The sequence below is a fragment of the Microcebus murinus genome, chromosome 7 (assembly GCF_040939455.1).
Source record: "Microcebus murinus isolate Inina chromosome 7, M.murinus_Inina_mat1.0, whole genome shotgun sequence".
In the NCBI taxonomy this organism is placed as follows: Eukaryota; Metazoa; Chordata; class Mammalia; order Primates; family Cheirogaleidae; genus Microcebus; species Microcebus murinus.
The window spans coordinates 26310038-26380222 of record NC_134110.1 but is presented as its reverse complement, the minus strand read 5'-3'; the positions used below and the strand labels follow the sequence as shown (position 1 = coordinate 26380222).

At 50.0% G+C, this 70185-nt stretch overlaps 4 protein-coding genes across 6 annotated transcripts; 2 read left to right on the top strand and 2 right to left on the bottom strand.

The window, feature by feature from the left end:
- Window positions 1–3074: 3074 nt before the first annotated feature.
- LY6E (lymphocyte antigen 6 family member E) lies at window positions 3075–6852 on the bottom strand. 2 transcript variants are annotated; one of them, XM_012752934.3, is made up of 4 exons: window positions 6598–6852; window positions 4479–4583; window positions 3964–4083; window positions 3075–3864 (listed from the first exon to the last, which is right to left on the bottom strand). In XM_012752934.3, the coding sequence occupies exons 2-4, from the start codon at window positions 4528–4530 to the stop codon at window positions 3644–3646; spliced, it is 393 nt and encodes a 130-aa protein (XP_012608388.1). In that variant the 5' UTR covers window positions 4531–4583; window positions 6598–6852; the 3' UTR covers window positions 3075–3643. The 2 variants fall into 2 exon arrangements, with proteins under 2 accessions (XP_012608388.1, XP_012608387.1); XM_012752933.3 differs by having other exon boundaries at window positions 4479–4588; window positions 6598–6851.
- A 16518-nt stretch (window positions 6853–23370) lies between these two features.
- On the top strand, window positions 23371–25202 carry LOC142871961 (zinc finger protein 57 homolog). Its single transcript, XM_076005337.1, has 2 exons — window positions 23371–23815; window positions 23968–25202. The coding sequence occupies exons 1-2, from the start codon at window positions 23482–23484 to the stop codon at window positions 25200–25202; spliced, it is 1569 nt and encodes a 522-aa protein (XP_075861452.1). The 5' UTR covers window positions 23371–23481.
- Window positions 25203–37228: 12026 nt separating this feature from the next.
- On the top strand, window positions 37229–37540 carry LOC109731113 (large ribosomal subunit protein eL34-like). The gene has a single exon (XM_076004666.1). It carries the CDS (start codon window positions 37229–37231, stop codon window positions 37538–37540), a length of 312 nt encoding a protein of 103 aa, XP_075860781.1.
- An 11338-nt stretch (window positions 37541–48878) lies between these two features.
- On the bottom strand, window positions 48879–51988 carry LY6S (lymphocyte antigen 6 family member S). Of its 2 annotated transcripts, none has more exons than XM_012752940.3 (4): window positions 51902–51988; window positions 51203–51273; window positions 50520–50636; window positions 48879–49609 (listed from the first exon to the last, which is right to left on the bottom strand). In XM_012752940.3, the coding sequence occupies exons 2-4, from the start codon at window positions 51252–51254 to the stop codon at window positions 49389–49391; spliced, it is 390 nt and encodes a 129-aa protein (XP_012608394.1). In that variant the 5' UTR covers window positions 51255–51273; window positions 51902–51988; the 3' UTR covers window positions 48879–49388. The 2 variants fall into 2 exon arrangements, with proteins under 2 accessions (XP_012608394.1, XP_012608395.1); XM_012752941.2 differs by having other exon boundaries at window positions 51892–51934.
- Between the last annotated feature and the right edge of the window lie 18197 nt (window positions 51989–70185).

Below are 70185 nucleotides of genomic sequence, written 5' to 3'. Positions count from 1 at the left end.
GGACAGATTGACCGGAAGTTTGAAAGGCTGTGTGTGAGCTGCTGTGAAAAGAATCTCTGCCAGGGAGTGGGGCTCCGCCTCTGGGGCCTGGCTGGAGGGGGGCGGTGTCCCTGCTCATCTTGGGCCCTGCCAGTTCAGCCCTCAGCTTCTCATCAGCCTGAGGCCACACAAGGAGGGCCCTGAGACAGGATGCAATTCATGGCCCTCAACGCCTCCCCCATGCAGCCTTGTCACCTGCTGGCCCAGATAGCAAACACCTTCTAAAGCCCAAGGACTTTGTCCTGCTCCCTTCAAATTTCTCCAGCAGGACCCCCAGGTGCATAATCACAGATATAACAAGTGGCAGCAGTGGAGTCTGGCCTGAGGCCTTGGAGGGGCCCTGGCAAAGTCCCTAGGGTGAGGCTCAGAGAGGGGAGCCTTCCCCGGGCAGCCCCCAGCCCGTGAACTTTTTCTAGCCAGGATTGTACAACTACCAGCCCCTGAGGTCCGGGAGCAGCCTGGATGGTCTTGGCACTCTGTCCCCCAAGACTTGGGGCTTGGCAGGTGGGAGAAGAGGGATGTGGGCTCCTCAGCCGTGTGTGAACTCAGGAGGGGACAGAGAAGACCAGGAGGCTGGGACACCACAGGCCCAGGCCGGGCAGTGGCCACCAGGTTTCCAGGGGACCTGAGGTGGGGTGCCAGGCCAGCAAGCGGGGGACCCCTGAAAGTCCTAGCAGGGGCAGGGACAGAGCTGTAGAGGGCCAGATCCTGTGGATCTGGGGAGGGTGGACAAGGCCCTCCTTGGGCCTGACCCCCAGCAGCTTCCTCAAGAGCAGAGAGCAGCTGGGAAGCCGGCAGGGTCCAGCACCAGGACTGCCACCCACCCTCCAGCAATCTGCGGGCAGATGCTGGGAAGCAGGGAGCCCAGTCTGGCAGCAGAGAAGTGGAGAGTGCCCCCCCCCCCCCATGTTGTGCAGGCAGGTACCAGCAGCTAAGCAGAGTGTAGGCAGGGCCTGGGCGGGACCCAGGGCTGGAAAAGGGCGGCCTTACTTTCCCTTCCCACTCCTTGTCCCTCAGCCTCAGGAAACAGAAACTTAGCGCCCTGGGCTCCTCCCCTTCTTGCCTCCGCCCCAAGCCCCACCTTAGCACCCCTCCACATCCAGCCTCTGCACCTCCCCCACCCCCCACCGGCTCCAGGAAATGGAAACTCAACGTCCTGCACTCCTCCCCCTCCCCCCAGGCTCTCTCTGCTGCTGGCACCACTGCCCTCTCTCGGCCTCCCACCTTCCCAGGGAGGGGCAGCGGGGACCAGGCAGGACCACCATCGGCCCCAGGAGGTCAGGACTGCCTCTGGCTCAGCTCAGACCCGAAAAGACTTTGCCCTCCAACAGAGCAGAGGGAATGCAGCCCAGAGGGTCATAGACCCCAGTAGGGCAAGTGGCTTCAACTCGACCCTCAGCTTTCCCTTCCATAAAATGGGATAACCATACTCACCTCTCAGTGTGGTGAGAAGAGAAACAAGAAATAATATCACCTGGAAAGTAGCAGGAAATGCCCACAGATGGAAGTGTAAACTACCATTACCAGGAAGGGAGCATTTGTTATAGAAATTCCTGTCACTGCTTGTGCCCCCTGTGGCTCCAGTGTCCTTGGAATCAAATCCAAATTCCTGGCGACAGCTTTTGGGTACAGCTTCTTCTCACCACCCCAACCAGGGTTCCCTGGTCCCTGTCCCTCCAGTAAAGATGTTTGCAATTTATGTTGAGTGAGCGATGCTGCGAGAGCCTTCCACCGCCACAGCGTTGGCAGCTCCTTCAAGGGTGGTCTGATTTCTACCCTCTCTGTTCTTTCTCTTTTCCTTACTTCCTAATGCTGGATAGATGCACTCACACAAACCAAGTGTTTTCACTACCTGTGGAGGGTCACACAGTGCTGTGTGCTTCCGGATCCTCCATTCGGGTCTGCTGGCCTCCTGTGGCTGGCCCGTCCCCCTGCCACTGTGCTGGGGGGCTGTGGCTCCCTCTGACTCATCCAGGGCACTAGCACTTGATCACAATGTGTTAGTTGGCCAAGTACCAGTCATGTCCCCCTGGGATAGCAATAGTGACACTGCATTCACCTGTTTCAGAGGGACCCCAGGAGACAGATGTGACAATCTGGTGGGGGATAGAATCTCCAATCTCCATGGTGCTAGACAATGTCCCTCAGACCCTGACACACACAGCACAGCCCCCGGCCAGCCTGGGACAACTGGGCTGTGAGCCTCCGGATCAGACCCTGCCAGGTTCCTTTCCACCATCCTGGACACTTGAGAATGTCCAGAGAAATAAATGCTCAACTTCCAAAGAGCAGCAGACCAAGGAGACCCTGTTTCACACATTCCTTGTTCTTGTTTTCTCACCAGCCCAAAGCAAAGAGTGCTCTGGGCTGAGCACAATACCCCAAATACCTCGACTTCAGACGCTGTCCCAGATCCCCTTCTTGTTAGTTCAAACCACAAGGTGGCCTGCAAAGGGGATGTGAGCAGTGACAGGCCTGCCAGCCCTGGGAATGGACAGGCTAGGGAGGGCTGCCAGGCCTGGCCAGTGTCCACCTGTCTATGCAGGAGCCCCCTGCTCCTACTACAGGCCCTGGGACAGGTGCCACTCACCCACCCACTGAACTCCAGAGGTCTGATCCTGCCCCCTCCACCCCAGCTGGCCCAGGCTCCCTCTGTTCCCAAGTCCTAGCACCCTGGTTGCTGCCCCGCCCCATGTGCACGCTCCTTCCTGCTAGAGGACTGGTTCTGGGCTGGAGGACTCCTCCTTTCTCTCCCCCAGGCCCCCTGGCCTTCCCTTCTGTGTGGGAGGCCAAATTCCCAGCCTGGGGAGGAGAAAGTGCAAAACATGGCAGTGGGGTGCCTTTCTATGCCTGGTGAGCAGCTGGCTGTGAGCTGGGGGGCCTCTCCTCCTCCCCCAGCGCCCCAAGTGGGCCTCAGTTTGGGACTGTGCCATAGAGGACCAACAGGCCTCTTGAACCTGGGCTTGCCTCCCCCATCAGGACCTTGCTAAGAGGGGGCTCCCAGGCAGGGGGGCAGCCACACCCAGAGCAAGAAGGGGTGGGGACATGTGTTTATTTGAGGCACCAAAGCAGCAGGAGGGCTCCAGTGGGAGTGGGAGGGGGCAGGCAGGGCTAGTTCAATTTAGGGGTGGGAGCCTAGACTGGGAAGCAAGGGGCTGCCCTCAAAGGAGTGCAGTATGGCCAGGGAAGGGGCTCTGTGGGCTTGAGGCTCTGCAGGCTGCTCCCTCCCTCCCTCCCCCAAACACAGCCTCACTCACACCTGCAGAGCCCAGGACCCGCCCATGACCACAGGCCCCCACACTCACAGGCACCCCATCTGGTGCCCTAGGGCTTAGGAAGGGTCCTGTATGTCCACAGGACTCAGTCCTGACCCCAGCACCCTAAGACTCCAGGGACATCCTCGTCCCTTCCCCAGTCCCCTGAGGAAGGTCACATCACTGACCCTGAAAGTGAGGGTAGCTGACCTTACCTGGGCAGGGGCTGTGGCAAGTGTAGGGGGTGGGCCTGACCCTGGGGCCAAGCAGGGTTGTCAGGCACGGTGAGGAGTCTGGGAGGGGCTGGGCTTTCCTTCCTGAGCTAGGGGTGGGGGCACAGGTCCGAGTGGTCAGGGGCCAGGCCTCAGCAGGGCTGGCAGCAGGCTGAGCAGCAACCCCAGAGCCAGCAGGGCGGTGCTGGCCCGCAGCCCACCGTCAGCTGCGCTGAAATTGCACAGGAAGCTCTGGCAGCAATGGGTGCCCACGGACGCCACACCAATATCGACACTTGGGCCAGGACAGATCGGGGAGCAGCCCTTGTTCAGGCTATAGCCAAAGTTCACGGCATTCCCTGTGGGGAAAAACAAGGTTGTGAGGGAAGACAGCCTGACCATGGTTGGGGAGGTGACCAGGCAGGGACAGAGTCTCTGGGCCCCCCTTCAGCACTCACCAATGCCAGCAGCGGCAGACACGGTCACACAGTAGTTGTCCGAGTCAGAGCAGATGGTCGGCTTCAGGCAGTACCAGTTGCTTTTCTGATTCGTGCAGGAGAAGCACATCAGCGAGTGGGCTGCCGAAGGAGGTGACATCTGTGTCATGCCTGGACAAGCTTCCAGCGTCCACTCCCAGGCCTGCCCCTGGCACTCAAACTCAATTATTTGCAGACATTGAGAAACTATTGTAAGCTAGGCCCTGTGCTGGGGACCAAGGAAACACAATGACATCAGACCCTGGCCATCGAGCAGCTCAACTGACACCCAAACACATGGTGACCAGAGTGTGGCCAAGCCAAGACTGAGACCTCCAGTGGGAACAGCCAAGTGACTCACTTCACGGGGGAGAGACAGGAGGTCACATAGGAGCTGTTCCAGAAGGACCCCAGGGCATCTGTTCCGGGGAGAAGGGAGAGAGGGAGTCTAGGAGGGTGCAGCCTTGCAAAGGTCTGGTGGCCCCAAGGGATCTCACCTCGCTCCACATACAGAAGGGCAGCCAGCAGCACCGCCAAGAAGACCTTCATTCTGGAGGGAACAGATGTCCTGTCTAGGAGCTCCAAAGTCAAAGAAGCCTGTCCTGCTCTGGAGAGACACGGCGTGTCAGAGGACCAGGCAACCCCATGCCCAGGACTCTGGCTCACACCAGCACCAGGCTCCAGGGCTGGACAAGGCCTCACTATTCCCAAGGGGCATGTGTCTCATGTTGTAAATGGGGATACAGGGGACAAAGAGGGGCATGGACTTGCCACGCCTACCACAAAGCACAGCACACAGAGGGTTTTCCCACTTCACTCCTAAACTGCCCCTCACTCAGTGCAGGCACCTTCTAGTTGGAGCCTCCTAAACCCGGGGGCCACTAGAGGCCAGGCAAGGAACTGGCCAACATTCTCAGAATCGCACAGAAAAGGTGGCAGAAAGAGTGGACCTGCCCATGTTCCTGGAGGTGAGGAATAGAGGTCAGAAACAATATTAGCCATCTGTACCCAGAACTTTCCTTGAGCCAGCTCCATGCCTTGATTCCAGGCAACTCCCCTAGTGTACAGAGCAGGGGGCTGTACCGGGAGTATGACTCAGGAGGGAGCCTTCCCATTCTTCATGTCATTCAGTTATGAAGACAAGAGCCCCTAAGCATCCGATGCCCCCCACTCTGTGGCTGAGAAACAGGCTCAGAGAGACAAAGCGGTGTGTTTCCAGCCAAGCCAGCAGGAAGGGGCACAGATGAGCCTCAGCCAGGGCATCGTGGGGCCTGCTCCTTGCTGAGCTGCATCAGGACCCCTCCTCGGGCAGAAGCCCAGGCACTGGGTGGAGAAAGAGCCTGGAACACCACCAGCCAGTGTTCTGGTTCTCTATTTCGTATGTGGCGGAGTGCTTAAGGGGGGCCTGCTCTTTCTGCCAGGGACAACCAGTATGGCAGGGGTGGTCTGGGCTTGGGGAGCAGGAGGGCCACTGGAGGGGAAGGAGAATGCCAGGGAAAGATACACTTGGGAAAGGGTTGGCAGAGGCCTCAAAGGGGAAAGCAGCAGGCTAGGCCCAAGACCTGGGCTGACAACATGGAGTTGGGAGAAGGGGCCCCAGATGGCCAAGAACAGTGCCAGGGCCAGCTAGGGCCTCTCCCCGCCTCCAGGCAGCACAAGGAGGAAGGAGTCTCCAACTCCTCCCCCACAAAAGTGAGGTTTTGGTGTGGAGGAGCACTGAGCTGTCTCCAAGGAAGCCCTGGCATGCAGGGCCACAAACAGGTCCAGCTGGCGCTGCCACCTGTCCACCGCAAGGCACCTAACCAAGTGGGCTGCCAGGCGGAGTTAAGGCACTGGCAGAGTGGAAGGCCAGTTAGTAGGGTCAGGCAGGACTGTTTGATGCTTTCAGCTGGGCAGAGGGAGCCAGCAAGCGGTGGGGGCAGTGCCACTTGGGACGCAGGCTCACAAGAGCTGACTCCTGGGAAAGCCAGGCATCTAGTAGGTCCCCAGCCGGCAGGAGAGGAAGGAGCCTCTCCTGGTCTCCTGGGATGGGAAGGGTAAGGCAGTCTACCTCAGGAGGCCTGGGCTCCCAGGCACCTCACTTGCCAGCACCGACGCTGGAACAAAGAGCTTCCGCCCTCTTCCTCCAGGCAGGTTCCAGCCCCCCAGGGTAACCCACCAGGGCAGGTAATTCTCCCCTTCCTGCCAGGAACTTCCTCAAGAACCCGCGCCTCTTCCTCCAGTCAAGAAGGCTGTCCTTCCCTAGTCCCACGTTGGGGAGTCAGGAGTGTCTAGAGTCGGGCGATGGGACCCCGGGAGGTGCGCAGCCCTGGGGAACCCAGCCGGGAGGGCGCTTGGCAGCAGTCGCCGCCCGCTCCCGCCCGAGATCCCTGCGGGGATGGGAACAGAGACTCAGCTCCCAGGGGACGGGCCCGCCAGCAGCCCCCGACCCCAATCTCCCACAGCCCCTCTCCTGCATCTCCGCCTTGCGCCCCTCTCCGGGTCCCCGGCCCCAGTAGGGCGCCTTCTGCCCCACGGTCTGGGCCCGGGAACGCGCGCACCGCGGGGCAAGCCGCCCTGTCCCAGCGCGTCCCCGCAGGCTGCCAGGGCACCCCGGCCTCGGCCCCGCGGACTCACCGCCCGGCGGACGCAGATGCCAGCGGCCTCGAGCGTTTGGGACAGCGGCGGCAGCAGCAGGAGAAGCAGCGACTCCCAGGCAGGCCGCGCGCTGGGCCGATGCAGGGGCGGGCGCCGGGCGGGGCCTGGGGGCGGAGTCAGGGGCCTTCAGGCCGGCTGGGCCCGGGTCCCGGAGGCGCCCATTCCAGGGGACCCGGGACTGCGTCCCTGTTGCGCCAGCGTCCGCCCCTCTGCCCCGGACTCTGACCGGCGCCTGGCGTCCACCACCGCGCGCTGGGCTTCCCAGTTGCCACCTGGACCCCCTCCAGCTTCCTGTGACAGAGGGAGTGGCTGAAGCCGGGAGAGGAGCTGAAAGCCCTCTGAACGTCCCAGCGAGGTGGGGTCTGAGGCATGGCGGGTCCTCCCACCCGCCCTGCTGTGCACCCGGCCGGTCCTTCTCGTTTTCTTGAGGGTGGTGACATCGCGGGACAGACCTGGCGAGGTTGGACAGGTGACCAGGTCAGTGTGACAGTCACTGACATCTCGTTCTGGCCAGGGGGCGGAGGGCGATTGGTGCTGCCACGCAGCCGGGAGGCCCATAGGTAACCAGACGCATTTGGGGGCTGAGCACAGAAGGGACGACGGAGCAGAGCTGGGAATCCCTTCTGCAGAGTGGGGTGCGGGGGTGAGGACGCAGGGCTGATGTATTCAGCACCGCGCCCCCTCACCCTGGGACTTCCTGAGGTCTTCCAGTCCCGTGCCCGCTCCAGGAGGAGCTGTTTCTTGGCCATCGCACAGGTGGCTGTGGGGAGATGGAGCAAGGATCGGGAGGTTGCAGGCGTGGGTTCTGGTTTCTGTGGCTTCTGTGGCACAGGTCTGGCCAGGAGAGCTGGGCCAGGCTGGAGCACCACCTCCCGCCCCCTTAACCTGGGCCGGACCCAACAGCCGGTCAGCAGTCACAGAGGTCCTTCTCCAAAGTCAGCCCGATCTGGCCCCCTAGTGTAGATCCGAGAAGCCCCTGTTAGAACGAAGTCCCGAATTCTTAGCCTGACCTTTCACGGATACCTTTCAGGCCTTCTGCCCAGTGCACACTAGTGCCTTTCCATGCGCCGGTATTTGCGGAGCTCCTGCTGTGGGGTCCTGCGCTGCATCTCAGGACAGGGCAGGGGGAGCCCGCGGCAGCCTGGAGGGGCCGGAGGTCCCCCTTCTGCCAGCCCTGCAGAGCTCCTCCCACAGGGTTGTGGGCTGCTGGGTCTCTGCCACCTGCCTGTTGTCCAGAGTTGTAACAGAGGGAATGGGCTGAGTTAGAAAGATAGCAACGATATTTTCTGTCTTTTTAAAACTTCCGTCACTCTTTTTGAGAACTGCATTCTGGCCTGCATCCCTGAGGCCGGTTAAGTCTTTTGTTAAAACTCCCAGGTTGCGCAAGCCCTGCAGGTGGGCAGCTGGCAGAGTTCACAGTTAACCACAGTAATTTCCTGAAGCTGGGAAACCTCCCTTTAAAAGCTCTGTGTTTCTGCCTATGTTTAGGAAATCTGAGATTTTCAGACGATAAAGTCTACCGTATTTCTCCTTTGTAGGCAAAGTAAATGTCTCTTTCCTCCCTCAAACTGCTTGTCCTCCTTCTGATTCGGCCTCATGAACACGTGTGAACTTTCATAAGACACACTGCACCTTTCACAGTGCACTTCCTGTCAGGAGCTGTTGCACCTGGCACTTCTCAGTGTTCTGGGTGGCAGCTGGTGTTCAGTGGTGACAGCAAGGGCCCCAGGGAAGGGACTTCTTAACTATCCACAGGGGAGGGGAGGAAGAGGCAGGGGGAGGTTCCAGGAGGCATGAGGCAGGATGACAGGGTGGCCAGGATGGAGCTGGGGCAGAAAGACATGCTGTAACAGAGGACCAGTCACAGTGTTGGGGCCTAGGGACCATAGGCAGCAATAACCAGCCATCAGCTTCTGTACTATGCTTGCTTGCTCAGGAGAGTGGGAAATTTTCAGCTGACCCTTATCTGACTCCAGACCTGCCATCTCGCCCCTGCTAGCATGATTAAGTTTAGAAAATAAGGAGAAGGGTGGTGGTGTATGGCACACAACTGCCCACAAGATATAGCTGCTAGTCCAGGGTCTAAACGCCCTGGGCCCCTGAGGCACCTGACATGCTTCTTGGTGTACCCAGTGGAATGCACTCTGGCTTAGATCACAAAATGCTGAAGGTATTTTAACTAAGACTAATGTTGTCCGTAGTCATACTGTTTCAGAGTTAAATCTTAACTATAGCCAGTGACTCCTACAAAACCCACCTCAAGGCTCCAACCCCCCCCCCACCATTGTGCTGAAACAAGATAAGAATATAAGAATAATGCTTTCTTTTGCTTTTGTAACTGGGCTTGCTAATTAGATTTTTAGAATGTGGTTTTTGCCTTTAAAAAGGGCTGGCTTTTCTTGGCTTATCACTGCTCTCTGTGCCTGCTTCTTTGCAGGGCAGGAGTAGTCACTGGTCAGCTAATAAAGACTCACAATTCGACTAGATTCGGACTTAAGTGGTCTTTTCTCACACTCTGTACCATAACAACAGGGGCAGGTCTGGGGGTGCACTCAGTATGGTGTGACTGTGAGTGAGGGGGCATGTGGTGTGGGTGTGTGTGTGAGTGTGTGGGGGCATGTGGTGTGAGTGTGTGGGGCATGTGTGAGTGTGTGTGAGTTTGTGGGGGCATGTGTGAGAATGTGTGCGTGTGTGGGGGCATGTGCGAGTGTGTGTGTGTGAGTGGGGGGGCATGTGGTGTGGGTGTGAGTGGGGGGGCATGTGGTGTGGGTGTGAGTGGGGGGCATGTGGTGTGGGTGTGAGTGGGGGGCATGTGGTGTGGGTGTGAGTGGGGGGGCATGTGGTGTGGGTGTGAGTGGGGGGGCATGTGGTGTGGGTGTGAGTGGGGGGGCATGTGGTGTGGGTGTGAGTGGGGGGGCATGTGGTGTGGGTGTGAGTGGGGGGGCATGTGGTGTGGGTGTGAGTGGGGGGGCATGTGCGAGTGTGTGTGTATGTGAGTGTGGGGGGCATATGGTGTGAGTGTGAGTTTGTGGGGGCATGTGCGAGTGTGTGTGTGAGTGGGGGGGCATGTGCGAGTGTGTGTGTGTGAGTGTGGGGGAGCATGTGGTGTGAGTGTGAGTGTGGGGGGGCATGTGCGAGTGTGTGTGTGAGTGTGGGGGGGCATATGCGAGTGTGTGTGTGAGTGTGTGGGTGTCCCGACCCGTGGGACCTTTTGGACCCAGGGGGGCGAGGGGGACCGTGCCTGAAAGAGATGGGCGAGAGAAAGGAATGAGACCAAGCAAATGGTTGTCAAGGTCTACTTTACTTAGATTTTCTGCTGGTTTTATAATCATACAGAAACAAGGAAGTATGAACAGAAAAATAGAGTGGGGGGATGATGAGGCTCGGATTTGGGTCAATCAGCCCCAATCAGCATCTTATCGGCATGGAAGCTGTTTGTGACTGATCACTCAACCTCAACCTGGCAGGGGGTCGGGAACAATTGCAGGTAGCACACCCTGGAGCAAACAATTGCAGGTAGCACACCCTAGAGCAAGCACATCATAGAATGCATTCTTCTCAGAGCTATAGCTGGAGGGTTGGGTGCTTATTTTCATCCTGAGAATTTTCCAGGGCGAGGCCCGTGGGTAAGACAAGTCGTTGGGGTATTGAGGGTCTTAGTCTCTAACATGTGAGGGCATGTGCGAGTGTGTGAGTGTGAGTGTGTGGGGGCATGTGCGAGTGTGTGTGTGAGTGGGGGGGCATGTGGTGTGAGTGTGAGTGTGTGGGGGCATGTGTGAGTGTGTGGGAGCATGTGCGAGTGTGTGTGTGTGTGAGTGTGGGGGGGCATGTGCGAGTGTGTGTGTGAGTGTGTGGGGGCATGGGCGTGTGTGTGAGTGTGTGGGGGTATGTGTGTGAGTGTGAGTTTGTGGGGGCATGTGCGAGTGTGTGTATGAGTGTGTGGGGGCATGTGCGAGTGTGTGAGTGTGTGGGGGCATGTGTGTGTGTGAGTTTGTGGGGGGCATGTGCAATTGTGTGTGAGTGTGTGGGGGCATGTGCAAGTGAGTGTGTGGGGGCATGTGTGTGTGTGAGTTTGTGGGGGGCATGTGTGAGTGTGTGGGGGCATGTGGTATGTGTGTGAGTTTGTGGGGGCATATGCAAGTGTGTGTGTGTGAGTGTGTGGGAGCATGTGGTGTGGGTGTGAGTGGGGGGCATGTGGTGTGTGAGTGGGGGGCATGTGTGGGTATGAGTGGGGGGCATGTGGTGTGGGTGTGAGTGTGTGGGGGCATGTGGTATGTGTGTGAGTTTGTGGGGGCATGTGCGAGTGTGTGTGTGTGAGTGTGTGGGGGCATATGCGAGTGTGTGTGTGTGTGAGGGCATGTGGTATGTGTGTGAGTTTGTGGGGGCATGTGCGAGTGTGTGTGTGTGAGTGTGTGGGAGCATGTGGTGTGGGTGTGAGTGGGGGGCATGTGGTGTGAGTGTGAGTTTGTGAGGGGCATGTGCGAGTGTGTGTGTGTGAGTGTGTGGGGGCATGTGCGAGTGTGTGTGTGTGAGTGTGTGGGAGCATGTGGTGTGGGTGTGAGTGGGGGGCATGTGGTGTGGGTGTGAGTGTGTGGGGGCATGTGCGAGTATGTGTGTGTGAGTGTGTGGGGGCATGTGCGAGTGTGTGTGTGTGAGGGCATGTGGTATGTGTGTGAGTTTGTGGGGACATGTGCCAGTGTGTGTGTGAGTGTGTGGGAGCATGTGGTGTGGGTGTGAGTGGGGGGCATGTGGTGTGAGTGTGAGTTTGTGAAGGGCATGTGGTATGTGTGTAAGTATAGAGGCTGAAGCTGGGACTCTGTGTGTCACAAGATGTCCCTGCCACAGTTGGGGACATCCTCCTGTGAACTAAAAATCTTTTATTTTTTATTTTTTTTATTTTTTGACTTTAAGTTGGTGCTCAGTGTGAATAAACTAAAAATCTTAAGACTCCCCACTCCACTGACTGAATGGACCCCTTCTTGGCAAAGGGGATACCCTAAAACTGAGTTGCCTGTCATGAGTGGGGAGACATGCCTCATCACGCCCCCTCCCTTCTTGGAAACATCCTTCCTAATGCCTTAACAGGCCTAAGGCCATACAAGATAAACCTGCATGTCAACAATTTACTCAACAAATACATGGCCTGTGGCTTGTCTCAAGACTTCTTTATCTTAAAACATTCCCATCCTTTAGACAGAAGCTTCATTTTAACCAATTGCAAGTAAAAGAATCTAAACCCACCTATAACCAGAAAGCACCCCCCTTGAGATGTTCCACCTTTTGGGGCCTAACCAATGTACACCTTCCATGTATTGATTTATGACTTCACCTATAACCCCTGTCTCCCTGAAATGTATAAAACCAAACTGTAACCCAGCCACGGCGAGTTTACTTGATCAAGGCTTCTTTGGCGTGGTTCCAGTCCATGGTCCTCAAATTTGGCTCAGAATAAACCTCTTTAAATTATTTTAGAGTTTGGCTTCTTTTCTTTTGACACTTGGGTGGGGGTTCCACAGCTTTGGGGATGATGCCCCAGCTGTCCCCAGGGACAGGAGACATCCAGCAGGCTGTGGCCCAGGGTGTCCCCCTGCGTCCAGGTCCTTGGTGATCTGTCCCCACGTCTGGATCTCACCGTAGGAGACAGGCGGGTCTATCTGGGCAAGGCTGTCTCCTGTCCATCCTTGGAGCATTTTTTCTTGTACATCATGAACTTTGAGCTAGTCCTGAACAGGAGAGCTTAAAAGCTTCTCCCAACTACAATAGTACTCCACCCCCACCCCCACCGTCACTACCCCCAACATAATTTGATGAATTTCAGTCTCCTTAGAGGGCAAGCACATTCTATCTTGGCATTTCTCGTCAACTTTTATATTCGCTACTTGGTCAGTGTCCCCTCCTAGATCGCCAGCTATTGAGGGCTGAGGTTTAGTCTGTGCACAGGCATGCAGGGCCATCCTGGCTTGTGGCAGGTGCCCAGTGAGTATGTGTGGGACGAGAGCATGGGTGGGCTTTGCCCATTCAAGCAGGACCCTCTGATGCAGAACACAGCTGCACTGGAGGGGGGCCCTTGTGATTCTGGATGTCCAGCTCACAATGTCCTCATGGTCACTGCTGTGGACCAGCCATGGGACCCAGACTCCCCTGAAAACGTTGTGTCTAAACGATCCTGGCTGTGCATGGCAAGCCAGGGGTTTGTGCAGTGCCAAATGGTGGAATCTGTCGGAGGGTCATTCCTTGAAATGCACGGCAGGGTTGGGGCCTAGCTAGCTCCCTGTATTCTGTGCATAGTGGGGAATGTCTGAGCAGTGAGTGTGGGCCCCTCCCTCAAACTACAGCAGACCCAGGATGTGATGTTGGGGTCCATTTTTCCAAAAAGAGACCCTTCCCTAGGGGGCTTGCATATCCAGGGGTTGCCAGCCAGCACACATTCCCTGGGTTTAGAGTGATGCCAGGGAGTCTCCGTAACCGGCCCCCAGCCATGATGGACCCACTCTCATTCCCTTCCTGCCAGCTCAACTACCCCTGGCTACCCAGGCTGAAGGAGGGTCTCCCACTGCAATCCTGTGGTTGCTCCTTCCACACGCACCCCTGTGTTCCAGGACCTTCTTCTGTTCTGGCTTCATCCACATGCCCCAATGCCCCAGTGCCCCTGTAGCCCTCACATGTCTTGTGATTAGGAGTTGCAGACTCATGATGAGGCCTTGGGCCCCCTCTGGCAGTGCTCCACACCCCTGACCACCACCATTTTCCATGCAGGTGACAGAAGAGCGCTCCAGTGAGACACCAGTAGGAATATAGGAAGCCTCGGGTTCAGCTATCTGGAAGCTCCTGGAACCAGTTCTCCCTGGTTTTTATGGAAGCTTCCTTATGGCATTCCTTCCTCCAGAGCATGGGTCAGGACCCTCTTTGGAATGAGGGACTTATGACTCACAATCAGAAAGGCAGGAAAGAGTAGACTCCTGCCCTGCGTAGGGGAAAGGAGGACAGGAGACAGAGAGATTCTATTTTCTGAGGCCTAAAGCACTGAACATTAAAACAGAAGAATGCAATACTGGCTGTGAGAGTTATGTTCCAGGAACCAGAAATGAAAACCAGTATGTGTGTGTGTGACACCATAGGCCACCCCCTGGTTTTCAAGCATGGATCTCTTATAGCAAAACGATCAAATCTTATCGTTTGCTCTTATAGCAAACAAATCAAATTTACATTGTTGTAGCATTTATAAAACAGAAGCAGCAGTACTGCCAACTCAACTATGTCTAACCTTTGGAGAAGCCAGTGTGGGGCAGGAGTGGACTTTACTAAGGTTCCAACCAAACCCTTGATTGTGTTGTATTAAGATTTTTGTTTTAACCCCATTGTCCTGCAAAGCAAACCCCAAATGCAGAAGGAGCCTGGAAACCAAAGAAGGAGGCAGACAAAATCCACTTTGCCGGTAAAGGGTGATTTATTAGGGAACTTACAGACAGAAGCATGGTCTTGGGGGCAGCAAGACAGGTAGACCTGCACACTGCTACTCCAACAGACCCGGGGCTTGCACACCTGGGGAGAGGTGCATGTGCTCTCCAGGGGACAACTGGAGACAGCCCTCCAGAGCAGGCAGGAATGCAATGTGTGGCACAGCCTACGATTTGTGCGATAACATTAAGGGTGCTTTGATCCAAAGGCAGGATATATAGTGAGTGCGTGTTCTGACACTCAGGACAATCAATAAAGTAGGATCAGAAGGCGTTCACGGGACTGGGGTAAGTCAGAGGTCCACGTGACAGATCAGCATCTGTGGTGGAGTCACCCCTGTCTCCACACCCATCAATTCCCAGGTGAGTCATCCCTTTTCTTAGTGACATCTAAAGATCCCCAGCCTGCTGGGCGAGTCCCATAGCTCTGCCCTTTCTTTTGCTCTCAGTGTCATCCCTGTCAATGTTGTCTTTATTCTCATTTCTTAATAATTTTAAAACTTTCCACCTTCCTATGATGAGTCCTTTCACTGTCCCTTTTGCCATCCACTATTCTCTTGTTAATGCCAATGTTTTATTAGCATCTGTAAAACTCTTGAGAAGAAACTGAGGTAGCAAATTGGACAAGGGTTGTCTGTGGGTAGTTCAGTTTGCAGCAGTAATGTCACACAGGGTGCCCACGTAGAAGCAGAATAAGCCACAGCAGTTACCATGACCTGGGTCCCAGGCACGGTCATCGAGTGAACCGCTGGGTCCTGCATGGCTTCCATCCAAAGCATGTCAGCTGCTGCATCCGGGTGTTTCACTCAGCATTGCAGGGGGCACCGGGCAGTCCCCATTCCCAGGGTAAACAGACTTACAGTGGCTTTTATCCAGTCCACCGGGCTGGCTGTCCCCTCAGGAATAACCTCTTGTGGCGGAATCATACGTACCCAACTGTGAGCGTGCAGTAGTAAGCGTTGGGTCCTGCATCAGCCCAAACATGTTCTGCCACTCCGCAGCATTGAAACCAGAGACACTGCCCCTAAACTAGTTACTTTCACAATCGCTTTTAGTAAAGGCTCCTCTGGAAGCTGATGACACTGATCTACAAAATGGAACAATTCCTTCACACTGCACCCTCTGGTTTCAGTTGTCACTTGGTTTTGTCCTTCCCCTCATTGGCTGCCTTCTTGGTGACCACCAGTCTCGGAGGTACTTTCTGTTTTCCCTGCATAATTTTCCCCTTTGTGGCTTTGTGGCTGGTGGCCTGAGCTTAGACAGGCTCACATCTGAGCTTGGTCTGCCCTCAAGGCCAACCCAGCACTCTTACTTTCCTTTAAGCTATTACAGACAGCAGTTAACAAAGGGACTGTGTGTTTAGCAGGCTTCTTATTATTTGACATTTCCTTGCATGTCCCATGAGCCAGCCCCTCAGGAATTAGGTCGACCACCATCTCTAAATTCTATTGGTAACTTTTCCTTTTGGTAACTTAGTGCACCATAGCCATGGCTCCATACAGTGTGTGACTACATGGCCACAAGAGGTTCCCCACCCAGACCCTTTCGTCCTTTCTCTTCCCAAGCCACATGTTTCTGTGAGCTGGGTCTGCTCTAGCAAATCCTGCTCCTCTGTCACCAACCACACATGACACAACATCAACACAGACTTCCCTCACCAAAGGGGTGGGGATTTCTTCCCACTAACAAGCAAGAAAGCTGCTCAGCTCTACAGTGGAAATGGTGACATCATGTCCTCCAATCCTATCCCACACCATCTATCTGAAGATAGTGTCAGATAACACAGGGTAAGGGCTCAGTCCCCAAAACTACCTACCTCCCCCTCGGGCACAGCAGACCTGAGAAAGGCTCTCAGAAGCAGGGGCGCAGGGGAGGTAACTCCTTGAAACCCAGCCCAATATTTGTTCCAGAAAAGAATGAAGACACTAATTGAAATCACAGAGTTGTCCCCAGAGTAGAACATGAAGACTCCTGTGAATTGAGGATTTCTCTTTTAAATTTCTCTTGGTTAGGGAGGCTCATTTCCCTTTGGACCAAGAAGAGGGGCGCAGCAGGTAAACCCTGACCTGCGTAGAGTGGGGTGCTGGGACCTGGGCTACTGAAGTTGGTGGTTGAGGAGACAGGCGGCAGGACCTTCTTAAGCAACACCCCTCCTGGGAGCGGGGCACGGCCCTCTCTGGAATGGGGGTCTCATGACCTACTGTCATTATGGCCAGTTTTTAAACAGAAAGGTGGGGTGGGTGGGTATTTAGAGTAATATTTTTAGGTTTTGTGGCTGGCTTTGGGGAAAAAGTGTTGTGGTTCCTATGACTCACCTGGGAAGAGGGATTCCTATTACTATGGCCAGCCTCAGGGAGAAGGAGACTGAAGCAGGAGGGCAGAAGTTCAGAGAGACATTTTGGCTTCTGAGGCCTTTGTTTTGAGGTACAGTTTTCTGAGTCCCAACAGTTTATTTGGGCCACACTTGAGGATTGCATCCTCAGAGCACAGATTCACACTGCCCTGAATATACACACTGAGTGGCATCAGTTACACGTGACTTTGACAGGAATGGCTGATGCAAAGTTGTGTGTCAGGAACTGGTTTACAAAAATAATGCTGATTACTGTTTGGCCATAGGGTATGAGTTACAGTGTCTGGTGTGGCATTATTGTGTTAATCTATAGCTACATGTGGCAACAGCAAACAGTTTCTAGAAATGATGCACAGCTTGAGGGGACTAGGATGTGATTGCTATCTCATCTTAATGTCTTTCTGGGCCTGATGATTAAAAAGGACTCAGATTCCTCAGATAAAAGTTCTTTTGTTTTCTGAAGCCTAACTGGGTATGTGTGCCAGCCTCCTTCCCCCAGCCCTGGAGCAAGGGGAAGAGGACCTGCCCCCAGGACAGCACTGGGCTATTTCCTTCCTGTCTGCCTCCAAGATCAGCTCCACAGACTGACTGCTATGCTCTGGCAGACCTGAAAATAAATCGGAGGGAGAAAATAAATCAATACTGGTGCATTAGTTATAAAAATATCACTCTGAAACTTAGGGATTTACAATAGCAATAAACATTTTTTATCTCACATATGTATTATCTGTGGGTTGTTTAGAAGTGGCCTCATTGGTGGTTCTGCTGTGGGTAGTGAGCCACATGTCGGGGGTGAGGTCATCCGAAGGCTTGACTGGAGCAGGAGGACCTGCTTCTGAGACGGTGCCCTGGCGTTGCTGGCAAGTTAGTGCTGGTTGTTGGCAGGAGGCCTCAGGTTCTTGTCACGTGGTGCTCCCCAAAGGGTTTCTTGAGTGTCCTCACATTGTGGCAGCTGGCTTCCTCAGATGCGGTGTCCCAGAGAGGATGGCAGAAGCTGTGGTGTTCTTTGCAACCTGGTCTCTGAAATCACCCAGTGTCACTGCCACATTCTATTTCTGAGAAGTGAGCCTTTAAGACTGATTCTGCCTTTTGAAAGGAGGAGTATCAAAGAATTTGTAAACATACTTTAAAAACACCATAACTAGGAATGAAAAGAAAGATATAACTATAGAAAAGGGAGTGATTGAGTGATTTATATAATATTTTGTACAATTTTATGGCAAGAAATTTGCCACACACGCATGCACATGAAATATGTCACCGGAATATGTGGAAAACTTGGGTAATTTGATGAGAAAGGAAGCAATTGGCAAGTTCGATTAAGATTTATTACTGGAGATTGGTGCAAAGATGGCGGATGAGAAACACTGCCAGACAGAGTGTCTCTGCAGAAAAGACAGATTCTAGCAGAAATTAGAAGAAAGAAGCAAGAAGACGAGCATACAACGGATGAGGGTGGGAAGGAGGGGTACCTGAGACCACAGGAAGAGGTTGTGGAGGAGAACTGGAAGCTGAGACCACCAGAGCAGCCCAGAGACCAGCGATCGAGAAGGGTAGGCCAAGTTTCCCCTCCCTTGCATCTCCGACTGCTGGTGGGCTCCCCAGCGGGTGGACAGACCTGTGGACACCAGCCCAGAGACCGCCGCCGCCAGCGAGCAGTAAGCCAGTAGCGGATGTGGCACCAGGCTCCCAAACCCCGTGGGGCACCTCCGTGTGCACAGACCTGAGCCACATGGCAGGCACCATATTGCCTCATTCTCCCTCCCCCCCCACCCTATCCGTGGCTGACCAGAGAGACAATATAGCCACCAGCCAGAGGCACCTCCAGAGAACGGGACCTTCCCTTTTGGGGCCCTACAGCTGACTAAGGGGACCTCAGACTGTGAGTTCCTGACCCACCAGCCTTCCCAGGTGCTGCTGGCACGGTGATCCCAGGAGAACGGGACAGACTCTGAGGCTGAGAGACATAGACCCAGCTTGGGCTCCCTGTGGGTGAATTGAGACTGGCACTCCTCTCCCTGGTGGGGATATAGTTTGAACTCTGAGGCCCAGAGGTCAGACATGCAGATCAGATCCTTTGCACGGAGGTCTCGCATTGCCCGGGGCACAGAAGGGATATATGTGAAGAGCCTACTGAGGTGTGTGTGCCTTTGGGGGCAGATCAGCGTCCTAGAGGGCAACCCTCCCCCCAAAGGGAGGCCGGGCACCCAGCTCAGGTGGCGTTCCTGCGCAGGGAACCTCCCCGCTGGCATCACAGTCAGGGGAGGCCTAGTGGTGTGTGGTCTGGCCTGCTGGCAGAGGCCCAGGAGTAGCCGCAGAGTTGGGGAGGGTGGAAAGAAGAGAGGCCCGCTCCAGACTGCAGGTCTCTGACAGCCCCACCCCACATGCAGATTTTCTGACTGAGTGGGGCCATTCCAGCCCCTCCTTGGCAGCTTTCCCTGGAAGCAGAGAACAGAACTTTGACCCCTGCTAATGACATTGGTGGTGCCTGAGGGCAGGCTTACCTAACCCAGCTTTGCCCAGACTCTCTCCTAGACCAGCCCTCACTGAGGGGGAGAAAAGGACACACCTGGATGTCCCAGGGCCCCTCTCTACAGGAACAAGAGCTGATAAGAGGACACAAAAACAACAGTGTAGCCTGTTCCTCCAAGCAACTGCCAACTACTGATAGGGAGGGCATCCTGCACACCCTTTTCATGGCACCTACTGACTCATTATACAGGGAGTAGTCAAATCTCACCCACAGACACCCCCTACTGGCTCAGAAACTAAACAAGGCATGTGAATACCCAAACAAAAACCTAAAGGAAAGAAACAACAACTGATTGACATGGGAAGAAATCAGTGAAGGAACTCCGGAAATATGAAGAACCAAATGGAAAACACACCCCCAAAGAGGAGAACCAGCCCCCTGGAAACAGACACCAACCAAAATCAGGCAACCAAAATGACAGAAGAGGAATTTCGAATGTGGATCATAAGAAAATTCAACAACCTGCAAGAACAACTCAATAACCAACACAAGGAAACCACAAAAAGCCTCCAGGATCTGGAACAAAAGTTCACTAAAGAAATCGACACAATGAAGAAAAGTTTAACCAAACTCCTAGAAATGAAGAATCAATTCAGGGAACTACAAAATACAGTGGAAAGTCTCAAGAACAGGGTAGATCAAACAGAAGAAAGAATCTCACAGATTGAAGATAACACCCTCCAACTAAATAAATCAGTTGCAGAGATAGAGCAGAGAAACAAGAGAAAAGAGCAAAGCCTACAAGAAATGTCGGATTATGTGAAGAATCCTAATGTGAGGGTCATAGGGTTACCAGAAGGGGAAGAAGATAACACTCAAGGGTTGGACAAGCTATTTGAAAATATAATAGAGGAAAATTTCCCAGGCCTTGCTCAAAATCTTGATATACAAGTTCAAGAAGCTCAGAGGACCCCTGGGAGATTAAATGCAAACAGGAAAACGTTACGACATGCAGTCATCAGCCTGACCAAAATATCAACAAAAGAGGCCCTTCTAAGAGCTATAAGACGAAAGAAGCAAGTAACATACAAGGGAAAGCCAATTCAAATAACACCAGACTTCTCTACTGAGACTTTACAAGCAAGGAGAGACTGGGGCCCCATTCTCACTCTTCTGAAATAAAACAATGCCCAGCCTAGAATCTTATTCCCTGCAAAACTAAGCTTCATATATGAAGGAGAAATTAAGTCATTCTCAGATAAGCAAAGTCTCAGAGAATTCACCAAGACAAGACCAGCCCTACAAGAAGTACTCAAAACAGTGTTATGCACGGAACACCATAATAAAAACTCACGAATATAAAAACAACCCAAACCCCAAGATTAAAGGCCAGATATTACAATGGCTCAAGAGAGAAATCAAAGCAACAACATCCAACCCAACAGAATGAACAGTAATCTACCTTACCTATCAGTTCTCTCAATAACTGTGAATGGCTTAAACTCTTCACTCAAAAGACATAGGCTGGCTGAATGGATAAGAAAATACAGGCCAAGTATATGCTGTCTTCAGGAAACACATCTAACCTGTAAGGATGCATATAGACTATAAGTAAAAGGGTGGAGATCAGTATTCCAAGCAAGTGGAAGCCAAAAAAAGGCTGGTGTGGCAGTTCTAATTTCAGACGTTTTAGTTTCTAATCCAACAAAAGTAGTGAAAGACAAAGAGGGTCATTATATAATGGTGAAGGGCATAGTTCAACAAGAAGAGATAACAATTGTAAATATATATGCACCCAACTTCGGAGCACCCAGATTCATAAAGTAAACTTACTGGATCTAAGCAAATTGATTAATAGCAACTCCATAATCACCGGAGATTTCAACACCCCACTGACGACACAAGACAGATCCTCCAAACAGAAAATTAATAAAGAAATAATGGACTTAAACAAAACTCTAGAACAATTGGGTCTGACTGACATTTAGAGGGCATTCTACCCAAAATCCACTGAATATACATTCTTCTCATCAGCTCATGGGACATTCTCTAAGATTGACCATATCCTAGACACAAAGTAAACCTCAAGAAATTTAAAAAAATAGAAATCATGCCATGTATCTTCTCAGAACACAGTGGAATAAAAGTAGAAATCAACCCTAACAGAAACTCACATTTCTACACAAAAACGTGGAAATTAAACAACCTCCTACTAAATGATTACTTCATTAATGAAGAAATCAAGATGGCAATAAAAAAATTCTATGAAGAAAATGACAGTGGAGAGACAAGTTATCAAATCCTCTGGGACACAGCTAAAGCAGTTCTGAGAGGAAAGTTTATCTCCATAAATGCCAAAAGTCAAAAAGATCACAAATAGACAATCTAATGAAACGACTCAAAGAGCTGGAAAAAGAAGAACAGACCAGCCCCAAACCCAGCAGAAGAAGTGAAATCAACAAGATCAAATCAGAACTAAACGAAATTGAAAACAGGAAAGCTATTCAGGAGATTAATAAAACAAAAAGTTGGTTCTTGGAAAAAATGAACAAAATAAACATGCCATTGGCTAAGCTAATGAAAAGCAGAAAAGAGAAATCTCTAATAAGCTCCATCAGGAACAAAAAAGGAGATATCACAACTGATCCCAAATAGATACAAGATATAATTTATGAATACTACAAAAATCTTTATGCACACAAACTGGAAAATGTTGAGTAAATGGACAAATTTCTAGAAACTCACAGCCTCCCTAGGCTCAACCAGGAAGAAATAGATTCCCTGAACAGACCAATCTCAAGAGCTGAAATAGAAACAGCAATTAAAAATCTCCCTAAAAGGAAAAGTCCCGGTCCAGATGGTTTCACACCCGAATTTTACCACACTTACAAAGAAGAACTAGTACCTATCTTGCAGAAACTATTCCACAACATCAAGAAGAACGGAAACCTCCCTGACACCTTTTATGAAGCAAATATTACTCTGATACCAAAACCAGGAAAGGATGCAACAAAAAAAGAAAACTACAAACCAATATCCCTAATGAATATAGATGCAAAAATTTTCAACAAAATCTTAGCTAACCGAATCCAGACGCTTATCAAAAAAATAATCCATCACGACCAAGTGGGCTTCATCCCAGGGATGCAGGGATGGTTCAACATACGTAAATCTATAAATGCAATTCACCACATAAACAGAAGCAAAAACAAACACCACATGATTCTTTCAATAGATGCAGAAAAAGCTTTTGACAAAATTCAACACCCTTTCATGATACGAACACTTAAGAAAATAGGCATAGAAGGAACATACCTAAAAATGATACAAACCATATATGACAGACCTATAGCCAACATCATACTGAATGGGGAAAAATTGAAAGCATTCCAACTTAGAACTGGAACCAGACAAGGCTGCCCACTATCTCCACTTCTGTTCAACATAGTGCTGGAAGTCCTGGCTACAGCAATCAGACAGGAAAGTGGAATTAAAGGTATCCAAATAGGGGCAGAAGAGATCAAACTTTCACTGTTTGCTGATGATATGATATTATATCTAGAAAACCCCAAAGATTCAATCAAGAAACTCCTGGAACTGATAAATGAATTTAGTAAAGTCTCAGGATACAAAATCAATACACAGAAATCAGAGGCATTCATATACGCCAACAACAATCAAATTGAGAACCAAATCAGAGACTCAATTCCCTTCATAATAGCAACAAAGAAATTAAAGTACCTAGGAATATACTTAACCAAGGAGGTAAAAGACCTCTACAGGGAGAACTATGAAACACTGAGGAAGGAAATAGCAGAGGATGTAAACAGATGGAAATCCATTCCATGCTCGTGGATCGGCAGACTCAACATCATCAAAATGTCTATACTACCCAAACTGATCTACAGATTCAATGCTATACCTATTAAAATCCCATCAGCATTCTTCACAGATATAGAAAAAATAATTTTACACTTCATATGGAACCAAAGAAGACCCCGCATATCAAAAGCAATTCTAGGCAACAAAAACAAAATGGGGGCGAGGGCTGGGTGCGTGGCGGCGGGAGAGGAGGACCCCAGCCCGCGCGGGGTCGCCCGCGCCCGGGGCCCGCGCACAGGGCGGGAGCGCTCAAGCTGCTGGTCCCGAGGAGCTCTGCGCCCTTGGCTGCGTCTGGGTCCTGGGAAGGCGTCAGGTTTCTAGAAGCAGGGTGGAACAGAAGCCAGACACACCCCTCCCCCCCAGCCTGGCGTTGCTGGATAATGGCAGTTGGGCCAAGGGTGAGCAGGGCCCTCAACTCTGTGGCCCAGACCTCGAGGGAACCAAAGGTGTCCTCAGCCGTGGAAGAGGAGAATCTGGACAGCACAACCAAAAAGGAAGGCAGCCCCTTGGAGCAGACACATTTGTCACAGGAAGCCACATCAAACCCTGGGCCCCCTGTGGGGCATCCCCCTCTGCTTGATTCTGGGGAGGTGGATAGCTCCAGGAAGGAGACCAGCCAGCCCTGGGGGCCAACCCAGGAGTGGGTAAAGGAAGAAGGAGGCACCAGGGAAGAGAAAGTGCTTGACTGGCTGAAGCCGATGGAATCCGTGCAGAAGACGTTCCCGTGGGTGGGCGAGGTGGCAACTGCCCTGAAGGCAGCCATGAAAACAGAGAGCTGGTGGGAAGCGTGGGTGCAGAAGCCAGTCACCTTTGAGGATGTGGCAGTGAATTTCTCGCAGGAAGAGTGGGAATGTCTCGGTGCCAGTCAGAGGGTCCTTTACCAGGATGTCATGTCAGAGACCTTCAGGAACCTAGAGTCTGTGGCCAGAGCCTTTCTGCATAAACCAGATCTGGTCAGCAAGCTGGAGCAAGAAGAGGAGCAGTGGAGAGCGTGTCTCCATCCCCCAGACAGAGAAGGGCTCCTTTCAGCCTGCGCCTTTCCAGCCGGCTCAGACATGAGGTGGAAGAGACCTTGTGATCACAGTCTCCAGTCCCTTGGCTTCAAGATGACTGTCAGCCTTTCGGGGCACGGGAATGTCTAGAGATTGAGAGAGTACATTCTTCTTCCTCATTCTCCACAAGAGACAAGGAGGAGGCTCGTCATGAACAAGAGCAGAATCTGATGGATGAGGGGACTAGTGACGACAAGAAGGTCACTCTCGCTTGCGGAGGGTCCTGCCGGTGCCCGTCCTCTGCTCTAGCCAGGTCTGTGGGCAGGACCCCCGTGTTCCAAGCATCCCAGGCTGGGCCACCCTTTTTCTGCCACGCCTGTGGCAAGGGTTTCAGCAGGCGCTCCTCCCTCTACAGCCACCGGTTTGTCCACAGCCCCAAGCAGACTAACAGCTGCAGGAAGTGCGGGAAGTTGTTCCGGACCCCCAAGTCCCTTAGCTACCACCGACGCGTGCACCTAGGGGAGAGGCCCTTCTCTTGCTTGCTCTGTGACAAGACCTACTGTGATGCTTCTGGGCTGAGTCGCCACCGCCGCGTCCATCTGGGTTACCGGCCCCACTCGTGCTCTGTGTGCGGGAAGGCCTTCCGGGACCAGTCTGAGCTCAAACGCCACCAGAAGATACACCAAACCCAAGAGCCGGTGGCTGGAACCTGGGACTGCACTGTGAGGATTCCAGGCGCCACCGCTGGGTGCCAGACGCCCATCATTGGAAGCCCAGGGGCAGTCCAGGAGCTTGTAGGTGTGGGCCACGCACCGGTGGCCAGGACCCAGGAATCCACACTTAGAACTGAGTGTCCTGTGGCCCAGCCCCAACCCCCTGTGCTTGAGAACCAAGCCCCTGCGACCAGCACCCAGGCACCTAACACTAAGGCCCCCTGCCTAGGTAGCAGATCCAACTCTCATCCAGTGAAGCCCTCACGATTCAAGGTCTTCTCTTGCCCCCATTGTCCCTCGACTTTTAGCATGAAAGACTATCTTTCCAGCCACCAGAAGACCCATCCCACAGAGCAGCTTAACTGCTGCTTCCGTTGCGCCAAGTCCTTCAGTTCATTCTCCAGGCTGTCCAGGCACCAGCAGACCCACTGGAAGCAGAAGATCTACCGCTGCCCGATCTGTGACCTGTGCTTTGGAGAGAAGGAGGGCCTCGTGGGTCACTGGAAGGGCTACAAAGGCCGGGAACTGTGCCTGGGCAGCAGTTGTAAATGCTGGGTCACCCTGGGCCAGTGGCTTGGCTTCTTCCACGATGCCGCCCCCATGGCTGGAAAGGATGAAAAGTGTGTAGGAAATGAGTCTCCTCCCCGGAGCCACACGCCCCGGAGGCGGGGCAAGCGGGCAAAGCAGAAGAGGCAGCAGGGTCTTGAAACATAAGTAAATGGCCTTCCTGACTGAGATCTTTCTTTGAGTTTGGTTTTCCTGAGGACTGACCTCTGGGGCAAGGAGGCTGGGTTAGAGGGAGAGAGGTGAGTGGATAATGAAGGAAATATAAAAACAGAGGGAAAAGAAAGGTGCACATGGAAACTCATATTATTGTTAGTTAGCACCTAGCTTGTTTCTTTGTGTCTGATAGACCATCAAGTGGTAATTGTTGAATGAAACCATGGCCACTGGTAGGTGCGAGGATGAGAGGAGTCTGAGGGGCCCACAGACATACAAGTGGAAGGGAAACCTTCTGAGACGGGTGCCTGGCTCTCACCCCTTGTTCCCCCGGGTCCTTGCTAGGCTTCTGAGACAAGATGGAGCCCTGGCCAGTATTCTGTGGGCCTCTCCTCATCTCATGGTGATTAGGCTCCCCACATCCTCACTCTGCGGCTCACTCAATCTCCCTTTGCAGTTTTGGATTCTTTCTGCGCCTTCACGCCTTCCCTCCTACCCTCCACACCTTTCAGCTCTGCCCAGTCAGGGCGGGGGTCTTGGGAAAAACTACTCCCATCTACAGAGCTGGCCTGCTGCAACCCTCAGGGAGGAGGTCCCTGGTCTGCAGCTCGTGGCAGAGGCCCTCCTGTCTCTGCCCTCCAACACAGGCATCCTCAGAAGAAGAGAGCACCTGCCTGGCCTTAGCCAGAGAGGACTTCCAGCTAGGACAGGAGAGGAGTGGGAAAATGTGGCTAGAAAAAAGGGAAGGAGCTAGAGGAAGGAAGAGAAAAGGCAGAAGAAGGGAAATCAAATCGATTTGGAATTCAGAGTGTTCCTGGAAGTGCAGATTGGGAAGTCCTCACAGCAAAGATGCCAGTGAATGTGCAACTTGATGAATGAGACATCCCCAAGGACCAATCCTTGGACCAACCAGGCTTTCCTCCACCCCTGCCAAGATGTGACATCACTCAGAAGGGGTTTCCTAGAAGAAAGAAAAAGTAACATGAAAAGTCTGTGCCAGTGGTCTCTATCATGAAACTGTGAATCAGGGTCATCTTGTCTCTGTGCCCACTTCCGTGGCTGGTCTGGAGGTGAGGCACAGGGCAGCCAGCCTGGGATGGGGTCCACAAGGGCACGACAGTGGGGCACATTGAGTCACAGGCGGGAGTGCCTGCAGCCTCTTTCCCTGCCACCTGGGAACTGTCCAGCATCCACCCCCTTCCCTTCTGCCTCTCAGGTGAGGGAGCCTCCTCCCCCACACTCCAGCCACTCCTTCCCTTTGGGATGGATCCCTCCGTGGCCCCCTCTTCCTCTTGTTGATCTGTCTCCCTTCCCTGGCTTTTTACTCTCCTCTTGTAAGAAAAAGAACTTACTTAGCTCTTCAAGGAATTGCCCTGAAAACAAAGAGAAACAATTAGTTGATTGGTGGAAGGTGACTAGCTCCTTCCCCCACGCCTCCCTGTGAAATCTGGAGTTACCCACCACACTTTCTGCTGAGCGATGCCACAGATCCAGTAAGGGTTCCCTTCGGTTTGAGGAGCCCAGAAGGAAGCCCCAGCCCCCCACTCTTGTGCCCTGGTTCCATTCTCTTTCTGCTTCCCATCCAGGGCTGCCTTGGTCCCCAACTACTTGGTCCTGCCTGCTGCCCAGCCACTGCACCTGCAGGTCTTCGATGTAGCCAGTTGTAGCAGATGATCAAGGCAACCAGAGGGCCAAGGACCGGCACGATTACAAACAGGGCTATCTTCCAGCTGGGCACCCTCGGACAGTGCGGATCTGAATTGTTCACCAGAACAAACAGGGTTAACACACATTTCTCCTCCTGCCCCAACCACCCTTCTCCTTTTTGGGTTTCTTAACCAGAGGTTCAAGAACACCAAAGGATTCTAGGGGCAAAATCCAGGTAGTCTGTGAACTTGGATGAGAAAAGCACTACCTCTTTATTTCCACTAACTGGATTTAGCATTTTCTTCCATTAAAAATATAAGCAGGCCGGGCACAGTGGCTCAGGCCTATAATCCTAGCACACTGGGTGGCTGAGGCTTGCCAATTGCTCAAGGTCAGGAGTTCGAACCCAGCCTGAGCAAGAGCAAGACCCCGTCTCTACTATAAATAGAAAGAAATTAATTGGCCAACTAATATATACAGAAAAAAATTAGCCAGGCATGGTGGCACATGCCTGTAGTCCCAGCTACTTGGGAGGCTGAGGCAGCAGGATTGCTTGAACCCAGGAGTTTGAGGTTGCTGTGAGCTAAGCTGACACCATGGCACTCACTCTAGCCTGGGCAACAAAGTGAGACTCTGTCTCCAAAAAAAAATATATATATATGTGTGTGTGTGTGTGTGTGTGTGTGTGTGTATATATAAGCAACTATCGCTTCTCGGCATTTTGGCTAAGATCAAGTGCAAAAATATAAGCAACTAAGGGGAGAGGTGGGGCAAGGGCAATATACATAACCTTAACATTTGTACCCCATAATATGCTGAAATATATATATATATGTATAAGCAACTAACCAGAGTATCAGCAGTACCTGTGACCCAATCAACAGTGGAAACCACAGGTGCTTTTCTTCCCATTAGAGTTGTTGCAGAAATCTTGAAATACTGTATATGTGTATCAATACTTTGAAATTACAAGTTATTAGACTTGCTACTATATTACCACTTTTGCATTACTTTTGGTAAAGAAATATTTGTCACTATATCACAAATTTGCTTATATGTTGAAAACCGTATGTCAATACAATGATTTTTTCATAAAAAAAAGGGAGGTATTAATATGCCAGATATCAAACTATACTACAAAGCTGTAGTAATTAAATAAATCTGGTATTGGCACAAAAATAGGAATATTGACCAGTGGAACAGCTCTGAGAATCCTGATATAAAACCATCCCCATATAGCCATCTAATCTTTGACAAAGCCGACAAAAACATACGCTGGGGAAAAGAATCCCTTTTCAATAAATGGTGCTGGGAAAACTGGATAGCCACTTGTAGAAGGCTAAAGCAGGACCCACACCTTTCACCTCTCACAAAAATCAACTCACGCTGGATAACAGACTTAAACCTAAGGTATGAAACTATTAGAATTCTAGAGGAAAATGTTGGAAACACTCTCTTAGACATCGGCCTAAGCAAAGAGTTTATGAAGAAGTCCCCAAAGGCAATCACAGCAGCAACAAAAATAATTAAATGGGACATGATCAAACTAAAAAGCTTCTGCACAGCCAAAGAAACAGTCATGAAAGTAAACAGAGAATGGGAGTAAACCTACGGAATGGGAGAAAATGTTTGCATCCTACGCATCCGATAAGGGGCTGATAACTAGAATATACTTAGAACTCATGAAAATTAGCAAGAAAAAAGCAAATAACCCTATTAAAAAGGGGGCAAAGGACTTGAACAGAAACTTTTCTAAAGAAGACAGAAGAATGGCCAACAAACATATGAAAAAATGCTCAACATCTCTAATCATCAGGGAAATGCAAATCAAAACCACAATGAGGTATCACTTAACTCCAGTGAGAATGGCCTTTATCAAAAAGTCTCCAAACAATAGATGCTGGCGTGGATGCGGAGAGAAGGGAACACTCCTACACTACTGGTGGGACTGCAAACTAGTTCAACCTCTGTGGAAAGCAATATGGAGATACCTTAAAGCGATACAAGTGAATCTACCATTTGATCCAGCAATTCCACTACTGGGCATCTACCCAAAAGATCCAATGACACTCTACAAAAAAGACACCTGCACTTGAATGTTTATAGCAGCACAATTCATAATTGCAAGGCTGTGGAAACAGCCCAAGTGCCCATCAATCCAAGAATGGATTAATAAAATGTGGTATATGTATACCAAGGAGTACTATTCAGCTCTAAGAAACAACGGTGATACAGCACATCTTATATTTTCCTGGTTAGAGCTCGATCCCATACTACTAAGTGAAGTATCCCAAGAATGGAAAAACAAGCACCACATATGCTCACCAGCAAATTGGTATTAACTGAGCAGCACCTAAGTGGACAGACAGGTACTACAGTAATAGGGTATTGGACAGGGGGGAGGGGAGAGGGGGGCGGGTATATACATACATAATGAGTGAGATGTGCACCATCTGGGGGATGGTCATGCTGGAGACTCAGACTTGTGGGGGGGGGAAGGGCATTTATTGAAACCTTAAAATCTGTACCCCCATAATATGCCAAAATAAAATAAATAAAAAGAAAAAAAAGAATTATTACTGTATCCAATGGTAGGATGTTATGAAAAAGAAAACAAAAAGATTTATTATCGCAAAAGGTGCCAAGTCCAGATGGTTTTAAAGCTGAGTCTTTCTAGTTGGTAAGGAACAGGTTCTTCTAGTATTACTAAAAATATTCCAAAAAATAGAAAGGAATGGAAATTTTCACATTTTAGATAGCTAAGTGAACTAAAATAAAAATCCTAAGTCCTCGCTGGCTGAACAGACCCCTTCTTGGCCAAGGGTACCCCAGAGAAAACTTAAAATTGAGTTCCCAGCTATGACAGGATGGGAGGTCAGACACATCTCATTATATCCCCTACCTTGCTAATGGCTATCAGACTTTTTTCCTAAGGGCTAAACAGAAAGCAATGTTATGACTGATCCAGACCTGCATTCTCTTCTTCTCAGAGCCCGCAAACCACAGAGTGGTTTACCCAGTCTGTGGAGCATGCGCAGAAAGGGTTTTCATGTCCTTGCTTCACCTTTTGGCATAGAGGACTGCCATGTTCAGAACACAGACCCCATAAAGGGCACAAAGCTCTATTGCACAGGTGCATGGTCCCTTTTCCTGAATATTCATGACTCCTTCTATAGTTTGTTAAATATGTATATTTGGCCACCCCACTCAGTATAAATTCCTGTCCCCATTGTTCCTGACTCGACATGTGTTCTGGCTTCTGGCCAGGGTTCTGCTTCCCAGCCTGTCAGAATGGCCACCCACAGGCTGCAACCTTTGATGAGAAATAAAGTTCTCCTTTCCAAACTCATGAACCTCATCATTTTTCAGTTAACAGCTAATATAAACTTCTCATCAAATTTTTATATAGTATGAAAAAAATACTCTAATTCATTTAGTAATATGGATGCAAAAAGTTCAAATAAAATACCATAAATTCATTCCCAGTCACTTATTACAGAATAACGCACCATGGCAGGCCTGGACACCTATTATGTAAGATTTGAAAGTTCTTTTGATGTGGGACTTGGCACAGTGACACTTGAAGAGATGGAAGGCAGAGATGTTTGTCACTTACACCTCCAAACAAGAAAGGCTGCCAAGCAGGACCACACAGGGGGCACCCGAGGGACAGGGTACCAACCAGCGGGGGCTGTCGGGGCAGCCTGTATATGGCCAACAGGGTTGATGTAGCTAGGTTTTGTGGGCTCCCTATGGATTGGCTAATTTGAATAATTTTGGTACACAGCACAGGGCTCTCCCTAGCTGTCTGGCTCTTGGCCCAGGGCAATCAGGGCTGTGTGAGAGGCGGATGAGGCAGAGGTTGCAGTGTGGACTTGAACAGCTGCTCAAGAAGGGAGCTGACAGGGCTCCAGCTGGGGCCTCAAAACTGGGCCAGGATAGCACATTAATAATAATGGAAATCAAGTCATATCACCCATGAAAGCCAGGTGGGCAGGGTATGTCCTGAAGCAGGGGCAGTTGTCACATACCACATGTACCTGCTGGCTGTGGGACAAGAGTCCCTGTGAGCTCTAGGGGCTCAGGGTATCCTCAGGCATCGAGGTCTCCCTTCCAGAGCCCTGACCATGGCACACAGACCTGGCTGAGGAGTAGAACTTCCCAGGACTCTGCAACTCTGTTAGGCTCGACGTTGGCCTCGGCTCTGCCTGGCCCTACAGGGCCCTCACAGGCACACTTGCAGGACTCATTGTCATGATCACTTTGTAGAGTCAGTGTGACTGCGTGGTGGCTAGCCAGCGTGGCTGCCCTTGTGGACACTAGTCCCCAAGACTCTCCAAATTCCTGAGCCATCATATCTTCCTGTCCAGAAGTGTCCCCCCTCACTGGGACACTTGCCTGGGCCACCGTCAGTGAAACCTTCATGATGGACCACTGCCTTGGGCCAGAAACCACCTCCATCCCACATCCCATGCTGGGTAGGCTCTCCCTCCCCAGGCAGGCCATAGCTAGCTGGTCTTAAAACCCCAGTCACTGGCTGCTTCCTAGCACCACGCCCTGCCTGCGTCTTCTGAGAGGCAGATTCCAAGATGGGACTAGGCTTGCAAGACATGTTGAGGCGTGGAGCCCTTTAGAGGCTTCTGTGAGAGAGGATGCAGGGAGGGTATTGCCTAGAAAGAGCTCCCGCCTTTGGCACAGTTGTAAAAAAGCCTTAGCCAGCCCAGGGGGTTGTCCTCGAGCAAAAGTTGCTCATCAGAGGACTCTCACCTCAGGCAGAATTGGCCCAGTTCAAGTACCCCTCATGCCCTGTCATCCTCGGGAGCAGCCAGAAGGAAGTGGCAAACTCCAGCAGCCAAGGCTACTAGCTGTGCTCTCTTGAGGGAGGATCTGGATGGTGTGGCCACACATTGCCAGCAAGAGGCGGCCACGAGCTGCAGGAAGTCAAGTTCCTGCAGGAGCCCTTCTCATCTTTGCTGTCTTTATCTCTTGCTTAGTGCCCTGTTGCAGCCTAGCTTACTTGTAACATCTCTCCCAGGGAAGGCAACGGCTCGCCTCCTAGCGTCCCAGTGGGAGAGGAGAAACCTGCTGAACTGTCCTCAGTCCCGCCCCTGGGGGAGAAGGGATGGGGGAACCTGGCCACAGTCCAGTCTGTCCCTCCTGAGCAGGGGCTCCAGCACCTGCAACAATTCAAAGGATGAACCCTTTCCAGTAGAGGGCAGAGGAATTCAGGCAAGGTCTGGATTTTATTGTGCTATTTATTGTTATTTGAAATAGAAGATGGGAGAATTTTAAGGGACTTTCATTTCTGACAAAATTATGAGCTATTATACACTACAAGATACTGGGAAAAGTTAGATTCTGTCAAAAGTATACTGAATCTATAAGAAACAAGGGGAAATCTCCTACGGGTGAATTGGTGTCATGCTGCAGAAACACAGGCACTGGGACCCAGAACAGTTTGCGGCAGCTGTGGCGGCCAGCTGCGACCCGGGGTGCTTGGCAAAGGGTCTCGGGGACACACCCTGCCAAGGGAGGCATAAAATGAGGCCCTGCAGGAAGTGGGATCTTGGAAAGGCTGCACCCTCAGAGTAGGAGTTGGCTACAGAAGCCTCTCCCAGCAGCACAGAGAGGTGAACTGGGAGTTTGCCTGTATCGGCCTGGGCTCTGGCTGGGAGAAAAAGCATCTGCCCAGAGATGTACATGAAAATCTGAACCTCAGCTAGATTTGGGGTCTGAATTTATAGCACATGCACAATTTCAGAGGTGCCAAGCCAATGCACTACACCAAAGTGTGTTCTTGCATTACCGGCCTTCCTGGGCACATGGAGGAAGAAGATGAGAAGTAGACCTGGAGGGACACAGAAGGCCCTGAGCTAAGGCCCAGAAGACTGTTTCATGATTCAAGATGTCAACACTCATCAGGAAGCAGCCCACCAAGGATGACACACAGCAGGCACAAAGCACAGCAGAGTTAGTTCCACAAGGCCTTGAGATAATAGCACTTCAAGAGACAGAACGGAGTATATAGTTTTAAATAATTGGAGACATCAAAAAATAAACCGGAAATAAGACAAACTAAACAAGATTCCAAGGTACAATAAAAGGAAGATTTGAAAAGGAAACAAACAGAGCTTCCTAGAAGTACTTATTAAAAGCTAAATTTTTATTTTCTGTGCATCGTGGCTGCTTAGGGCTTTCTTTACCCACCAAAGCATTAGGATTGAAGCATCCAGTACAAGAACTCAGTAGAGCAAGGAATCACAGTGGCAGGAAACACTTACCTAGACACAGCCTGATGCTCTGGCCTCTCCCACCCACCTAGCCCCTGTGAACTCAGTCTGCACCTGCTTCATGACTCCATCCAACCTCCCAGCTTCATCCAATAGCCGTGGGCCACTGGTCAACAAATAGGGCGGTGCCAGACCTCAAGACTTGGTCACAAAGTAACTGGAGACCAAAAACATTATTTTTCATTAGCTTCACAGTAAGGAGACCCCCACGTTTTCTGTGATTGAATTTTTGGATACCACCTACCAGGTTATGGGAGTTTTTATGGTGTATCTCAAGATGTTGAGATGAAGGTAATAAAATAAAGCCCAGATTCAAGAAGTATTACAAACTCAAGTTGGATAAAATAAGAAACAGCACCTACGCACAACGTAGTAAAATTGCTGAAACCCAAAGACAAAGAGAACATTTAATAATTAGCCAGTGGGGGGAAAAGGGCCACGTTTCCTTCAAAAGGACAGCGATAACACTAACATCTGACTTCTCTGTAGAAATATAAAAGCAAAAACACATGGGAATATGATCTTCAAAGTGTTCAAAGAATTTAACTGCTGAACTGAAATAATTAACTGCCAACCTAAAATTATATTTCCAGTAGAAATACCCCGAAGAATGAAGGCAAAATAAAGACATACTCATACAAGAAAAGTTGAGAGAATCCTTCAGCAGAGATAATTGCTGATAGATGCGGGAGGGCTGTTTCTAAGGCTCAAGGGAAATATTCTTGCATGGAGGTTAGAGACGCAGGGAGGAAGACAGAGAAAAGCCTTCAACAAACCTTTAGTAGAAAGTTACTACTGATTATTTGAAAAGGAAGTAGTTTCAACAAAGTAACTACTGATTCTTTGAAAAGGCTCCAGACTCATAATTTCTGGTGATGCTGATTTTAAAAAGTGATAGATGTCCCCACACATAATATGAAGAATGAAAAAGGAATATTATTACGGATATTATAAACATTAAAAATGATGCTAGAAAACAATGAACAACTTCATGCTAACAGAAAAATTTTTTGGCAGAGGTGGGGTCTTGCTATATTGCCCAAGCTGGTCTCAAACTCCTGTCCTCAAGCAATCCTCTCACCTCAGCCTCCCAAAGTGCTAGGATTATAAGTGTGAGCTACTCACGCCCGGAAGGGACATGGGAGCCCCTTCAAGCTGGCCTCTATGTCCTTTTGACATGCTTATATCATTCATTAACTATGTCTGTACTTCATGGCACAAAAAGATGCTGTGGGCTCATTTTTTTCTTTCCCTGCTCAGCCCTGGAATCCTTCCTTTAGTGAAGGATGTTCTTTAGAAACCCAGATCTGGGAACTAGGTGTGCTCCTTGCTGCCAGAGTGTTAAATGCCAGTAGGCCCGCTCAGTGGGCAGAACTAGGAAATACGTGTGTATCCATGTGCACACATACATACATCTATAATCATCTCCATGCCTACCATGTATCCATTCAACAACAAAGAGTTCTTACCAGTACTCTCAATTCTAATCCAGCACCTTGGGATTCTTTCAAGCCTCTCAGATTTCTGTTTGTGAACATCTTCCCCAGCAGTGAGCAACTTGATCTTCATTATCCTCAATATATTTATTTACTTATTTACTTAATGTTACCAATCGCCCTATTGCACTGATGACCTCCATGCACCCTCTGTGCTCCCCAGACAGTCCATGTTTTTGGCCACAGGGCCCACCAGCCTGAATTCTGAGAGCCCCCACACACCTGCTGCTACCCCTTGTCCTCGGTGGCCAGAGTCTCTGGTCCACACCTTTGTACAGCTGCCAGACTCCACCTGTACCTCAGCGTGGCTTCCCAATCTCTACCACTTCCACATGTCTTAAACCCCTGGCTGGTTCCTCCATGCTGGGAAGGGAAGGAGGGGGTCTTAGTCTGTTGGAGCTGCTGTAACAAAATTCTACAGATTGGGTGGTTTGTGAGCAACAGAAATTCATGTCTCATGGTTCTGGAAGCTGGGAAGTCCAAGGGCAAGGTGCTGGGAGACTCCATGTCTGGGGAGAGCTCACTTTGTGGTTCATAGATGTGACCCTCTCTTCGCATGGGGGAGGGGTGAATGAGCTTCCTTGGGCCTCTTTTATAAGGGCACTAATCCCAGTTTTGAAGGCTCTTCCCATCATGGCCTAATAACCTTCCTAAAGACTCACCTCCTGACAGCATCACCTTGGGGGTTAGGATTTCAACATAGAATTTTTGAGGAGACACAAACATTCAGGCCATGGCAATCTGCCCCCCCAAATTTATGTCCTCACATGCAAAATACAATCCCTCCATCCTAATAGACACCAAAGTCTTAACTTGTTCCAGCATCAGCTCAATAGTCTAATTCCAAAATGTCTCATCTAAATATCATCTAGATCAGATGTGGGAGAGATGCCACACAGTTCATCCCTCCAGCCGTGAGCCTGTGAAATCAAACGATACACCTGCTTCCAAAATGCAAGGGAGAACAGGCATAGGATAGACCCCCAAAAGAGAGAAATAGAAAAGAAGAAAGAGGTGCCAGGCCCTTTCAAGAGGTGAAAGAGGAAGTTTGAAACCCAACAGGGCAAATAACATTAAACCTTAAGGCTCAGAATCATCTTTTTTGGCCTGATATTCATTGTCCATTTTATTTTTTAACCACAGGAGATGATTCGGTGTTATTGCTTAACCAAGGGGTCACGAGATCATCACTGTTGAAGATAAGACTGTAGTGACCTGAGACCAAAATCACAGATTCTGGCTCAGCAACGACTGCCCAACGGGGTGACCTGTGATGTCCATCAGGTAGCCCGGAGTCCAACTACAGAACAACTCCTTTACAAAGCCTTAGTTTCCTGTCATGAGCGGGATGGTGGTCTTTTAGACATTAGTCTGCCACCCTCCTCATTTGCTGGCAAATGAATAAAGCTCTCTTTCCTTATCCTCAACTTCTTGTCCTTGTTCTTACTGATTCGGCCCCAAGAACAAGAATCAAGCTCTCGGTAACACCTGAACACACTTTCTCATTCCTCTCAATATGGGTAGGCTGAGAATTCTTCACATTTTTAGGTTCTGCTTGCCTTTTAATTAAAAGTTTCAGCTTCATATTGTTTTTCTCTTCTTGAATTTTACTATAAGCTGTTAACTTAAATAATAAGTGACAGAAGACAAGAGTCACACTTAACTGAGGCTTGTTAAGCCAAGATTTTGAGGACACACCTGGGAAAAGCACAAGCCACAAAGCATCTGTTGTGGACCGGGCTCCCCACAGAAGGGTTTGAGAACATCTGAGAGTGTTGCATTTAAAGGAAAAAGGGTAACAGAAAAAAGGAAAAAGGTGAAGGAGGTGTGTAGTTAGGCCATTGATGCTATTCTCGTACATTCTATTTGGTTCTCAGTGAATCTACATAAGATGGACATTCGAAAAGGGGGTACAGGAAGTGTTCAATGTTGTGACCTTATCACTATGGGTAGAAGAGGATGATGTCTCTTCCTGGGTTTGCATCTGTGGAGATGAACTTCTAAGAGACATTTAAGAAATCATTCAGGCTGAAGTCCTAAGGTTGACTTGATATATGTACTCATTTTACAGAGGCTGTGTAAGATACTGGGCTATAAGGACAACGGACACTTTCCAGCTTCTGTTTACTGCTTGTTTGCTAACCGCAAGGCATTATGAGTACATTATGGGATGCAGAGGAGAAAGACAGAACGCGGAAACCGGAGTCTCTCAGCTAGGACCCGGAACAGGTTAGGGCCTATCAGGGGCAGGATGAAGTAAGAATCACTATGGGGGCGGATGCATGACCAGTGTGTAAACAACTGAGTTATAAAAGAGTCTCTAACACACAAAGGAGGGTCCCTGCCCAAAGAAGAGGCCACTGTGCTGGCACTCTGGGGGCTCGGACCCTAGCTCGAGCTAGACAATAAAACTCCTTTTGATAATTACAGCCTCGGTGACTCTGTCTCTCTGTCCTGCGGCCCTGCGAATCTCGAATATAACAGCTGTATATGTTGAAGGGGTTTTTTTTGAGGGGGGGGAAGGGGGGACTAATGTAAATAAGAAATATTTTGCCTCTTCCAGGGTCACTGTCTGCAGGCACTCAAAATGGTCCAACGTTTGACACATCACAGTAGTCTTTCCTACAACACAGCGTCTAACAAAACTAGGCTGTCCAGAACCCCTGGTAATAGAATTGTTTACCTTTATACCAAGAAGGTTGGGAAAGCACCAAAATCTGCATGTGGTGTGTGCCCAGGTAGACTTCGAGGAGTTCGTGCTGTGAGACCTAAAGTTCTTATGAGGTTGTCTAAAACAAAAAAACATGTCAGCAGGGCCTATGGTGGTTCCATGTGTGCTAAATGTGTTCTCGACAGGATCAAGCATGCTTTCCTTATCGAGGAGCGAAAATCGTTGTGAAGGTGTTGAAGGCACAAACACAGAGCCACAAATCTAAATAAGAAAATGAATCTTTTCTGAGGAATAAAAATTAAAAGGCTAAAAAAAAAAAAGAAAGAAAGAAAAAAGAAATATTTTAACTCAAAATACATTTCTTCGTCATATTTTGAGATGGCCGCCGGGCAAACAGGAATAATGGCGAGGCTGTCTAGGTGGGGGAGCTAGGGAGAAATTGGCATCTGTAGAGAGTCTATGTTGACCACAGCCAGGCTCTGCTTATTGGATCTGAGGTTTTGCTAAAAGAGTGACACCCTCAAAGGTGTGAATAAAAACAGTTCCCCAGGCATGGTGGCTCACGCCTGTAATCCTAGCACTGCACTATGGGAGGCCGAGGCAGGTGGATTGCTCGAGGTCAGGAGCTGGAAACCAGCCTGACCAAAAGCAAGACCCTGTCTCTACTATAAATAGAAAGAAATTAATTGGCCAACTAAAAATATATAGAAAAAATTAGCCGGGCATGGTGGCACATGCCTGTAGTCCCAGCTACTCGGGAGGCTGAGGCAGGAGAATCACTTGAGTCCAGGAGTTTGAGGTTGCTGTGAGCTAGGCGGACGCCACGGAACTCTAGCCCAGGCAACAGAGTGAGGCTCTGTCTCAAAAAAAAAGTTATAAGTGGATTTCTGTAACTGGTTAAAGAAAGGAAGCTTTGTCTAAAGGTTTGACATGTTGTAACTTAAGATAAGGAAGTCCGTTAATCCTAGATAGCCTGCGGGTGTGGTTTAAGCTTTATCTTGCATGGCCCTAGGCCTGTTAATGAGCCACAAAGGACATCTCCAAGAAGGGAGGGTGCATGACAGGACAGCAGCTAAGCTTTAGGGTATTTCTGGGGTCCCCTTGGCCAAGAGGGGGTCCATTAAAGTTTTATTGTAGCTCACATGAGCAAAGCACTAGTTTCGATACCTGGGGGTCCTGCTCCTTTGAACTGTCTTGGGACGTGGCACACATGATTCTCACTGCCTGACCTGCTTGCTGCCTCCTTCCCTGAGCTCATCTTCTACGTGTTACTCCTTCACGGCCTTTGGCGGGGCTTGGAGCCCACTTTGTTGGGGAAGGCTGGTCCCCTGGCCTCCTGCCACCTCTAGATGGAGGGTCCCTGGGTCCTGGGGGTCTTTGCCTATCCTGCCTGCCCTTACCCCCAGCCCCCATCGCCACCTCCAACCTCCTGGAGCTGCCCATGTGGGAGGGATCCTGGGACTAGGACCCACTCAGGAAGGCGGCTGAGAGGGGCTGGGAGGGGCAGGGAGGGGCCAAGTCCCCACATGACCTTGGGACTGAGTTCTGCATTGTTTTCCAGGAATTGGCTCTCCCTTCTGGACAGAGATTTTGACTTTGCAAGGAAGCCTCTCCCTGCTATGCAACCAGTGGCCTCCCCAGGCCCACAGGAAGGGCTCTCCCCCGTAGCACCTCGTGGGGATGGGTGGGACACTTTCTGCTCAGACACTGGACTTCTGGGTGGGGCTGCAGACACCCCTCCCTGTCCACTGGGCGCCAGTCCCCTCACCACCTGCCTCAGCCCCCCACCCCCACCCCATCTTGGCCCTCTGGATGGGTGGGGGCAGGACACTTACTTTCCCTCCACTGCCCTGGCAGGGCTCCAGGCGGGGGCGGCTGGTGGCAGAGGTGCTAGGTACAATTCCGAGAAAAGGAAACTGAAAGCTGCTAGGGCCACATCCACCCTGAGCCTGTGCCAGCTCTGCTGGCCAAACGCCTCTTCCTGGGCCCCTCTCCTCCCCCACACTACACACAACATGCACACACACACCTCACATACACACCCCACATGCACACACTTACACCCTACCCACAGCACACACACATACAACACACACACACTTCACCCACGGCACACACACCCTACACATACACACACCACCATAGCATGCACACATCCCCCACATGCACACATTCACGCTTCCCCCACAGCATGCACACACACAACCACACATGCAACAGCCACAGCGCACACACACAACCACCACAGCATGCACACACACCACACACATCCCACCCACAGCACACGAGCATACCACACATAAACTACCCACAGCACACACACACCACACACATCCCACCCACAGCATGCGCACACACACCACACATAAACTACCCACAGCACGCACACACACACAACCACCACAGCATGCACACACACCAGCCACAGCACACACACAAACACCACAGCATGCACACAACCACCACAGCACACACACAACCACCACAGCACACACACAAACACCACAGCATGCACACAACCACCACAGCATGCACACACACACCAGCCACAGCACACACACCAGCCACAGCACACACACAACCACCACAGCATGCACACATACACCAGCCACAGCACACACACACCAGCCACAGCACACACACAACCACCACAGCACACACACAACCACCACAGCATGCACACACACCAGCCACAGCACACACACAACCACCACAGCATGCACACACACCAGCCACAGCACACACACAACCACCACAGCATGCACACATACACCAGCCACAGCACACACACAACCACCACAACATGCACACACACACCAGCCACAGCACACACACACCAGCCACAGCACACACACCAGCCACAGCATGCACACACACCAGCCACAGCACACACACAACCACCACAGCATGCACACACACACCAGCCACAGCACACACACAACCACCACAGCATGCACACACACACCAGCCACAGCACACACACAACCACCACAGCATGCACACATACACCAGCCACAGCACACACATACACAACCACCACAGCAGGGATGCAGGTTTTAATTCCCAAAAAAGAGTGGGTTTTAAAGACACAACTTGTAAAACATTTTACCCTTTTTTAGGCTGTTCCATCTGTTACAAAAATATACTACAAAGCTATAGTAACCAAAATAGCATGTGAGGACTGAACTCTGATCTTTTTCTTTTGCTAAAAACTCTTTCCTAAGGAGGCCAGCTGGGTCAGGCTTTCGAATGGTAAATTCCTACTAAGCGGCTTTTGTTAACCAAATAAAGCAGTGGTTTACTTCCCAACCTGATTCTGGTATGGCATTAACATCACCTAAAAGATAGGAAGCCCCTGTCTTAACTCAAGCATCCTAGCAGATGCCTATCATAAATTTAAAATATCTTAACTCAAGCATCCTAGCAGGCGCCTATTGTAATTTAAAATGTCCTCCTGTCTGGACCTCCCAGAGTGCTCATACCCTTATCTTAAAGTAAGCATATCCTTTCTGGTCTTCTAGATAAAGTCTAACTCTCTCAGCCAATTGCCAGCCAAAGACTCTTTAAACCCACCTATAACCTGTAAGCCCCCCCCCCTTCGAGATGTCCCACCTTTTTGGGCCAAACCAATGTATGCCTCTCATGTATTGATTTGTGACTTTGCCTGTAACCCCGTCTCTCTGAAAATGTATAAAACTGAACTGTAACCCAGCCACAGCGAGTCCACTTGCCCAAGGCCTCTTGGCAGTGGCTCCGGGTCATGGTCCTCAAATTTGGCTCAGAATAAATCTCTTTAAAATTATTTTACAGAGTTTGGCTTTTTCCGTCGACACATGGTACTAGCATAAGAACAGACACATAGTTGAATGGAACAGAACAAAGAGCCCAAGTATGAGTGTTAATGGGAAAAAACCCAAACTCTGTAAAATAATTTATTTTGAGCTGAATATGTGTGGCTGGCCCAGAGCACAGGCCCTCCAGAGGTCCTGAGACAATGTGCCTGTGGTAGCTGGGTTACAGTTTGTTTTATACATTCGTGGAGACAGGAATTACACATAAGATCCTAAGTCAATATGTGGAGGGTGTACATTGGCCCCAAAAGATGGGGCATCTCAAAGGAGGGGGTGTTAAAAGTTAACACAAAAGTTAACACACACACAACCATCACAGCATGCACACACACACACACCACATACACACACACCAGCCCGAGAACACACACATGCATTGCACTCACAAACACTGTGCATACCACATGTACACTGTTCACCCACCACATCACGTGGGCACCCCTTCCCACACGCACATAGTCACACAGACACTTGCATTTGTAAAAAGAAATTCAAAGTCTCAATGGCCAACTCTCTGTGCAGAAGAGAAGGTGGAAGCTTCAGGCATTGTGAACAGCAGCCCCCAGAGATCATTCATTAAGGAAATTCCTCAATGACCTCCCAAAAGCAAGGACATGCAAATTGTACCTTGTCTGGCACCTAAACTAAAGCCTGTTTGATTGCACACTAAGAATGAATTACAAGTTGATCTTACAGGTAACAGAACTGGAGACAAGACAGAGTCAGACATTCTTCCACCTGCCCAGGGACATCTGCATAACTGATGCTCCCTTGCTCCCTTGTTTTACATACAATGTGGATTTGTTGGGCCTCACAAGAATGTAACCACCACCTCATCAGCCCCTTTTCCCCTGCCCTTTCCTTCTCTCTGCTGAAGGTCCCCACCTCTCCTTGAGAAAAACAGCCACGGCTTGTCTGTTTGTCTGTGATTGGTGTTGGTCCCGAGCACATCCTCAACATCTTGGTAAATTAACCTCCATTGATTGAGATTTTTGCCTCAGTCATTTATTTAGGTCGACACACTCACACGTCATTCATGAGTGTGAAGCCTCAGGCTAAGGTGCTTTCTTTTAGCTTATGTATATTGCTTGTTTTTAAGAAGTTGGGTTGAGTGGGCTGATCGCAGTAATTTTGGGGATAAAACAAAAGGGCAAGCACGTGGGCACAAGGGGCCAACCAATCGATGTAAAGGTCAAGCGTGTGGACAGGTGATGCACCTGGGGTATAAAGGGCTCCGTCCCACAGTGCACCGGGTCTTTGTCCCAATAGAGGCCGCCATATCGGTGCTCTGGGACTTAGACCCTAGCTCGAGCTAGTCAATAAAACTCCTTTTGATGATTTCAGCCTCAGTGACCCTGTCTCTTTGTTCTGTGGTCCTACGGTTTCCCGCTCTAACAATGAGCACAAACCTCACACTCACACACCATGCACACTGCACCCCCTAATGCCCTGCATGCCGGCAGAACTGTGTATGGAGTGTGACCAGCAGCTGAGCCTCGGAGGGTTGAGGGACTTCCTTGTGTGCAGGGCCCAGAGGTCATTTTCAATTCACAAGCAGGGGAGTAAATCCAAGGGAGCCACAACCGTCAAGAATACTGATGATGTTGACTAACTTGAGGATCTTAAAACGAGGTGGGGTTGAAACCCTAGGAGATGAATCAAGGCCAGGAAGGCAGGAAAAGGTGGAGGAGCAATCAGGAGTGGTGGTGGCAGCTGGGACTTGGGTTGGGGCCAGGGGCGGGTACCAGGGCCAAGGGCTCGGGGAGGGCAGGGCCGCTGGAGCAATCCATGGGGAATCCAGTATCAAGGCCAATTTCTGCATGTTGATGTTGATCACGTAGTTATGCAACACGTCAGCATTTAGAGAAGCTGGTCAGGGGAATATCAGGACTCTGTTATTTTTGCAACTTTTTTGTAAGTGTGAACTGATTTCAAAATGAAAAGATAAAAGTGTCTTCAAAACCAGCCCAGTCATTGGAGGCTGCCTGGTGGGAGAGAACTGTTGGAGGATTCTCAAAGAAGCAGCACAGTGTGGACCACCATGCTCAGACAGAGTTGCAACAGTGGAGTGTCCACGATGGAAAATTTGTAATTTAACACTTAAAGAAATTTTAAGAAGAAATACAGAAAAATCTATTTACATATTAAATGAGATGAAATATTTTTAAGTATTAGATCAATACTTTTAAATATATAATATTAACATAAAAAAGTTCCACGCAAGACGCACAAGGTGTCGGTGCACATGTGCAGATGTGTATGGGGGTGTAACTGTGTATGAGTGTGTGTTCAGGTGTGTGTATGGGGGTGTACCTGTGTAGATAGATGTGTATTCATGTGTATGTATGGGGGTGTACCTGTGTAGATAGATGTGTGTTCAGGTGTGTGTATGAGGGTGTACCTGTGTGTGGATGTGTGTTCAGGTGTGTGTATGGGGGTGTACCTGTGTGGTTATGTGTTCAGGTGTGTGTATGGGGGTGTACCTGTGTGGATATGTGTTCAGGTGTGTGTATGGGGGTGTACCTGTGTGGATATGTGTTCAGGTGTGTGTATGGGGGTGTACCTGTGTGGTTATGTGTTCAGGTGTATGTGTGGGGGTGTACCAGCCAAGCGAGGCTGGCGCAGGGGATGGGGCTGTGACCATGGGCTTCTGTCCATGCAGATAGGCACCCATTGACTCCCCACTGTCAATCTTTGCCAGGACTCCTGTGGGGATAGTTGAAGGAAGGGGCCTTGGCCTCCTCCTTTGCCATCTGAGTCCTGGACATAAAAAAACTTTTTCTCTCCTGGGGGCTTCTTACTGTCTGGAGGCCTTTGTGACTTCTGGGCAATGTTATTTTTAATGCCCTTTTTACAAAAAGCACACTAACTGTACATAATTTCTACCCTTCTGATTATAAAACATCTCCTGGCCAAATTGAGTTTTCTTCCTGGTCTTAGAGGAAGAGACCATTCTTATCCCGAGTTCCAATTTAGGGGCACATGACTGAAGAGTGTCAGTCGTGACCTACCCCAGCCCACAGCGGTAGAGGCTCTCAGGCTGGCACTACTAGGCTGTCCGCCCTGCCCCCACACAGCAATGAGCTGCGGCTCTCCCGAGATCACAGGCCGCATTTTCCACCTGCACAAGCCGGAGAAGCACAGAAGGCACGGGGGCATTGTTGTGTCCAAGAATTCTGTATCTCAGAACAGAATGTCAGAGTAACAAGCTCACACCAACGTAAGCAACAAATGGAGGTTTATTTAAGCTAGCTCGAGCTAGGGTCCAGGTCCCAGAGCACCAGCTCAGTGGTCTCTTTAGACAAAGACCCTTGGCAAGGTTTTAGCACAGGTTTTATACTTTTAGTTGTTGTGCAACTCAGGTTACTGGTTACAAGTGGTATCCGGAGCCCACCCAGCACCCACACATCCCACTCAAGCTGTCCACGCACTGATCATGCTGGCCATGTATTGATTTACTGATTGGTTGGCTAGGTCCCATGGACTTTGCACTACCTTGTCAGGTAGTGCCTTACCAGTTTCCTCCCTGGGGCCTTGTTTGTTCTCTCTCTCTCTCTCTCTCTTTTTTTTTTTTTCTTTTACTTTGTAGAAGCCTGTCATAGCTTCAGTCAGGCTAAGTGGCAAGCAAGCAAGCAAGCAAATTACAAAAGCTAAGGTACAGAAGCCAAGATAGCGGTTAGTTTGTATCCTACAGCATCCCTGATTCCCTGAACCTGCCTTCACAGTGGCCACAGACAGCCGGCACGGCGCTGGCAGTGGCATGTGAATAAAAAGAAATTTTCTTTCTTAAGTACCCTGCTCCCGCTCTAGGAAAACACCAAAGGCTGTAGGAATTCTGCTGGGCATGATACACAGTTGTGAGCACATGCACCCGGCAGGCATTTTTCCTCCCTGGGCATCAAAATGGCTGTGGTGGGTGTTAGCTGCCCCAAGCCAGACCCTTGCACTGGGCAGTTTCCCCAACCGGCTGCCAGCCTCTGGCACGGGGTAGATCAGAGCCTCACATCAGTTCAGGTTGGTTGGAGCTGCGTCCATCTGGGCAGAAAGACATGGGCCTCCTTGGAGCTAATCGAACCCTGGCACGTGGTAGGAATCCCTTTCTTTCTTACCCGAAGACGTCAAGCTCCCACACGTGGCTTGTCCTGGAGCTGCTCCCTGCCTCTTCCAGCAGTCACAGGGTGCCATTCTACTGGGAAGCCAATGGCCCAAACCAGGGACACCAAATCTGTTACCAAAAGCTCAACACTTGTCCACAAGGCCAAATCAGAATAATGAGGACAAATGGTTTGTGAGGAAGGAAAGAGACATTTTATTACTTTGCCAGCAAAGGAGCAGGATGGAGACTTCTGTCTGAGATGGCACCGTCTTCATAACAAGCAGAAACACAGAGCTTTTAAAGGACGGGTTCTCAGCTTCAGGCAATTACTGTTCAACCACAGTTGGTGACTCTGATCATCCCATCTCTGCTGAGGACAATCCTGTGACCTCCACCCAGGACCTCCCTTTACCAGGTTGAGCCATCTCCTGTTGCTCAAATAACAAAAAACTTGCGCTGCCCCTCCCAACCCCTGGCCTGAGGCTGGAATGCAGGTTTTAGTTCTCAAAAAGGAGTGGCTAGTGTTTTAAAGAGACAGGAAATATTTTTGCCATTTCTTCAAGCCATTCCTTCTGTTACCTGGTGGCTGTTTCCACGCAGGGAACTGAGACCTGCAGTAGGAAGCAAAGCATCGAGCGCTCAGGGGAGCCAGGAACAGCCACAGCAGACATTTGGCCCCATTCACTGTCACCATCACCTCCACACAGCCAGGGTGGGGCAGGGGCAGTGGCCGGGGGAGGGTCAGGGTGTCTATGGGCCTCCGTAACTTTTTCTAGTTATAGTTCCCATCGTTCTGTTTGCTATTTCATCTGTGAACTGGACTGGGCCCCATTCCCTGCTCAGTTGCTGAATCTGCAGACCTCATTTGCCCCCCAACAAAAGCTCTCCCAGCACCCCCCACGCTGTACCCAGAAGGCTTGGGGGCTCTTCCAGCCCCCAGAGTCCCCAGAGGACAACCAGCCTTTAGAAGGTCATACATGAAGAGACCACGGGACTCAGTGGTGCATAGGGGCATCTTCCACTGACCGGTCACTGAGCTAAAATATCCAGAGATCACGGGCCAGGAGCCCAGCAGCAAGGCTAAGGACCATCCCACTGCCACGTGCGTCCACCCAAGCACAGCCACACCCTGCCCTCCCTCAGTCTGGCCTGGCCCTTAGTGCCTGTCACAGCCGGTAGTCAAGCCTGGTTGGTGCTGGCTTAGGCCTTGGTCGGTTCTGGTCTTTATCTTGGCATTTGGCCTTGTGTCAACCTGGTTCATCTAAGCCTTAGATTTGATCTTGGCCTTGGTTTTGATCTTGAATTGGCCCTTGGTCCCAGGCCTTATTCTGCTCTGTACAGACAGGTTTATAAAGGGCAGGGAAGAACAAGAGACGGCAACTATGAAGGGAAAGTTGGTTGTGGTGTGAGGTTAGCTGCAGGGGACACAGGCCTGCCAGTGCAAAGGCTCCCTCGCCCTATCCCGAGAGCACATGGCAGGCTGCCATCCCTGCTATCCACCCAATTTTCAAAGACTTTTCATAATTAAAATGCACAGTGCTAGTGAGTGTGAGATTAAAGAGTGTCCTTCAACATAGGGTTGAGAATTGTAGTTGGTAGTCTGGAAAGTAATTTGGCAAGGTATGTCAGGAAGCCAGAAAAACATTCCTACCCTTTGTCTCAGTAAGTGCAACCTAAGGTTGTTTTTAGGAAACAAGCAGTTCCTGGGACAGCACCCCACCACCCACCCACCCACTGTTCACTCGAGGTTTATGGCAGGCAGTGTGCTAGGAACTCAGACTACTGAGTGAGAGAGAAAAAAAGAAATTTCTCTGTCGTAATAAAACTTTCATCACAGCACAAGGAGGCAGAGAAGGAATGACCAGAACGAGTGAGTGGCTTACACGGAGAAAACACGAGTGCTTGGGAGAAAGTGGGCTGAGCTGGCCTCTGGGCACAGTGGGCAGGAGACTGCACTTCTCAGTGGGGTGGTCAGGCGGGGCCCTGCACAGGGGACATGGGAGCAAAACCAGGAAAGCACGTGAGGAATTGATTATGTGGGGATCTGGGAAGGAGGAGAAAGCAGCCTGTGCAGACAGTGCCTGGGACGTTCCAGCATCAGGGAGGTGGGGGATGGGAGGGAGTGTAGGGGACACCCAGTCTTGCAGGCCAGTGTCAGGTGCTGCCGTGTCCCAGCAGAGAGGTCACCATGGGCCTGGGTGGGGCAGTGGCCGGAGCCCACCTCCCCAGCATCACTTGCTGAGATACCTGATGTTTTACCAGAAAGATGAGACATTTCCCCAAAGTTTCCCATATCTCTTCCCTTGGGATCTGAGGTGCTTGGGGGACAGGCAGGGTGGGGAGTCCCCCAGGGTATGGGAGGAAAAGCTATGGAGATGAGGGAAAAGCAGTTGGGTTTGTTTTCCAGAAGTCAGATGAGATTAAAGTAGCAGGGAGGGCCTTGTGGGGAAGAAAGCTCCAGAGACCCTCTTCTTGCCTTGAGCTCCATGTCCCACTCAGCCTCTCGGCCAGGCCCCTCTGTCTTTGCTCCTCCCGGGGCAGAAAGGCCAGCGGCCGCCCAGAGGAGGGCGCAGCGGCTCGGGGCTCAGGCAAAAGCACAGCGAGTGGCTCCTGATGCCAGGACAGGATGGGACATGGGGTAAACCCAAGTGCCTCCATTCAGAGGCCAGCAGGGCTCCCAGGCACAGCTGCCCACACCCCTGTGATTCTGTGCCAGCCACACGGATTTGGGGCTGTCCGTGGTGGCACTTGGCATGATCTACTCATGGGTTTACAGACAGAGCGAATGGAAATACCAGATGCCCAGTTAAATGTGAATCTCAGATAAACAGCAAGTAACTACTTCTACTGATACTTGGGATATACTTTTATACTAAAAGTTATTATTTATCTGAAATTCAAATTTAGTGGGGCATCTTGCTCTAGCTACCCTGCTCAGCACACCAAGTCCAGGAAGACAGACCCATGCCTGTCACACTGTGGAGAGTCAGAGGGACAAAGACGTCTCGGACCAAGACCTCTGGCACAGCTGGCCAGCATACGAAGGCCAGGACCTGGTCACAGGCTAGTTGCTCATGGCGTGGCAGGACCAGGCCTGACCCCAGGCGGGGACAGTCATCTACCCAGGATGTGATGAGGCTATCAGAGCAGGGGCCACCACCACTGAAGGTGCCCCTGGCAACTGACACTCTCCCATCTCTAGGTCCACTTGGACCCCTCCCAGCACAGGTGGGTGCTCTTGGAAGATTTGGGGGAACTTTCTGTCTAGAGCTTCAGTCCTGAAGGACCCCTTCCGGCCAATCCAGGGGGCATCAGAGAAGCCCAACCAGGGCGGAGACGTCAGGACAGCTGATGGCCACAGCCGCCCTGCCTCCACTGTGACCATCCCAATGGTTCTGTGGTGTCCCTACTCCGATGTGCCCTAGAGCCATGTGGCAAGAGCTCTGCCAGGAGAGCTAAGAACCAGGGACTGTGCGGGGCCCCAGTGGCTGGCTGGACACTCAAGCCCCAGGAACATTCCCTGGGCCCAGGGTGCTGACTGGTATTTTGCTGAGAGCTGAGGTCAGAGAGTGCGGTGGATGGCCCTCAGGACTAGCAGAAACAGAAAGAAAGTGCTGAGTGAGTGAGCAGACAAGTGTTTATTGGCCTTGAGGGGGCCACGTGTGGGAGGCTTACAGGGCCTCCAGAGATCCGGTTCCTTCCTTGCTTGGACAGAGGTAGGGCTGAGGCTCCTCAGTGAGTGAGTGGCAGCGTAGGTGGGAGCTTTGGACTCCTGCTGTGGCCTGTGGTCTTCCTGTGGCCCCAGGGTCAGCGACAGGGCCCCTGGCTCTGAGGCCAGGTGGATCAAATGCAGCCACCTCGCAGCAAGTGCGGGTTGGAGGCCCCAGGCCAGAGGACGGGCTAGTCCACACAGCGATTGTTAAATCTGCACACTAGGAACACGCCTGGGCCAGGGTCCCCTGACAAGGAAGCCCCCACCTTTGCCCTGACCACTTCCTTCCCCTGAGCGCATGGCTGAAAACCCAGCCCTGAATCCATGTAACTACATGCTAACGCAGTCTCAGACTGAGGAGCCTGCTATGGCCTGGGACACAAGAGGGGATGTGAGGGGAGGGGACCAGGAAGGCCCTCACAGCAGAGCCCAGAGGACTGACCCCAGGCTGAGCAGGACCCCCACAGACAGGGCGCAGGTGCTGCCCACCACCAGGACCCCCGCATTACAGAGGTCTTCCTTGCAACAAGATATCTTGTAGCTCATCGTGAAGTTTGGGACTAATTGCGGAATTACAGAGTCCTCCGGCGGGCAGGTGGGAAGGCAGAGCTTGTTCTCTACTTTCACTTCCTGAGACTCTGCAAGAGAGGGGGAGGTGAGCACCACAGCCCCTCAGTCCCCAGAGCCCTGCTGCAGGGCATCTCAGTACCTCAAAGGCTATGGCCAGTGCAAGAGTGCAAAAACCAGAGGTGTCAGGACCAAGGTCACCAGAAGTCCTTTGACCACAAAGATGCTGAGGCTGAAGAGGGCAGTGAAGGCCTGAGGTCACCCAGGGAACCAGGAAGAAGGGCAGCAGGCCCCTGGGGCAGAGCTCTTTACTTAGGTAGCCCCCCTCTGCCCTCCCCTTGGAGAAGTGAGCAGGCTGTGAGGGCAGTTGTCCAGGCCACCAGGCTCAGGGACAGGCCTCACCTTGCTGAAGGCATGGCATGGACACAAAGCTCCAGGGAAGCCCTCCTTCATCCTCCCACTGCCCGGTTAATACTCCACCACTCCAGAGTCATTCCTTTAGCTTGAAGCTACTGTCTCCTGGCTCCTCCCATCACATGCACAACTCACTAAATGCTCATGGCCCGCCTCCCTCCCTCATAGAGCAGCTGAGATCCCAAGCATGGGCTGGGGATGAGGGGCAGTGGCCATTTGGGGGCCCAGGCAGCTGCAGTTGGGGTGTGAGTCTGCCAGAGGGAGGCAAGGGCCCTGCTGTCAGATGCTGGGAGGGGAAGGGATGGCTTCCCTGATGAGGGGGCTGCATGTTTTTGAACCTGGAAGCCCATCTGCCTCTGCAGACCCACAGCACCTTGGAGCCCAGGCCCCTCAGCTCTGCCATTCTCCCACTCCCCACCTGCACAGGCCCTGCCACCAGTGCCCACCCCACCCTGCTCTCCTCTCAGGAACCACAGACCAGCCCTGAGAGCACTGGGAGGATTGAAGGGGGACCTTAGTCTACAATGCAGAGATTCCTCCAAGAAGGACCCCACTCCAGGCACTCACCCACAATGGCGGTCACTTTCTGGGTGACACAGACCCCATTTGGGTAGGTGCATGTGACCACCGGGCAGGAATCCCCGGGAACGAGCTGAGTGCAGTGGTAGCAGCGTAGACCCTGGGCTGGAGGAGAGAGCATGGTCAGGTGAGGCCCCAGGGAGGTTACCTCTGGTCCCAGCAGACAGACCATATCAGTGGGTGACGACAGCAGGTGCCAGGACATGTGAGAACACCCCTGGTGAGCCCCTTGCATCCATAAGCACACACCACTATCACCCACAGCAAATCCCTGGCCAGCACCTGCTGCCTGTGCCTGTGGCTGGTGCAGCAGACCCACACATCTGCTTGCAAAACATAGCCTGGCAACCTTAAAACTCAACCCCCTTGATGGAGATGCACTGGCTGGCAGTGCTCAATTCGAAATACACACCAGCACCCAGCACCCTGAGCGTCCTCAGACAAGGATACAGCCAGCACACATGGTCACGAGCACTGAGTAGGCACCAGATGAGCACACCAGCCACCTCAGGCACCGACTAACATAGCAGCCCACGGCCAACCCTCTTCAGCATACAGGACATCTGAGCATACCCACCCACAAAACACCAATCCCAGCACACTGTGGGCACACTGGGAACACACCAGAAATGCAAATTTCCTAGAACTCTCTCCAGTGCCGCCCAGCTCACCTCTCTCTGCACACAGCAGGGCCATCAACAGGACCAGAGCAAAGGTCTTCATGGCGCGGGGACAGCTCCTTCTAGGGTAAGGGATGCAGAGACAAAAGTTTTTTTTTTTTTTTTTTTTTTTTTTTTTTTTTTTTTTTTGAGACAGAGTCTCGCTTTCTTGCCCAGGCTAGAGTGAGTGCCGTGGCGTCAGCCTAGCTCACAGCAACCTCAAACTCCTGGGCTCAAGCGATCTTCCTGCCTCAGCCTCCCGAGTAGCTGGGACTACAGGCACGAGCCACCATGCCCGGCTGATTTTTATATTATATATATTAGTTGGCCAATTAATTTCTTTCTATTTTTATGGTAGAGACGGGGTCTCGCTCAGGCTGGTTTTGAACTCCTAACCTTGAGCAATCCGCCCGCCTCGGCCTCCCAGAGAGCTAGGATTACAGGCGTGAGCCACCGCACCCGGCCGAGACAAAAGTTTTGAGTGCTAGAGCAGCCCTCAACCACCCAGCACCTGGGAGCTGGCGTCCCAGTCCCAGACAGGAGCAGTGTCTGGAGCATCCCGCACTCTCTCCCACCCTGTCCTTCGAAAAGCCAGCTCTGCCCCCTAATCCCCCCACCCCCGCCCCATTCCTTCCTCCCCATCCAGCCGCTCTCACCCAGAGCCCTGTCCTCCCACTAGCACCCTCCCAGGCCTGGCCCACCTTTTCTCACCTGCTTCCCTCTGGCTAGCCTGGCAAACTCTAAGGAGTGGCAGCAGTCTCCAGGCAGTGAGCACCTGCCCCAGAGAGTGGCTCCTCCCCTTGGGCTGTTCTTCATTGGCCAGAGCTGGAAGGTGCAGATGAATTTCCACATCACAGAAACTTTAGACAGGAGCAGGAAGTGACTCCAAGCCACTTGCTTCCCCCTCCCCCAAAAAACATTAACATTAGGGAGTATAAATGTTTTTGGTTACATGGATCACTTTTGTAATGCTGAGTCAGTTATGAGTGTGTCCATCACCCAGATAGTGCTCATTGTACCCACTGGAGTCTTATTTGGGAGGCCACAAGGACTTGCTGATGGACAGAATGGGTGAGGGGCATGACCCTGTGAGGCAGCTGGCTTTGAGTCTGAGTGATGGGCGTTTGCATTTGCAGAGTTGGAGAAGCCGAGTCAAAGGCAGGGCCTGGCGCAAGCACGGATCTCACACTCTGCTCCAAACCCTTGCCAGGGTCCCTACAGCAGCCAGTAAGTGATATGTGAGTTATTCATTCATCCACCATAATCCTCACAGGGATTACTTACAATGATGAGTCATTGACTTTGATAAGGGAAACCCCCATCTATTACTTGGCACATCAGCCACCAGAGACCCAAACCACTCACGGAAGACCCACATCAGCATGATACTAACCTGTTACCTGGCCCATCAACTAGTCTATTGCCCACATCAACGTAACACTGAATCTATTGCCTGGTGCATCAACTACCCTATTGCTTGGTATATCAACATAACACTAAACTATTACCTGACACATCAACTAACCTACACCTGATACCCACCCCTCGGACCACCCCTACTTAATAAAAGTGGGAAAAATCGGGTAGATGGGCCTCAGAATTTGGTGGTGAGGCTCTCTGAGCCAGCTGACGAAATAAATTTTGATTCTCTGACTCTCCATGTGCCGCTCAGTTTGTCCTAGGGACCACCCGCTGTAACACTTGCTGTAACATTTTGGTTCCCCACCGGGAAAACCAACTGTGCTGGCCCCTTGAAGCCACAGGTTCGGGATGGGCACAGTGACCAGTGGGACCTCAGTGACAGAAGCAAACTGGCTCCAACCACTATTTTGCAGAAGGTCTTTGCTCCTCGGGAGCTCCTGTGGGCCTTGGGTGTTAGGGCCTAAGGACCATAGGTAGCCAATAACGAGCCAGTAGCTTCTGTATTATGCTTGTTTGCTTAGGAGAGTGGAATATTTTCAGTTGACCCTTATCTGATTCTGCATCTGCCATCTCGCCTCTACTAGTGTAATTAAGTTCAGAAACTAAGGAGAAGGGCAGTGCTGCATGGCACAACCGCCCACAAGATATAGCTGCTAGTCTGGGGTCAAAACACCCTGCACCCCTGAGGTGCCTGACATGTTTCATGGACCTAGTGAAATGTGCTCTGACTTAGATCACAGAATGCAGACTGTATTTCAACTAAGCTTAATGTTGTCCATGATTAGGATACTTCAGAGGCTTCCTCTCAGCTGAAGTCTTAGCTGCAGCCAGTGATTCCTACAAAACCCATCTCAAGGCTCCAAGCACCCCCCCATTGTACTAAAACAAGATAGAAATGTAAGATTAATGCTTTCTCTCATTTTTGTAAAAGTGCTTGCTAATTAGATTTTTAGATTGTGGTTTTTGCCTTTAACCACTTCGGGACCGCACTCACCGGCCACAAAACCTTGCCCATAGCTGGCACTCATAGTCCACATGATAGTTTGTGCTGTGCGTTGACGACGAATCCGTTTTGCTCCTGTGTGATGAGGAAAGCTTTAAAGCACTGAAAGCTTGTTTTACTTTACAGGCAGCTTTACTTGTAATGTAAATATCAGACTAGGTAACATATACATACATGTTTTCATCATGTTATTTTTAAATGTTCACAATTTTATTTTATTTTTCACAATTTTATTTTGATAAATGAAAAATCAGAAAAGTCATATCACGGCTGTCGGCTAAAGTCAACGCTTGGCTGTGAGCCTTCATATCACGGCTGTTGGCTAAAGTCTCTGTGCGCGTTCATCTGTGGCTATGGACTATAGTCGACGCTGGTCCCGAAGTGGTTAAAAAGGGGCCGTTTTTCCTAGCTCATTGCTACTTTTCCATGCCTGCCACTCTACAGGACAAGGCGTAGTCCTGGCCAGTAAATAAAGACTCACAATTTGACCAAATTCAGTTTCTAAAGTGCTCTTTTCTCACACTTTAGACTATAACACGAGGTCCCAAACTCACCCGGACACGCTGGAGGGAAGGACAAGTCAAATCAGGTCTGGAGGCATCAGACCAGGTAAGGTCCCAGGACCGTCAGAGTCAGGCCTGTCAGATGACGGAAGAGGAGCTTGATCACCTCCTGAGTGAAGGGAATTCCCAGGGTGGGAATGTGTAACTTCTCCCTGTCTGAATGAGTGAGTGAAGAGTGACTGTGGTTCCATGGTTATGGCTACAGAACCTGAGTGGGTCCTCACCTGCCATTCTGCAGCAACGTCGTACAGCGTAACGGTGATTCACTTCCCTAAAAGGAGTGACCAGGCCAGGGCTTTATATGGGTATACCTTAGCCAAGACGTGCCTAAGTTCCCGAGAGGGACACAGCCAGGCGGACACCTGAGAGAAACCCCCCTTTGTCTGTTAAGTTGTGACACCATTCAAGGGTCTAGGATAGGCAGTATAGAATCTAAGCCTGTGGTTCTTAAATGCATGTTACAGAACTTTAAGAAGGGTTTCACGGGAGATTATGGCGTCATACTGAGTCACAGGAGACTTAGGGCCCTCTGTGAACACGAATGGCCCACATTCGGAGTCAACTGGCCCGCAACAGGAACCTCAGACCTCCCCACGGTGCAAACAGTTTGGAGAATCATGACTGGGACTCCCAGCTACCCCGACCAATTCCTTTACATAGATTCATGGCTAGAGATTGCTCAGACCATGCCCCCTTGGTTCCAGTTCTGTGCTAATAAGAGACAGAGTTGTGGCTCAAAGGACCAGAGACTCCAAACTGTCCAAACCCATCTATCAGGAAGCTCCTGAAGAGGATGCACCACCACTGCCCTACAACCCTACTGTGACACCTCCTGAAGTATCCCCAAATCCACCAGACACCCTACCACCATCAGTCTCCCCGCTGCCAGTTCCAGACCAACTGGATGCTGATGCTCCCATCACCTGCCGGCTACGATCAGCTCAGGCCCCAACATGAGCCCTCCTGATGCCCTTGCATGAGGTGCAAGGTCCGATGCAGGTTACAGATGATGGATCCATTCAACCAGGTCAGCCAGTCCTGTACTACCAGCCCTTTTCCACCACTGACCTTCTGAACTGGAAGCACCACACCCCGCCATGCTCCAAAAAACCTCAGGTCCTCGTTGACCTCCTAGAATCCATCTTCCAGACCCATCATCCCACTTGGGAAGACTGCTGCCAGCTCCTTTCACCCCTTTTTAACACAGAAGAACAATGCCAGATTGTAGCTGGGACCTGGAGGTGGCTCCAGGACCAGGCTCCAGCAGGGACCTTGGACGTGGAGCAGTGGGCACAGAGAGCAGCACCCGAGACCAACCCAGATTGGGATTTCAACTCCCCAAGCAGATGAGAGGCACTCAGAACATCATGCAGCTGATGGAAGTGGCCCAGAAGGTCTATGTTAATTGAGACTGGACTGCCCAGACAGAGAACGATAAGAAAATGAAACAGAAAGCTGCTCTCCTGGCTGCTGCTTTGGGAAGACCTGACCCAGCCAAGAGACCTGGCCTGCCATGGGAAGGAGGAGCCAGGAGACAAGGGACCCTGAAGCCTGACCAGTGCGCCTGTTGTAAGGAGTTTGGTCACTGGAAGCGTGAATGCCCCAATAAAAGAAACCACCCACCACCAAACAGGAACCTGCCCAGGGGCTTCCAGCAGAAGCCAGAAACTCAGGACCCCATTGTTCTTGCTGGGGTCGACTTGGAATAGGACCAACCAGAATAGGACTGCCTGACTCTTGGCCCCTGAGAGCCTATGGTCATAATGGAAGTGGGAGGCCAACCAATAACGTTCACGGTGGACACTGGGGCAGAACACTCGGTGGTAACAACCCCAGTGGCTCCACTTACACCACCATTGTGGGAGCCACAGGAAGTTGAGTAGTTCGACCCTTCTGCCAATCCCGAATATGCTAGATGGGGGGGCCACCAGATAAGACATGAATTCCTATACATACCAGACTGTCCCGTTCTCCTCCTTGGTAGAGATCTCCTGAGAAAACTGGAAGCCCAGGTCACCTTCCACCCAGGAGGGACCACGAGCCTAACACTTGGCACCCCAGAGACTCTCATAATGGCAGCCACCAGTCAAAAGACCGGCGACTGATTAATGAGGCCACAGTGACTCTCCACCCAGTGGTACCGAATCCATACATCCTCCTGGGCCTCATTCATCCTGATGCTGCCTGGTTCTCCTGCCTGGACTTGAAGGATGCTTTCTTCTGCCTGCAGCTTGCTCCAAAGAACCATCCCCTATTTGCCTTCAAGTGAGAGGATCTTCAGCCTAGAAGGAGAACCCGGCTGACCTGGATGCGGCTACCACAGGGATTTAAAAATTCACCAACTCTATTTGGGGAGGCTCTAGACACTGACCTCATCTCCTCTCTGCAAGAAGAAACCCACTGCACACTTCTATGGTACGTCGATGACCTCCTTTTAGCAAGCCCGACCGGAGACGACTGCCACCAGGAACCCGGTGCCTGCTCTAGCTGCTCACTGACAAAGGATACAAAGTCTCCTGGAAAAAGGCATAGATCTGCAGGCAACAGGTTAAGTACCTGGGTTTCCATATCACTCAGGGGCCCCGGACACTGGGGCATGAGAGGAAGCACACTGTCTGTACAATTCCCAGGCTACCTGTTGGAAACAACTCCGAGAATTCCTTGGAGCGGCCGGATTCTGCCACATCTGGATCCCGAGTTTCTCCCTAAAGGCCAAGCCTCTGTACGAGGCCCTATGTGAGCCTGAAAATAAAGAATTGGAATAGGCCGAGAGTCAGGAAAGGGCTTTCCAGGAAATAAAAGACTTACTAAAAGGAGCCCCCGCACTAGGGCTACCTGACCTCACCAAAGACTTTAACCTGTTTGTACACGAGAAGAAACAAGTGGCTCTGGGAGTTTTGACTCAAACTGTGTGCCCGTGGCAGAGACCAGTGGCTTACTTGTCAAAACAATTGGACCTGGTAGCGGCAGGATAGCCGCCCTGCCTCTGCGCACTGGCGGCCACCATCCTGCTAGTCAAGGAAGCAGACAAACTCACAGTGGGACAAAACCTCCATGTGCGAGTCCCTCATACAGTAATATCTCTAATGAACACCTCAGGGCACCTGTGGCTCTCAAGCAACCAGTTAGTGCAATACCGATGACTGCTACTCGAAAATCTGCGGGTCACCCTGGAGACTGTGCAGACCTTCAATCCTGCCACCCTCCTACCCACTGAGCCAGGGTCCCCAGACCATGATTGTACTGAGGTGGTAGAAGAGTCTATGCCAGCCAGCCGGATCTGCAGGACAGTCCTCTACTGGCACTGGACTTAGAACTCTACATGGATGTCAGTAGTTTTATCCAGAATGGGAAACAACTGGCGGGCTTCTCAGTCACCACAGTGGGTGAGGTCATCATATCAGCTCCCTTGCCCCAAGGGTGGTTGGCACAAAGGGCGGAGCTATGGGCCTTCATTCAAGCCCTCAGGCATGCCTGGGGTAAGACGGCAAACATATACACAGACTCTAAATATGCCTTTGCCACAATACATATCAACGGGGCAATATACAGGGAGAGGGGACTGCTGACTGCAGGTGGAAAGGAGATCAAAAATAATGATGAAATCCTTCAACTGCTGGAGGCAGTTTAGGAGCCAAAAGAAATTGCGGTCATCCACTGTCGAGGGCACCAAAAGGGCACAGATCCAATTGCCACCGGCAATCGCCTGGCAGACAAGCTTTACTGCAGAGGTCATGCAAACCCTCACCAAGGCACTAGGGATCAAATGGAAACTACATACAGCCTACAGGCCACAAAGCTCAGGGAAAGTAGAGCACATGAACCAGACCCTCAAGACCACTCTAGCAAAACTATATCAGGAAACACAATTACCCTGGGTAGACATGCTGAGCCTAGCCATGTTCAGAGTCAGGTGTACACTGGGGCCCACAGGATATTCCCCCTTTGAAATCCTGTTCAGTTGACCTCCCCGACTCATCAAGTGATTAAGGGGAGACATTAGACAACTAGGAGAATTGAATATAAATACATACCTCCAAGCCTTAGCCAAAACTATATGCCACATCCACCACACCGTCCTAGAAAAACCCTTATCGCCTTGGGTCTCCCTGTCCACCCCCACCAACCAGGGCATCTAATCTGGGTAAAGGACTGGAAAAGAACACCCCTAGGGCCCACCTGGAAGGGTCCCCATACTGTGATACTGGTTACCCCCACTGCTATTAAAGTTGCAGGTATCACTCCATGGACCCATCACTCCTGAGTGAAAAAGGCTGAACCAGACAACGAAACTGATCTCTGGACTGCACATCAGGACCAGCAGAACCCACTAAAGATTCAGCTTAACCATCTTCCAAAGAGGACAGCTACCCCCAGGACTGGACAGAAGTAAATGGGAACACTGGCCCTGGCCCTCATTGGGGTTGTAGTGACTTTACTGGGGATTGGACTCTTCTCGGTAGCTCCAGGAGATTGTACTGGACTGCAGCGGGCATCTCTAACTGTGGCGTTTTGGCTCATTATAGAATGTCTACTCCAGCCTCAGTCCCTACCCTCCTCCTGGTTGGGGCATTCGCCCTAACAACTGTGGCAGAGAAACCCTGCCCTGAGGCTTGTTATGCTAAGACTTAGATTCCCTCCACTAACAGGATTACTGGAGACTTCTGGACCATGGGAAGTTTCACAGTCCACACCTACATGCCAAAGACGTGTTATAGTCAGGCTCAGGTGTGCCACAGTGGGGAAAGAAATACTGGGCTGGTACCATTACAGGCACCTGCATATTGAGAGCGATTGCAAAATTTGTAAACAACTGTAACCTGGAGGCCAACAGCTCACATAATGGCCCTATGAGGCATCACCCACTGGGAAATGATGCCCTATAGTAGACATATAAGGGCATCAAAGGTGGGAAAGACAAGGGAAACCCCATCTATTAATTGGTGCATCAGCCACTGGAGACCTCCCACCATTCATGGAAGACCCACATCAGCATAATACTAACCTGTTACCTGGCCCAACAACTAGTCTATTGCCTCCATCAGCATAACACTAAATCTATTGCCTGGTGCACCAGCTACCCTATTGGTTGGTGCATCAGCATAACACTAAACCTATTACCTGACACAAAAACTAAGCTACACCTGGTATCCCACCCCTTGGACCACCCCTACTTAATAAAAGTGGGAAAAATCGGGTAGATGGGGCTCAGACTTTGGTGGTGAGACGACATAAACTTTGATTCTCCCACCCTCCTGTGGCCCTCGGTTTGTCCTCAGGACCATGCTCTGTAACACTTGCTGTAACAACTCGAAATGACTTCGAGCGGAGAAATGACTTTCTCTGGGACCTTCCCTTCCTACCCTTCCTGATTTCTGTGGCCCTCTGGCCCATCCCCGACCCTCTATGCCTTTGGGTAGGGGGTCTCTCGTCTTCATTCACAGTAATGGGACCGAGAAAAGTCTATTGAGTAGGGGGAGGAAAGGGTGTGGCAGAGATACTGGGGGCGCCAGGCACTGAGCACAAAGCAAAGATGGGGCCTCTAACTTTCGGTTTCCCAGCTCTCAGACAGCAGGATGTGGTTCAATTTCCGAGATGTGATCAGCCGTGACTCAGAGCCCCGCCTTCTGCTGCAAGCCTGGGAGCAGTTGGAGCCCATGTGAGGGAGCAGTGTGGCAGAGCCCAGCCCAGAAGCCACGGATTCCACAGCAGGGCCCCAGTATGGGTGACCTCAGCAGAAAGTTCATTTTTGGATGGCAACTCTGCAAACCTGGTCCCTGTAGAATAGGGGTTCTCAGCCACAGGGGGCTCTGCCCCCTCCCAGTGAGGGTGGAAAGCCTCCTAGGTGCTCCCGGGGAGGATGGAGAAAGATTTCTCCAGACAAAGATTAGGTGGAAAGAAGAGGTTTATTTACTTTTCCCTGGGGAGGAGGAAATACTGGGACATTTTAAAGGGGCTGTAAAAAAAAAAAAAAAAAAGAACGCAGGTATCCACTCCTTCCTTCCTTCCTGGTGGCAGGTAGATAACAAAGCCTGCAAAGATGTCTAAGTGCAGGAGTAGGCAGGCTCTCCTGCCTTTCCTTGGAGAAGGGACTATCAGTGTAGATGTGACTCTGTCCTGGGATGTCACTGAGGCCTGAGCTCACACCCCAGCTGTTCGCTCAGGAACTCTTTAGGCTGAAAAAAAGCAAACTCTCAAAAAAACAATTTTGAAACAGAGAGATTTACATCTCTTTTCTATTCATTCAGCTCTTTTCAGGAGTTACACAAAACAAACAGAACCCTGGCAGACTGCCTGTTGGTGAAAGAATTCATAGGATTCATCTTTAACTGGGAAAATTGTGAGTTAGATATTTTCCTGTTATTTTTGCAAGGCTGCCCCTTTAACTCTCCCACCCTGAACATTGGACAACAACTGCAGATATCTCTGGTGTCACAACCGGGGGAGTAGATGCTGGGTCTGGTGGGCAGGGCCAGGAATGCTGCTCTGCACCCTGCACAGGATGGCCCCTGTGGCCTGGAGTGACTCTGCCCTCGAGGAAGGTGACTCTGTGGACAGATGATGCTTGGCTCCCATGGAGGGCAGCTCCGTCTGGGATCCCATGCTGACTTCTGGTTAACCCCTGTCCAGATGAGGCCTCTAAGATTCTGCTTTATCTTCTGTTTCCATAAATCCTGCCCTTGGGCAGATCCACAAAGCATCCTTGCCTGTCCCTGAGGGGTTGACTTCAATTGTCCTGCACATTCCTTCCCTTTGCAACATAAGCCCTGGGTCTGGGGGTTCCAGGGGACCCACCTGTTTGGCCAACTGGGACATGGCTTCTGTTTGTAGGTCCCTATTAAATGTTTCTTTCTGAAAAACTGGATTTGCCTGCCTCTTTCTTGAGCCCCTCAGCTTCCTCGGCCCTTGGGCATAGGTAGGTTTGCAAACCTGACCCCTAGGCAGTCATATGTGACATACTTGACTGAATCAAGGGTTTGGAAGCTGCTGTGATCATAAACCTGTGGGGCCCAGGTCCAGGGTGTCCAACAAGGAAACAGGAATTTCCCCAGCTCTTGTTTCACCAAAATATGACTCAGTATTAAAATTAATTTAAAATCCAATTCCTATTTATCAAATCGTATCTACACCATACTCTGGCTTGCCACTGGGGATTCAGCAATAAATCAGACAGTGGCGCTCCCAACCTCATGGAGTTTAAAGCCCAGAGAACAGCCCCAATCCAAGTGATTCAGGGGAGTACAGGTTAGAGACAGAGGTACCACACGGTAAGGGACCCAAGCAGGAAGGCCTCTCTGAGAGGAATATTGCACTTGAGATGGAGGAAGAGCATGTGCACTCAGTGGACCACTGACTCCCACTGAGGAACAAGGATATAGCAGAGCCTAACACATCCTGATTATCAACCCAACTCTCTAATCAGAAGGAGGAAAAAGAGGGGAGCTAGGGGCCATGAGAGTTTAGGAAAGTTAGCCCCATCTCATGAAAGCCAAAGAGAAGACACAGGTTTTCTTCATTTATAGAAGATAACCCAGTTATTTCTGGCAGTTTCTGAATCCATGCATCCTGCTCCAGGGCCCAGATCTCTGGTCGATGTTGGGTCCCCTCCCCAGACCCACAGCAATTCCTTCTTCCCCTGCAGTCTGTGGGCTTCATCGCCATCACACATTCTATGCAATGATGGTGGAAGGGAGAAAGAAAGAAAAGAGAATTATTTAATTTATATATATGAACATAAGTCAGACATGTCACTTCACATATAATAGAATGTAGTGTATTTATTTATTTAATTATTATTTTTTGAGACAGGGTCTTGCTCTGTTGCCCAGGCTAGAGTGCAGAGATCACAGCTCACTGCAGCCTCAAACTCCTAACATCAAGCAATCCTTCCGGCTCAGCCTCCAGAGTAGTTGGGACTGCAGGTGTGCGCCACCACGCCGGCTCTGTATGTCTGTACCTGTGCCTGTATGTGTGTTTGTGTGTATGTGTGTGTCGGTGCATCTCTGTATCTGCCCACCCATCTACAGCCATGGGCCCATATCCACACGCCCACTTCCCACCCAGCCCCACTGGGTCCATCCTGTCCTACCCTTTCTTCTTGCTGGTCACTTCCTTCTCCAACAGTGAAATCTGACTTCCATTGTCCACATGTATTTTCTTAATTATACAACCCTAAAATACGCACAGAGTTTTAGAACTACTTATTCACACTTCTGTGAAGAAACCTGTTAACCAGAATCCGATATCTCTGCTCCACTCCTTCTGCCCTCTGACTGAGGGAACATAGTCCCAATGTCACGTCCTGATAAGTCAGACTGGCTTCTTCCCTTCGTCCTATGGCCATGTTATCTGTTGAAAAACAGTTTGGTTTATTTGTTTCTGTTTTTATCTCATTAAAAGATTTCCCCTCTAGTCCTTCCCATCCATAGAAAGGTTATTTCTTGTTCTTTCAATTAACTGGTCATCCAAGTCAGAACTGCACAGAAGGGCATGCTCGGAGAGGGACCTGCTGCCACCTTTCCGGCCTGGCCAGCCCACTCCCACCCACCTGCGCCACTGCCCACTGATGGTTCTCTGCCTCACCTCCTTGTGTTTCTATCTCAAAAACAAGCTGATTGCTTTCTTTTTACTTTCTCCTCTCCTACACAAAAGTCAGCACATTGTAAGACATCTTATTTTGTAAAAAAAATTAAATAAATAAAAATACCAAAGTCCATGCTTCTGTATTAGTTCATGGTTATTGTGGGAAGACATTAATTACAGGAAGAGATAACTTACCCCCTCCCCCACCACCAATGTAACGTTCAGCCATCCGGAAGCCTCTGAATCCTGTCCTTTGGGTTTTTATGGCAATGTCATTACATGGGCATGATTGGCAACCGTGTAGAAATGTGATTGGACAAAAAGGTGTGACACACTTCAGACTAAGTGAGGAAGCCCAGCACGGCTCGTCGGTTCCGGTTCTCTTGGCCTCTCTGTGCAGCATTTCTTCCTCCATAGTGGCCAGCAGGACCCTTCCTGGAATGAGGGCCTTTGGGCCCAGAATCAGATTAGAGTCCTGCTGTGGGCAGGGGAAAGAGGGCAGGAGAAGGCCAGAGAGGGATATGGGAGTTATGAGCCAGGAGCCATGAAGGAAAACAAAGGTTTTTGTTTTTTGTTTTTTGTTTTTTTTTTCAAGATACGGTCTTGCTCTGTCACCTGGGCTAGAGTGCAGTGGCCTCATTTATAGCTCACTGCAGCCTCACACTCCTGGGCTTAAGGGATCCTCCTCCTCAGCCTCCCAAGTAGCTGGGACTACAGGCCTGTGGCACAGCTAATTTTTTTTTTTTTTTTTTGTAGAGACAGGGCCTTACTATGTTGCCCAGAATGGTCTTGAACCCCTGTCCTCAAGCAATCCTCCCACCTAGACCTCCCAAAGTACCGGGATTACAAGTGTGAGCCACCTTGACTGGATGAAAACATGTGTAGAAATAAAATATCACATTCTCAAAAGGATAATTACCCAGTAACAGCATCTCCACCAACAAACCAATGACAACTCTGATCATAATGATTTTTATTCCTTCATTCAATGGCACATTATTGCCCAGCACAGTAGCTCACGCCTATAATTCTAGCACTTTGGGAGACTGAGGTGGGAGGACACCTTGAGGCCAGAAGTTCAAGACCAGCCTGAGCAAGAGTGAGGCCCTGTCTCTACAATAAAAAAGAAAAGAAAAGGCATGGTGGTGTGCACCAGTAGTCCCAGTGATTCAGGAGGCTGAGGCAGGAGGATTGCTTGAGCCCAGGAATTTGAGGTTGCAGTAAGCTAGGCTGACACTACTGCATTCTAGCCTAGGAGACAGAGAAAGACTCTGTCTCAAAAAAAAAAAAAAAAAAAAAAAAAATGGTACTGCATGTTGACTGATTTTCTTATAGTGATTTACCATCACATTTCCTTTTTGTATATTTTTCTTTTTTTTATTGTGGTAAAATTTACATAACATAAAAATTATCATCTTAACCATTTTTAAGTGGTATTAAATACATTCATAATGTTGTGCAACCATCACCACCATCCACCTTTTTGATCTTGTAAAACAGAAACTCTACTCCCACTAAACAATAACTCCACATTCCTTCTTCCCCAGCCCTTGGCAACCCCATTCTACTTTCTGTTTCCATGAACTTGACTCCTCTGGGAACCTCATATAAGTATCACATAGTATTTGTCTTTTTGTGACTGGCTTCTTTCATTTAGTATAATGTCTTCAAGGCTGAATAATATTCATTTTTGAGAGTTCTTTATATATTTAGGAGTGTTTGTGCTTTATCTATAATCCATGTAGCAAATATTTTCTGCCAATTTGTCAATGGTTTTCTGATTTTGTTTATGGAATCTTTCTGGGATTCAAAAGGTTTTATTTTATTTTAATGTCTTCAAATTCATCAACTTTTTATTGTGAATTTTGAGTTCTAACTAGAAAGTCTTTCCAAGTTACATTTGCCCATGATTATTTTCTAATGATTGAATAGTTTTATGATTTTAGATTTACATCCCTGATCCATTTGGAGTTTATTCTTACATACAACATGAAATATGCTTGTAACTTTACCTTTTCCAAAAAAACTGTATAGTTGTCCCCACTTCATTAATTATAAAATCCATCTTTGGCCCAGTAATTTGCAATGTGATGCGGTAGTTTTATTTATAATTCTGAGATGGCCTCTGTGGTTACACCCATCACTGCATGGTTCCTCCATCTGGTTGTGGGCGAGACTTGTGCTTTGTTCTCACCACACAGAACGTGGAAAAATTGAAGAGACCTTACAGATGCAATTAAAGTCCCTCACCAATTGACGCTAAGTTAATCAAAAGAGAGGTGCCCTTGCTGTGCCTGATCTAATCAGCTGAATGCTTTAAAAGAGAGGGCAGATACTCCTCAACACATCGGGCTATGTCCCGACAAACCCTTCGTAAATCGGTAATTTAATACAACCACCCTACCGAAAATCACAGCCTAGCCCGCCTCCAGCGTGCTCAGACCACTCACATTAGCTGACAGTTGGGCAAAATCATCCCGCAAAGCCTATTTTATGATGAAGTGTTGACAATCTCCTGTCATTTATTGAACACCGTACGAAAAACGAAACATAGAAAAGTTGTGTGGGTACTCGAAGTAGGGTTTCCACTGAATGGGTATTTCTTGTGTGTCATTTTGAGGTCAAAAAGTCTTAAGTTGAACCATCGCAAGTTGGGGACCACCTGTGTAGAGGTCAGGGACTGTGTCCCGCAGGCAGTGAAGAACCATGAGCTCTACAGCTGCAAGGAAATGAATTGTGCTGGTCTAGTTTCCTTAACTCAGAACTGTGTTCATGAGACTCACCCATGCTATTGGGTATAGCAGTAGATAACTCTTTTTTGTTGCCATTGTGTGAATATACAGGCGTGTATTCATTTATTCTACTGTTAATTTTATCTATTCTGTTAATTGACATTTACGTTGTTTTGGTTTGACTCTCAGGAATGATAACAGCTCTGAATGTTCTTGGGCATTTATCTTGGTAGACTCATTTCTCTTGGATATACACCTAGGAGAAGAATTGCTGGGTCACAGGGTATCCTATGCTGTTCACCTTTAGTAGAAACTGCCACATTGCTTTTTCAAAGTGGTTATACCAATTTATAGTCACACCAGTAATGTATAACAGCCCCAATCGCTCCACATTCTCAACAAAACTTAGTCTTTTTAGTGCCTTTGTAACAGGCATTCTGGTTTGCGTTTCCCTTTGACTAATGTCATTTGGCACCTCTTTGTATGCTTGTTGGCCATGGGGATATCCTCTCGTGTAAAGCGCCTGTTCCAATCTTTCCCATTTTTTAATCTGAGCTTTTTTTTAACTTCTAGGAGTTCTTTATATATTCCAGATATTAGTCTTTATTGGCTAAATGTATTGCAAATGTCTTCTCCCAGTCCATGGCTTGCATATTCACTCTATTATTTAAATATCTTATGATGAACAGAAATACTCAATGTTAACGAAGTCAAATTCATATATATTTACTTTTATAGATAGTGCTTTTGTGGGGTAGACAAAGATTATTTTTGAATAATTTTTTTTGCTTGATATAGAAATCAGGTTGCTAAAAAATAATCAGAGGAGGAGGATCAAGATGGCGGACGAGAAACACTGCCAGAAAGAGTGTCTCTGCAGAAAAGACAGATTCTAGCAGAAATTAGAAAAAAGAAGCAAGAAGGCGAGCATACAGCAGACGAGGGCCGGAAGGAGGGTTACCTGAGACCCCGGGAGACTCCACGGGAGGAGGCTACGGAGGAGAACTGGAAGCTAAGACCGCCGGAGCAGCCCAGAAACCAGCGGGAAGGATAGGTGGATAAATCACCTTTCCCCTCCCCTGCATTTGGGACTGCTGGTGGGCTCCCCAGCGGGTGGAGAGACCTGCGGACACCAGCCCAGAGACGGCCACCGCCAGCTAGCGGTGAGCCGGTAGTGGACGCGGCACCAGACTCCCAAATCCCTCGGGGCACCTCCGTGTGCACAGACCCGAGCCACGCGGCAGGCGCCATATTGCCTCCTCCTCCCCTCCGCCAACCCTACCCGCGGCTGCCCAGAGAGACAATACAGCCACCAGCTGGAGGCACCTCCAGGGAACGAGACCTTCCCTTTTGGGACCCTACAGCTGACTCAGGGGAACTCAGACTGTGAGCTCCCTACCCGCCAGCCCTACCAAGTGCTGCTGGCACGGTGTTCCCAGGAGAACGGTGCCGACTCAGAGGCTGAGAGACATAGACCCAGCTTGGGCTCCCTGTGGGTGAATTGGGACCAGAACTCCTCTCCTTGGTGGGGATACAGTTTGAACTCTGGGACCCAGAGGTCGGACCTGCAGAGCAGATCCTGTGCACCGAGGTCTAGCATTGCTGGGGCACAGGAGGGATATTTCTGAACACCCTGCTGAGGTGTGTGTGCCTCCAGGGGGAGATCAGCATCCTAGAGGGCAACCCTCCCCCCAAAGGGAGGCCGTGCGCCCAGCCCAGGTGGCGTTCCTGCGCAGGGAACCTCCCTGCCGGCATCACAGTCCAGGGAGGCCTGGTGGCATGTGGTCTGGCCTGCTGGCAGAGGCCCAGGAGTAGCTGCGGAGGTGGGGAGGGTGGAAAGAAGCGAGGCCACTGCGGGTCGCAGACAGCCCCACCCCCACAAGCAGACTTTCTGGCTGAGCGGGACCATTCCAGCCCCGCCCTGACAGCTTTTCCTGGAAGCAGAGAACAGAACTTTGATCCCTGCTAACCACATTAGTGGTGCCTGAGGGCAGGCTTACCCAACCCAGCTCCGCCCAGAACAAGAGCTGATAACAGGACACAAAATCATCAGCATAGCCTGTTCCTAAAGCAAGCGCCACCTACTGACAGGGACGGCATCCTGCACAGCCTTTTCAAGGCACCCACTGACTCATTATACAGGGAGTGGTTGAATCTCACCCACAGACACCACCTACTGGCTCAGAAACTAAACAAGGTGTGTGGATACCCAAACAAAAACCTAAAGGAAAGAAACAACAACTGATCGACATGGGAAGAAATCAGTGAAGGAACTCTGGAAATATGAAGAACCAAATGGAAAACTCTCCCCCAAAGAGGAGCCCCAGCCCCCTAGAAATGGGCACCAACCAAAATCAGGCAACCAAAATGACAGAAGAGGAATTTCGAATGTGGATCATAAGAACACTCACCGAGCTGCAACAACAACTCAATAACCAACACAAAGAAACCACAAAAAGCCTCCAGGACCTGGAAAAAGAAATAGACACAATGAAGAAAAGTTTAACCGAACTCCTGGAAATGAAGAATCAATTCAGGGAACTACAAAATACAGTGGAAAGTCTCAAGAACAGGGTAGATCAAACAGAAGAAAGAATCTCAGAGATTGAAGATAACACCCTCCAACTAAATAAAACCATCACAAAGATAGAGCAGAGAAACAAGAGAAAAGAGCAAAGCCTACAAGAGATGAGGGATTATGTGAAGAAACCTAATGTGAGGGTCATAGGGTTACCAGAAGGGGAAGAGGACAACACCCAAGGGTTGGACAAGCTATTTGAAAATATAATAGAGGAAAATTTCCCAGGCCTTGCTCAAAATATCGATATACAAGTTCAAGAAGCTCAGAGGACCCCTGGGAGATTCAATGCAAACAGGAAGACATCATGACATGCAGTCATCAGACTGACCAAAATATCAACTAAAGAGGCCCTTCTAAAGGCAAGAAGCAAGTGACATACAAGGGAAAGCCAATTCGAATAACACCAGACTTCTCTACTGAGACTTTACAAGCAAGGAGAGACTGGGGCCCCATTCTCACTCTTTTGAAACAAAACAATGCCCAGCCTAGAATCTTATTCCCTGCAAAACTAAGCTTCATATATGATGGAGAAATAAAGACATTCTCAGACAAGCAAAGTCTCAGAGAATTCACCAAGACAAGACCAGCCCTACAAGAAATACTCAAAACAGTGTTATGCACAGAACACCATAATAAAAACTCATGAATATAAAAACAACCAAAACCCAAAGATTAAAGGCCAGATAATACAATGGCTCAAGAGAGAAATCAAAGCAACAACATCCAACCCAACAGAATGAACAGTCATCTACCTTACCTATCAGTTCTCTCAATAAATGTGAATGGCTTAAACTCTCCACTCAAGAGACATAGGCTGGCTGAATGGATAAGAAAATACAGGCCAAGTATATGCTGTCTTCAGGAAACACATCTAACCTGCAAGGATGCATATAGACTAAAAGTAAAAGGGTGGAGATCAGTATTCCAGGCAAGTGGAAGCCAAAAGAAGCCTGGCGTGGCAGTTCTAATTTCAGACGATTTAGTTTTTAAAGCAACAAAAGTAGTGAAAGACAAAGAGGGTCATTATATAATGGTGATGGGCATAGTTCAACAAGAAGAGATAACAATTTTAAATATATATGCACCCAACTTAGGTGCACCCAGTTTCATAAAGCAAACCTTACTGGATCTAAGCAAATGGATTAATAGCAACTCCATAATCACCAGAGATTTCAACACCCCACTGACGGCACAAGACAGATCCTCCAAACACAAAATTAATAAAGAAATAATGGACTTAAACAAAACCTTGGAACAACTGGGTCTGACTGACATCTACAGGACGTTCTACCCACAATCCACTGAATATACGTTCTTCTCATCAGCTCACGGGACATTCTCTAAGATTGACCATATCCTAGGACACAAAGTAAACCTCAAGAAATTTAAAAAAATAGAAATCATACCATGTACCTTCTCAGATCACAGTGGAATAAAAGTAGAAATCAACCCTGACAGAAACACACATTTCTACACAAAAACATGGAAATTAAACAACCTCCTACTAAATGATTACTTCATAAATGAAGAAATCAAGATGGAAATTAAAAAATTCTATACTCCTACACTGCCTGTGGGACTGCAAATTAGTTCAACCTCTGTGGAAAGCAATATGGAGATACCTTAAAGCGATACAAGTGAATCTACCATTTGATCCAGCAATCCCATTGCTGGGCATCTACCCAAATGATCCAATGACACTCTACAAAAAAGACACCTGCACTTGAATGTTATAGCAGCACAATTCATAATTGCAAGGCTGTGGAAACAGCCCAAGTGCCCATCAATCCAAGAATGGATTAATAAAATGTGGTATATGTATACCAAGGAGTACTATTCAGCTCTAAGAAACAACGGTGATATAGCACATCTTATATTTTCCTGGTTAGAGCTGGAACCCATACTACTAAGTGAAGTATCCCAAGAATGGAAAAACAAGCACCAGATATATTCTCCAGCAAACTGGTATTAACTGAGTAGCACCTAAGTGGACACATAGGTACTACAGTAATAGGGTATTGGGCAGGTGGGAGGGGGGAGGGGCCGGGTATATACATACATAATGAGTGAGATGTGCACCATCTGGGGGATGGTCATGCTGGAGACTCAGA

Coding starts and splice junctions, on each gene's coding strand:
- LY6S (XM_012752940.3), bottom strand. CDS start 51,254: ATGAAGACCTTTGCTCTGGTCCTGTTGATGGCCCTGCTGTGTGCAGAG. Junction 50,637..51,202: donor CCTGCTGTGTGCAGAGAGAG/GTGAGCTGGGCG, acceptor TCTCTCCTCCAG/CCCAGGGTCTACGCTGCTAC. Junction 49,610..50,519: donor GAAAGTGACCGCCATTGTGG/GTGAGTGCCTGG, acceptor CCTCTCTTGCAG/AGTCTCAGGAAGTGAAAGTA.
- LOC142871961 (XM_076005337.1), top strand. CDS start 23,482: ATGGAATCCGTGCAGAAGACGTTCCCGTGGGTGGGCGAGGTGGCAACT. Junction 23,816..23,967: donor AGAAGGGCTCCTTTCAGCCT/GCGCCTTTCCAG, acceptor TCTCCACAAGAG/ACAAGGAGGAGGCTCGTCAT.
- LY6E (XM_012752934.3), bottom strand. CDS start 4,530: ATGAAGGTCTTCTTGGCGGTGCTGCTGGCTGCCCTTCTGTATGTGGAG. Junction 4,084..4,478: donor CCTTCTGTATGTGGAGCGAG/GTGAGATCCCTT, acceptor CTCCTTCGGCAG/CCCACTCGCTGATGTGCTTC. Junction 3,865..3,963: donor GTCTGCCGCTGCTGGCATTG/GTGAGTGCTGAA, acceptor TTTTCCCCACAG/GGAATGCCGTGAACTTTGGC.
- LOC109731113 (XM_076004666.1), top strand. CDS start 37,229: ATGGTCCAACGTTTGACACATCACAGTAGTCTTTCCTACAACACAGCG.